Source organism: Bidens hawaiensis, unplaced genomic scaffold, assembly GCF_021521415.1.
Source record: "Bidens hawaiensis isolate Kalapana, Puna unplaced genomic scaffold, B.hawaiensis_p1.1 tig00017819_1, whole genome shotgun sequence".
Lineage (NCBI taxonomy): Eukaryota > Viridiplantae > Streptophyta > Magnoliopsida > Asterales > Asteraceae > Bidens > Bidens hawaiensis.
This window is the reverse complement of record NW_027492689.1, coordinates 1-68,103: the sequence shown is the minus strand read 5'-3', so window position 1 is coordinate 68,103 and position 68,103 is coordinate 1. Positions and strand designations below refer to the sequence as shown.

The following is a 68,103-nucleotide window of genomic DNA, read 5'->3' as shown; positions in this document are numbered from 1 at the left end:
CAGCTTCAGCCTTGGTGGCCCTCTCGGTTGCGTTCCTCGCAGTTTCCTTAGCCAGCCGAAGCTGTTCATTAACAGCTTGGGCAGCCTTGGAACGGGCCTCGAGTCGTGCCTGAACTTCAACCTCAAGGGCCTTGAAGGCCTTCTCCTTTTCCGCAGCTATAGCTGAAAGCCTTTGGTTCTCCTCCCGGATGGCCCGCGCCTGAGCAACTTCTTTAAGGCGAGCTGCTTTTAACTTGTCGTTTTCACGACAAAGCAGCTCGACGCGCGGCTGCATCCGAGCAAGGAGAACCCGAAGCTCATTGGTTAGCCTACCCTCCTGGTAGCTAGCCATGGCTTCCCCCAACGCACCACTAGGAGCAGCGTGACGAGCCCATTCCACGCACTCCACAGGGGTGCGAAGGGTTGTTCCTCGGCGAATGTTCCATCGTGGAACATACACTTCATTGGAATCCGACACTGCAAAAAACAAAAAGCAGTTAGGAAAAGATGATAAAAAATATATGTAAAAAAAAAAATGGGCCAAAAGAACCCTACGCACCTGTAGGGTCAATTACAGGCCGATAGCCGCCGAACCCATCTCCTGAACCCAACGGAAATCCATCCAAGAGGTCAGGCGGATGGGAAGGTGGCGGAGAGATGCGAGAACCCCCATGCGTACCTGATGGATCGGCCGTCGTTGCCGATGGCGGGGGCATCGTAGCAGCCGCCGCGGTCGCTGCCGCGGAATCCGCAGCAATCGTAACCGCCGGCTCAGTGAAAGATGCTGTAAAAATCGCACTCACGGCCGGCGGTGACGTCATCTCGGCTGGAACAGTCGGCTCAAAGGAGTGAGCAACTGAACCAGCGGGCGCAGGCGCAGCCGCCTGGGTCGTCGCCTCAGGTAGGCTGACCGGGCCTACCGTCATTGGCGTGGAGGTACCACTCTGCGCTCCACCCTGGAATGCGTCAACATCCACGCCTGCGTAAAGAAGATAAGTGTTAACGATATTAAGCTATGGAGATAAAAGCAAAAGAAAATTGTACTTACGGGTTTTCTTGAGCCTGAAGGTACGGAGAGGCGGGGACGAACCCGATGGAGCCGGCCTCTTTGCGCCGGTTACCGTCGTCTTCTTGGGCTCTCCGGAGGCGACAGTCACAGCCTCCGGAGCAGTGGTCTTATCACCACCGGGATTCCCCGCCACCTCTTCGCTCTCGGTCTCCGAATCAGACCGAGGCGCTGGATCGGCAGTGGAGGCCTTCTCCTTCCCCTTCCCGCCGGCAGCCTTCTTCTTCCGCACCAACGGAGGACCATCTGCGGATTCCTCATCAGAACATACGATTAGAGGAATTCCAGCAGAGGTTTCAACATTGAGGGGTCGAGGGTCGAAGAGCGCCTTACCTGGCCGACGGGCGCTAAGGATTTCATGGCCTAGCGGATAGACCTCCACGAACCGATCCGCCGTTTGTTCGAGGATGGGCAACTCGTTCTCGTCCAGAGCGCGAGTACCCATCCGGGCGGGACCGTCAGCCTCCCGCGGATTAAGGAGCGACTGCAGGTCGTTCCCCTCTGAAATAAACAGGAAAAAAGTTAGAAGAAATTCAGAATCAACAATAAGAGACAAAGCATACCGTAAGGAACAGAGTTCGAACCGTATTCGAGGACGATCGGAATCTTGCGCGCATCAGCCTCCTTCCAAACCCGGCTCATCCCCAGCATCACCATCCCGGACTCCGCAAACAGGTAAACCGGAGATTGGACCCGAGATATCTTCGCAAACCATTCCGCCTCCTGGTAGCTGGAGGCGTGAAGGCTGGGAAGTGCTTGCCCGTTCTTGAACTTCATGGCAAGGGGGATGGCGCGAGCGGAGATGAAGAAGAACTCCCGCTTCCACGCGCGAAGACTGCGCTCGGTCGCGCAAATCTTCAAACCCTTAATCCGGGTTGTCAACGTGTACCACCCCTGGATGCACCTCCAAGTGTAGAAGGCATCAGGCGGTCAACGTAGGGCTCAACACCCAAAATCCGGCACACCCACTCAAAATGGCGAATCTTGGCGATCGCCATGGGGTGCAACTCGGTCAAATGAACACCGTGCCTCTCAAGGACACGGAAAACAAACTTTGTCAATGGGAACCTAAGATTCCCATAAACAAAGAATGCTGCATAAACCCCGATCTTGCCTCTGGGGGCATCGTACACAGTATGATGGGGCTCAGGAAACTCAGGCTCGAGAGACTCGAGCATGAACTTCCTGACGACATACCGGTACAGATCGCCAGGCAGAGCACACTGGCACTCACCAGCAGTACTCTTGTCATCGGCTATGGATTCAACGTCACGAGACGACATCTTGTGAAGGAAAGAAGAAAACGATTTCGGGAGAATGCTTGCCTGAAAGGGGGAGTATTCGCCGGAAATCGCTTAAGAAATGAAGAGAAGAGTGAAAGTGTGGATTACAAAGAACCCTCTCCCCCTTTATATACTAATCGCAATTAATGCGACGAAATTAATGCGGAGGAGAGAGAAATCGAAGGTGCAATGAAACTATGACACGTGGCATAAAGCAAGCTGGCAACAGCTGTTGACAGGACGCGTACCATTAATTTCGCTGCCACGCGCCCGAAAAATCGCGCCCACGCGCCTGAAAAAGCGTCTGGAATGACCATGTAATGTCACGTCACCATAACTTCCTGCACGATCTGACACAGTCAGAAGAAACCGTCGCACGACGTTTCAGAGTTTTGGACTGTTCTTATCTTTCCACCAACTCTTTGAATTTCAAAATTCAAAATTCAAAAAGATCAAATAGTAGGCGGGAAAATACCCACCTTACCTTGGCAAACAAGTAACCGTAAGACGGATGCGGGTACAATGTTAAGGCAAAACCCTTCACATACATAGCACCCGCAGGGAATTGAAGCCAACTAAACCTTGGCGAACAAGTAACCGTAAGAAGGATGCGGGTACAGTGTAAAGGCAAAACCCTTCACATACCTAGCACCTGCAGGGAATTGAAGCCAAGAAAACCTTGGCAAACAAGTAACCGTAAGACGGATGCGGGTACAATGTTAAGGCAAAACCCTTCACATACCTAGCACCCGCAGGGAATTGAAGCCAACTAAACCTTGGCGAACAAGTAACCGTAAGAAGGATGCGGGTACAGTGTAAAGGCAAAACCCTTCACATACCTAGTGTAACACCCCGACCGAAGGCGGATTATACATCGGGGCGCCACATATTGCTTCATTACTCGCGACACTATTGGTGTCAATATTTATTAATACACATTTTATCGCGCACGCGCAGCGGGGAGAATAAAGAACATAAATCAACATAAATCAATATATTATAAAGCATAATATTCAAATAACATAAACTTGTCTTGTTACATTTTAAATCTAGGTCCAAAACAAAAGTAAACATCCTATGTGTCCTCAAGCTTCAAAGCAGCTACTGTAAACCTGAACATGTGTTAAAATAAACGTCAAACACTTGCGTGTTGGTGAGAAATCAAGTTTAATAGATAACCATAGATAATCATAGATAATAACAGCAAATCTGCGCACAACACGTGTAAGTCTAGAGTTTAACAAGGGTGTAATCAGATTGTGATCAAGCCTAAGATAGTTCATAGATCATAGTTCAATCCATGCTCCCAATTGAGCATAAAAACGAGAAAACATCTGTGCAAGTGTAAACAAAGAAAACCGTAAACGATAGGTCTCCCGTGTTCAACTAATGGTACCAACGGAACTGCGGAATAGGCCGAACAAAGCGGTTAATGATACACATACAAATAAACAGCCAAGTAAACGTCCTCAACACATGGGATACTGCGCGACTAAAATTTCATAAACAGTTTAAGACTCAGTTTTGTATGAACACATGAACATCCCAAAGCATTTAAAAATAAAAAGGGATTAGATACGAGATAACTCACTTGATAAAGATGCGATGTAAGATAATGCAAGAACCAACTCTTAAACAAGCAAAGTTAACCTATGATTATGTTTCAACGATCGGTTTTAGGTCTAGGTAATAAGTTAGCATAATTAATAAGTAAATTATTATATATAATATATTACCGGAAAAGCAGGAAGAACAAGGAGGAAGACGGAGGCAAGAGAGGAGGCGGCAGAAGGACAACGGCAGAGAGCAAGAGGGAGGAAGAGATAATAAGTGTAGTGTGTGAAGTGTTAAGAAAATAGTATTATATTTATAGGCAAACCCTAGGGGACATAAACCCTAGAAAAGATTTCCAAAAGTAAAAGAAAAGATATCAACAGCAAAAAGATTCCAAAAGCAAGATCTCAAAAGATAACAAAAGATATCAAAAGCAAACAGTAAAAGATCTCAAAAGATATGGCAGCAGGAAAAGGGGAAAAGCAAAAGGGAAAGCTGTCAGGGAACAGTAAAAAAAGCATGGGCGGTTCTGGTAAAGGTACTGGATAAAGCATGGAAAAGCAGATCTCAAAAGATAATGTCAGTCACTTTTTCTACCAACCAATGGGGTTGGTGCGCATGCTGCGCCGAAAGTAACTATTCAGACATAAGATAGGTTAGGTCAAAAGCACAGAAGAAAAGACAACACAAAAGCAAACAGGCTGGATAAAACAGAAGACTAAAGGGTTTAGCGCGGGAAGGCTGAGTGCGCGAGCGCGAAGGCTGGCACAACAATCCTTAGCGCACTGCGGGAAGAATCACAAATCCATAGCGTGCTGCGTGAACTAGAATTCTAAGCGCATCGCGGGAAGAACATACATTCTTAGCGCATTGCGGGAAGAACATGCATTCTTAGCGCGCTGCGAGAAGAGTTCTCTTCACGCATCGCAGGAACAAGATGTCTTCACGCAGGCTTCCTTGTAAGGAGTCTAGCGCGTGGAGCGGCAGGCATCCTTAGGCGGGAAGAACCAAAGGGCAAGCAAAGGAGGGTTCAAGGCTTAAGGGTTAAGCAGGAGGGCGGGACGGCGACAAGACAAAGAGGCGGGACGACAAGAAAGGAAGGCGGGACGGCGGAAAGAAAGGGGAAGAGAGGCGGGAAGGAAAATATAAATATATTTAATTTACTCAAAGTTAAATTTACAAAGATTAATAATAAACTTTAAATCATAAAAAGAAACGGATCAGAGAAACGGGTACCTGGGTCGGGTTCGGATTCGGGCAGTTGTCACACCTAGCACCCGCAGGGAATTGAAGCCAAGAAAACCTTGGCGAACAAGTAACCGTAAGACGGATGCGGGTACAGTGTTAAGGCAAAACCCTTCACATACCTAGCACCCGCAGGGAATTGAACCCAAGTATACCTCGGCAACCAAGTAACTATAAGACGGGTGCGGGTACAGTGTAAAGGCAAAACAAATCACATACCTAGCACCCGCAGGGAATTGACGCCAGGAATACCTTGGAAGTAAAGTAACCGTAAGACGAGCGCGGGTACAGTGTTAAGGCAAAACCCTTCACATACCGAGCGCTCCGCTGGGAATTGAAACCAAGAAGGATCTTCTGGGCAATGCTTGCGGAAACGGAAATAACATCCCCGCATAGCGGGAACGTCGAGAACTACGTTGTTTAAAGCTCCAGGATGGAATTGGTGGTTTTAACATAATTGATCACTATGTTCAAAACTACCAAAACCTCATGGAGAATACACACAAGTGGAACTCAACGCTCCTGACTTGCGAGGAGGTTACAGACCTACCCGCATCATACCCAAAGACCAAGCAGGAAACTCGGGAATTTCTGCAAGTGACAAGGACTTCCGCGGGAGGAATCCCCATGGAAAACCTTAAAAAACCCTTTTCAAAACCCTCTGCTTAAGTCCAAAAGTTCACCTCACTTTATTAAACACTCATGAGAAGAACATTGGACTGGGGGGACTTGAAGAGGTAGGTCCCAGCAAAGCCCAGTTGGACCCGCAAGACTCACCTTGAAGAGGGACGTCTGCGCAGAAACCAACTGGATCCGCAGGACCAACCATGCTCAGAGACGTGACGTCCTTACGCGCAGTACGCAAGCTGGTCCCGCAGGAAATGCCTCCCGATGGTGAAGGACTCCGCCTGTTCCCGCAGCTTCGGATACAAGCCATCAGGGAAGGCCACCCACGCAGCATGGCTACACGCACAAGGCACTTAGCTCTCAATCACTCTGTCACCTGAGGGAATGAGCAAAGCCGGGAACAATCCCGCACAAGGGCGGGAGGGGGAATACTCCCGCCGAAATAAGCCAGTCCGTACGATACGGGAAGATCTTCTGTACTGTACCTGACGAGGTATGGGAAAAAGATCTGACTAAAGGTACGACAGCTTATTGACAACAGTATGGCGAGCTGCATGCTCCTGTACTGTGTCACTATTAGCCGCTGCCTACTCACCAACTACTGCCATACCACGTGCGTAGCCGGCAGTTGGTGGAAAAGGAATAGTGCATAGCAGGCCTGGTCACTATCAGCCGCTGCCTACCCACCAACTACCAGCAGGGCACGTGCGTAAGCCACTGTTGGTGGAACAGGAACACTGTTGCAGCCGGCCACACCTCCTTGGAAACCTACCTTCGGCTATAAATACCACAAATGGTATGACCATCTCATCCTATCATATTATCATCATATTATACCTGATATCTGCTCTAGCAATCTCTTAATATACTTTTATATTTAAAGAGCAATCTAGTCTGATTCTCACGCCGGAGGGTGGTCACAAGGAGGAACCCCCCCTTCTCAGTGACAAGCTCACGGTGTCTGTTTTGCAGGTTATCAGAAGAACCATCTTCTCAGGGTCTAACCCCTCGTGGGAAACATCTATCTAACCCCCAGGTTATCAGTAATCTGCCCGGGGTTCACTTAGTGTTTCTTCAATCTTGTATAAATGTTTGAGATCATTACGCATGATTTAGGCATTTAGCACTTCAGTGAATGAACAGGATCACCAATACAACATAATGCATAACGACCTATATGAAATTCTACAAAGTTAGTCATAAGTTTCATATATACAAAGATGGGAGTACTGTATATAAATATACATATATAATCATAAGTATCAAGAAATCCTCAAACTGTAGGGTAGAATGTGAATGGCATATATAAAGTCCATCCATATATTTTTCTCTTTTTGGTTTCCTTTATAAGTGCCCATGAATTTTCAAACTGCATTTTGGTGGAAAAAAGAGGCAATGCATGGTTGTCCAAGACTAACAAAGCAAGAAACATTGAAGCTTCAATTCAGAAGTAACTTTTTTTCCTTCTCACTATATAGCTGGATACCATTCATATCAACATCATCAAACTTATCCAGCTAGCTACTAAATACTAATTTACATAGGTCATTGATCATATGGTATATTAATTATAAATCATGTGTTTGGTACTGTATCCTTTTTAATATTGTATTTATTACATTGTTTGTTGTGTTAGGTATCTATAGATTATAGCATGATAAAAAGAAATAAAAAGGTTAATTACCTCCATCATTTTGAAATTGTTTATTGATATACATACATACACAATCACAAACTAAAATAACTAACAATTTAACTTAAAGAGTTGTATTTGATCCAAACACCTATGCATATTATTATTACTATTTAGATTATGAATATGCGATCTTTGTATTTAGTATTTATTCACATGCTATGCTTTTTATCATGAATCTTCTGTTTCTTATGATGACAAAAATGATTAACATGTGGTTATACATATGCTCATATTTTAGCATATCGTGATTCTCTATATGCTCATATATATTTCATGCTTAAAATAAAAATCAAATGCGTAGCTTCACCGACTTCTTTGTACTTTTTTCAAACCTATTATATTCAACACCAACAGCCAAGAATAATTTTATAAAATAAGAGTCAAACAAAATGAATGCTATATATAGTTTGGGTTGGTTCAAATACATAATATCTTAAAACTAGGAAGTCGTATAAAAGAGTATCAAACGGACTTTGATTGAATTCAAACTAGTAGAAATAGAAAGAGTATCAAGCGGACTCCGATTAAACTCAAACAAGTGGCACTGGGACCGTGTCCTCGAACTCTACAATATTAGATATTAGATTTTTGTTTTTTTCCTTTTCGATTTTAAGCTTATAGATTTTAAAATTGTTAGTTAGATCATTATGCCTTTTTATTTATCGTTTCGTTTTTTATATTCGTCATTGTGTCTTTTATCCTCGATATTATGTTATATTACTTTGCATTATGATAATCTTTTTTGACTCATTGTATATAGCTTTGTGCCTTTTAAGATTTAGGAGATTGTGTATGATAACTTAACCCTACGGGCACAGACAAACCAAGCTGCTCGCGAGCTACTCAAGATCGGCTCGCGAAAAAGCTCGATCGACCAGAGCTTAAAAGAACCCGAGCTCGAGCCTAAAAGTGAGCTCATTTAATAAACGAGTTTTAGCTTTACTTATCGAGCTTCCTCGTGAGCTTAAACGAGCTTGCCATTAATATAAATTTTACAATATATATTTATATATCTTTAATCATTATTAAGTAAACTATACAATCTTATGAAAAAATAACTATATAAAATAATTATAAATAAATAAAAATTAATTAATAAATAGTAAACGAGTCAAGCTCGAGCTCAAAAACCTATTCACGAGTCGAACTCAAGTTAGTGCTTTGTAAAAGTTAAACTAACCGAGCTCGAGTCTAGTCAAACTCGACTCATTTACACCCTATTTAAGTACCCTAGTCACGTGAAGGCATATATAACACGTCACAATCTTGGATCTAATTTGTAGAGAGGAAAAAGAAAAGTTATCTTTGCTTGCATTCAAAGAAACCAAAAAGGAAAAATAAAAATAATAAAATACAAAGAAAACAGAAGTCGTCAGCCTTTCTTGTCCAGTGAAACTTTTTTCCATTGATAGCAAAAACCTATCTTTCAATCAAAATCATTAAGTTTCAAGTGAAAACGATTTTGTAAACATTCATACTAAAAAAGTCTAGAAAATAGTATAATAAACTTTTAATAAGTATCTAATTTGATAATACAATTTTACTTGTTTAAAAAGTTCAAAAGTTGTAACTTATGAAAATTTATTTAATTCTGGTTTTGAAAAGTGAGTTAATTATTTCTTTATAAACTTAATCTAACCAAAATAATTGGTGGATAATTAGATGCTGTCTTGTACATTAAAAACAATGAAGAAAGTGGTTAGGTGATGGGGAACAAATCTTGTGTTGGTAAGTAATGATTAGGGAATGTTTGAATGAAAACATATAAGATTAAATTAAGAGAAAGTGATTAGATTAAAACAAAATAAGGTAACAGGATTTTAAGAAATGAAAATGATTGAACTAGTGGTGATAATCATAGACTCATGTACAACATTATAATATATACTAGGTTATTGTCCCGTGGGCATCACGGGTGAAAATATAGAAATCGTCTAATAAACACATATAATTTCAAACGACAATATTTCCCGTCCTCGAAAGTAAGTTAATAGAACTTGTCTAAATTCGAAGGATAGACAATGTCTATTAAATCAGATATTGGATATAATGAATTGTTAATTTGAAGATCATCGGAATTTGTACATTCATCTGTCGTCATTTGAAACCCCCCCCCCCCACATTCCCTTCACCTATATCCAATAGTCAATTCGCAAATTATTTTATCTCTTCAACATGTAAGGATTGACATCTAACTGTGAGCCTCGTGTTTTTTTTTTATAGTTTAAGTACCTTGTGCTTTTACAAGGTGTATGAAAAACTTACAATGTGTATGAAAAACTACTTGAAGTGTAATTTAAAAAAACATGAAGAAAATTCTATACAATTTAACTATTTATTTGACAAAAGTATCATAAATTTAGTATCTACAACTCCCTAAATACTTCCTTGTATATAAGGTTTATACTTTAATTTGTAATTAATCAATTTAAAGGTCAAAATTAAATTAGCTACGCAATTGATGAATATAAAGTAAGAAATTACCTTGTATTCAAATTCCACTGTCAAACTCCTGATATGTAATTATAATAAAAATATAGTTTATAAAGGTTTCGATACATAAAGTAAAAAACCTTATACAACAAACACCAAATAAATTGAGGTTTTTACCTAACACCCGATTAGAGATTGAGCATGAGATGATAGTTTATATAGCCTTTTGATATCTTAATTTCCATTAGTAAGATACTAATAATGTATTATTTTTTAATACATACAGAAGGTGAATAAAATAATTTTTAGTGGTTCTTAAATATTTAGAAGTAATTGAAGCTTACTATTGTATAATAGTATTATTCCTCCTAATCATTATACCTCCACATGGGGCGTCATCACCATAAAACTGCCTCAAAAAATCTTTTAATAATTCCTACAAAAGTAAATGATATAAATTTAAGTAAACATAATAAATAAATTAAATATGAAAATATGTTATTAAGCTTGGTACCAAATGTTGTGAAACTGAATCTCTTAATTTCTTAAGATTAAAAAAGTCAACACATTTTCCCATTTATATAGAGAATAATTAAAGATTTTAATTACAATTAATTCATAAACTGATGATTTTGCATAATTATGGTAAATTGAATGATATGTGGTTTTGGTAATTGAATGTGATTTTAATCCGGTTATTCAAATGATTTTGAATTTTGGGATATTTAATGATATTAGAAAAGTTAGTCTCACCATTTTTATTATAAAAAGTAATTAATTTTGATAAATGACTATCATAAAGTAAATTAAGAAAACTATTAAACGATTTATCATAAAGTAAATTATCCCTTCTTTAGTAAACATTATTTTAATAAAGAAATATAGTATATACATAGGCTTAATTAATTGTATCATATCTCGTATAATAAACATCATTTGAAGTTATTTATACATTTATTTTTAATTAATTGACTCAATTAAAATTTTCAATTTCATATCCCGTCTCTAGTAAAAATTATTTTAATATACAGGCTTAATTAGTATACATTATTTTTTTTATAAAGCTAAACAAAGTTATATCCTAGGCTTAATTATTTATGTTATTGTTAACTAAATCTAATTTTAGATGTATGGGAATTGACAATTCATACCAGTTACCAAAATTCGTTTAATTGATATGATCAATAATATTAATGGTAATAAATATCAATTACTAACTTATTCTTGTACATTACTAATTTTATACTCTAGCTTGAAATATGGTGTAGAGTTAAACATATCAATTTTAATTATATTGTAATTAATCGTTTTTAAAACATTATATCACCTAACCTAACTAAAACACGAATTATAACAATTTTTATAAAAACGTTAATACATTAATTAATTAACAATAATAATTTATTGGTTACGTTAATTAAAACATAGTAATTAAAAAATTATAATAAAGACATATTAAATTGGTCAAATGTATTAAAGATTCAATAATGTACATGAGCACCGGATTATTAACTATATAACCTATTTTTGTAAGTGGTCAAAAATTCGAATTTCAAAATGGTTCAAATAAATAATTTTTATTATTCACTTAAGGAATTTTGTTGAAATTGACATTAAATTCACAATAACTTGAAATATTTAGAAGAAACTAATTTTTTTTATTTAACGCATGAATATTGAATAATTATGAAATGAGTTTATATTTATGGATGATATTCAAAAAAATAAAAAGGGTTGAAAAAAATTAGTCAAATTAGGAATGAGAATTATATTTATATATGTAAATTTTATTTAAACATATTCAATATAAATTGTCAAATTGAGTCAAATCGTTAATTTATTCAAATTGTTGTTATTTAAACCAATTCAATATAATCAAATATTTAAATGTTATCTAAACATATTCAATATAATTGGACTTTGACCAACAACAATATAAGATTAATTATCTTACTATAGATAATATAATGTATTATAGAATAATCAACTAAATTTCATTTCAGAATTATATAATAATCAATTAAATTACATAAATTGTGAAAAATAAATAATTACATGAATACTAACATAAATATAAATCAATATTAAACAAAAATAAAAGACATCTTATCAAACAGTTCTCAATCCATGAAATTAACTATACCAATTTGGGGACAATAACCTGAAATGATAAAATTAAATACTAATATTAATATCACATAATAAATATATTACAAATTATGGAAGATTTGAATCATGTGAAAAAATGTAAAATTGATGTTATAACTTACAACCGGAAAATTTGAATCGCGTTACCGGAAAAACGAAATAGTGAAGATCTCCATTGAATCTTCGATTTTGATATATAACCTAAAAAGATTATAAGAAAAAATCATATAAATATTAATACAAATACAAAAAAATGGAAAATTAGCAGTTTAATCTTGAATTTTGATATAGAATATAAAGATATTATAACAAAGTAATATAAAAAATAAAATAAATATAAAACCTTACCGGAAAACGTTACCAGAAACCGTAATAACTTCAACATAATTCAATCTTTGATTTTGATTTACAACCTAAAGAGATTATAAAAAATTATATAGCAATTAAATAAATATAAAACATTACCGGAAATATGAATACAAAAATGGACGATATAATAAAAACAACACAAAATAAAAACCTTTGGCACAAGGCTAATGGTTTTCGCTAAAGAGGGTTTGATGGTGTAAAAATTACCCTATCAAGGTTACCTATTTATACGAAATGAATTATGAGAGACTCATTTATAGAAGGAATGTATATAGCTAATTGATTAAAAACAAAAATTTAGGAATTTTCAAAAAATTTCAAATAACTTTTAGCAAGAACGAATAAAAGGGAAATCGTAATTAATGGAATTTTCAAATTTTGAATTTAAATCCGTAATATAAATCTAAATGTTGACTATATTTAAACATTTAAACATCAATTATAACACCATATATTATGTAATGTAATTTATATATGGTGTGAAAATAAAAGTATATAATTTTGTTTTTATGTATTAACATTAACAGAATTTAAATACAACTGAACACTAATTATCAAATCCAATATAATCAATTAGAATATTTAAAATCAACAATTATTTAAATCAGTCAATAGGTCAACATTTGTATTTATAGTAAATCTTAAGGATGGTTAATAAAATATTTAATTAATTGAGACGAATTATGGGAGACTTTTTAATCTAGGAAGGTATACAGGTAATTGATTAGAAACAAAAATGTAGGAAATTTCAAAAATTTTCAAAAAACTTTTAGTAAGAACGAATAGAATGGAAATCGTTTAATCTAGGAAGGTATACATGTAATTGATTAGAAACAAAAATGTAGGAAATTTCAAAAATTTTCAAAAAACTTATAGTAAGAACGAATAGAATGGAAATCTTTCAAATTTTGAATTTAATAAAATGCAATGTTACAAGATTAGATTAGTATAAATGTAATATTATTTAATCTAAAAGTTGACTATATTTAAACATTTAAACATCAATTGTAATGTAATTCATATAAGGTGTGAAAATAAAAGTTACTAATTTTGTATTTATTTATTAACATGTGTCGGACATTATGATGTCTAGTGTTTTAATTTATCCAACATAATCAATTTTGTTATTTTAAATAACCAATTATTTAAATCAGTCAATAGGTCAAATCCCCAATCTGTATATTATTTGATTTGATTATTTGTTACGTATATTTTTTATGATTAACCATCATTAAGTTTTACTATATTCACTAAAATCAATTATTGGGGAAGGATCCGCGATTGCCGTGGGGTTGCTTAAGGCTATCACTGAGGTGGTTAACTTGTGATTAGGGGGGAGATGCCCTGTTTCTTTGGTGGAGTTTGTGGCTTCGGCCCCTCTAACACCACTGCTTAAGCCCGACAATGGGGTTAGGCCTATTGCCGTTGGCGCGATTTAGAGAAGACTTGTATCCAAAGTGGCTATGAGGGGTGTTGGGAAAGAGATGGCAAAATACCTTGGTGATTTTCAATTCGGGGTGGGGATCCCGAGTGGAGCGGAGGCGGTGCTTCATAGCGCGAATAGATTTCTTAATATTTTCCACTCGGATGGGTCGTTGGCTTTGCTTACAGTAGATTTTTCTAATGCCTTCAACCTGGTGGATAGGACCACACTCCTTCAAGAAGTTCGTGCCAAATGCCCATCTATTTCCCTATGGGTTAATTTTCTTTACGGGCAACCGGCTAGGCTATATGTAGCGAACGATTGTATCCAGTCAACTACTGGGGTTCAACAAGGCGATCCTTTAGGACCCCTTCTCTTTGCATTAGCTTTACACCCCCTTATTCATCAAGTACGAGATGGTTGCAAGTTACTTTTCCATGCATGGTACTTAGATGATGGCACGATTATACGAGACGCCACTGAAGTGGCTAAAGCCTTGGATATAATTAGATCTAAGGGGCCAAGTTTGGGGCTTGAGCTTAATATTAAAAAGACAGAAGTATACTGGCCGTCGTGCAATGGGGTAAAGGAAAAAGCAGGTTTATTTTCTATCGGGATTGGGAGACCGGAGCTAGGGGTAAAACTCCTTGGAGGTGCGGTTAGCCGGGATGCTGGGTTTATTAGTAGTTTGGTAATTACCAGAGCTTCAAGAGCCGTGGAACTAATGAGATGTCTTACTCATCTGCGTGACCCTCAATGTGAGCTTCTCTTGCTTCGCTCATGTATGGGGTGGCTAAATTGTTGTTCGGACTCCGAACATGTCAACCTATATTTGTTAAGGAAGTTGTCTCTGTTTTTGACAAAGGGCTTCGAGCGGCGATTGAGGATATTGTGGTGTGTGGGGGTCCGTTTTTTGGGGATTTTCAATGGAGACTAGCCTCTCTCCCTATCCATTTCGGTGGTTTAGGGTTGAATAGCTGAGGATGTTTCCACCTATGCTTTCGTCGCCTCGAGAGCACAATCTTGGAAGTTACAGGACCACATTTTGCGTGATTATGGTGGTGATAGGTTAGATACCGATTTTGGGTGTGCGATGGATTATTTGCACAACTCTATTCCCGATTTTGATCTTGGCGGGTTCGCTAATAAGGACACCGCCCCCCTAAAGCCCAAAATGATTTGGCGAGTGCCCTTTATAGTAAGACCGTCAAAAGTTTGGGAGAAAAGTTTGGCATGTCCTCTCGTCAAAGAGCGGTATTAGAATGTCTTCAGGCTCCTCATGCTCAAGACTTTTTGACTGTCACCCCAATCGAAGGGTTAGGCTAACACATGTCAGCAGTGGAGTACCGAGCCATTCTTAAATATCGTTTAATGATCCCCCTGTTCCCAGTTGATGAGCCATGCCCGGTCTGCCGTAAGGTTTGTTTAGATAATTTTGGTGAACACGCGGTTCAATGCAAAGAACTCCACGGGTTTAAATATAGACATGATTTGGTCAGGGATGTCCTTTGTGATGTGTTAAAACGGGAGGGAATCTCGGCAAGAAAAGAGGCTCATGTGAATTTCTTGTTGGATCCACGTGAAGGAAGGTCTACTCTCCGACCAACGGGCATTCTTGTGTTTGGGTGGGCAGGGGGAAAGCATGCTTGTGTGGACCTTACTGGGGTGTCCCCTCTTGTCGGGCTTAGGGACACCGGTTTTGTTGCTAGGCATGCCGTGCTAAAGGCAGAAGCAGGAAAAATTGTTAAGCACGAGAAGGCGTGTGTGGAGAATCAACACGCCTTCATTCCTTTTGCTTTTGACACATTTGGGTCTCTTGCCCCCGATGCTGCTACGTTTCTAAAAAGAGTTCAGCGGGTCGTGCACAGTAACTCATCGACGCCGAAGAACGATAACTTTATTTTTAGTAGGATCGGTTTTGCTATTCAAAAGGGGGTGGCGGCGCAGCTTGTTGCCCGCTTACCTGCCTCTTTATTGTAATTGGATCCTTTTATTTTTAATATTACGAAGTTATAAGTAAAAAAAAAATTATTGTATATTATTTGATTTAAATCCAATATAATCAATTAGAATATTTAAAATCACCAATCTCTATATTAAATCCGTAATCTCTTATGTTGATGAAATATCAAGTAATTATCTAAATTATATATATTACATATTAAATCCGTAATCTCTAATATATTAAATCCATATATTATATATTATCTATACCTATTATATAAAAAAATTAAGCTTGATGTAAACAAAAAAATGTCGTGAATGAAATAAACCAAAAATAATAAAATAAAATTAGTTGTAAAACATAGTTATATGGAGAATTATTAAGTTCAAATATTATGTTTCATAATTTTTTTTATAATATTTTAATATTTTATATAACACAAAGCGAGATACATTAAATGAAAATGAAAGAAAATACTTTAATAACATTGATGAATCTTATTTAAATGTATTTTTGATTTATTTTATTAAGATGAAAAATAGAGAAGCCATTGATATACATGGTAAGTATAGTCACCAACCAATAGGAAGAGAGAATTTTGGCATAAATCCTATTTGTTTAATAGTATAGTTAGATAAATATATATATATATATATATATATATATATATATATATATATATATATATATATATAGGATCAGGATCAGGAGAGAACCTTTTTGAAATTGAGAAACTTTGAGAACCATTTTGAACCACAAAAAACCAAAAATAAAAAAAATCATAAAATAAAAAAACACAAAATTGAAAAAAGTAAAAAAACCAAAATTCTTATTTTAACATCCGGGTTTTATAAAAAAATAATAAAAAAAAAAAAAAACTCGGTTTAGCTAAATTATATACACATATGTATAATATATACATATATGTACATTTACATGTTTTTTTACACATGTGTATAATTTAAGATAAATAATACTGTACATATGTGTATATTACGTAAATAAAGATTAAATAAAATTATACATATGTGTATATTGCGTAACCAAAGATTATATAAAATTATACACATGTGTATAATACGAAGTTTTTTTTATTTTTTTAATGAAACCGGAATGAAATATAAGAATTTTGGGTTTTTTACCTTTTTAAAACTTTTATTATTTTTTGTTTTATGATTTTTTTAAATATTTTTTAAAGGTGTTTTTAGTGGTTCAAAATGGTTCTCAAAGTTCTCAATTTGCAAAGGGTTCTCGTAGGATCCTTATCATGAGAGAACCTTTTTAAAATTGAGATCTATCAGAACCATTTTAGACCACAAAACCCAAAAATAAAAAAATCATAAAATAAAAAAAACACAAAAATGAAAAAAGTAAAAAAAAAACAAATACTTATATTAACATCCCGGTTTCATAAAAAAACTCGGTTTAGCCAAATTATATACACATATGTATAATATATACATATATGTACATTTACATGATTTTTTCCTACACATGTGTATAATTTAAGATAAATGACATTGTACATATGTGTATATTACGTAACTAAAGACTAAATAAAATTATACATATGTGTATAATACGACGTTTTTTTATTTTTTTTTATTTTTATTTTATTTTTTTAATGAAACCGGAATGAAATATAAGAATTTTGGTTTTTTTACATTTTTAAAATTTTTGTTATTTTTTGTTTTATGATTTTTTAAATATTTTTTTCAAATGTGTTTTTAGTGGTCCAAAATGGTTTTCAAAGTTCTCAATTTGCAAAAGGTTCTCTTGGGATCCTTATCATGAGAGAACCTTTTTAAAATTGAGAACTATGAGAACCATTTTGGACCACAAAAAATCCTAAAATAAAACAAATCATAAAATAAAAAAAACACAAAAATGAAAAAAGTAAAAAAACCAAAATACTTATTTTAACATCTCGGTTTCATTAAAAAAAAGAAAAAAAACTCGGTTATGTATAATATATACATATATGTACATTTACATGATTTTTTTCTACACATGTGTATAATTTAAGATAAATGACATTGTACATATGTGTATATTACGTAACTAAAGACTAAATAAAATTATACGTATGTGTATAATACGACGTTTATTTTTTTTTTAATGAAACCGGAATGAAATATAAGAATTTTGGTTTTTTTAGTTTTTTAAAATTTTTGTTATTTTTTGTTTTATGATTTTTTAAATATTTTTTTTAAATGTGTTTTTAGTGGTCCAAAATAGTTCTCAATTTGCAAAGGGTTCTCTTAGTATTCTTATATATATATATATATTTAGAAAGAGAGAGAGAGAGAGAGAGAGAGAGAGAGAGAGAGAGAGAGAGAGAGAGAGAGATGTAATGGGCATCTAACTTCTGTACACACTAAGATATGTGGGGTTTTAACTTTTTGATTTTGACATTAAATATCAAATCATTTAATTTAAAGTGACAGCCACTTCTTTCTTTCTCAGACTTTCGTAATGAAGAGATTACATCATCTACGCGGTTTTTCTCAAAGCTATACACACTTGATTGAAACCAACTAACCGGTGGTGCTCTTTCAACGAATGCAAAGTCTTTAAACATCTTTATATGACTCTATAACAGTAAAAGATTTTAGTTCGAATCATATACATGACAACGTTTAAAAGAATTTAGTTGTAAACAAACTACAAATTAACTAATTATTTATACAACTTTTTTATGTTTATTTTCAAATTTCAAATTTCATATTCAACTCACATGTTAAATTAGAAAGATGCTTTAAGATTTTAAAGAGAGGATAGGCTGATTGAAATTACATGCTTAACATAGATGGATAACTTGGGTCTCCATCTTAAGTTTAAGGATTCCATGACATATTCCTTGTTATGAATTTACATTCTGAGTCTGAAACTATAAAAATTGTCTCTACTTATTCATATGCGTAACATAATTGTTAGAACGTTATAAAAATTGTCTCTACTTAAAAATTGTCTCTACTTATTCATTGGTTCAATGAAGTTTGAATGCGCATGTATGAATGTGAGGATGATTGTCGATATTTGATGACGGGAGTAGTCCCAAAATCTTAAATATGTGCACCATCAAAGGCTCATTACACCGCACTAATGATCAACAACAAAATGGAGCCCCATTTGAGCATGCACGGTCTCATTCAAGAAAACGATAAGAAGGATTTGAATATCAAACGAAGTGGAAATCTCTTTTCAATTGAGAGAAGATCACCGCTTTCAAGGAATGGTCGAGCCTGCCTCCGAGAGACTTAGTACATCCCCAAAATAGAATGCATATGGCAGCCAAAGTTGCTATCATTAATTCATTGTAGTCTCTAAAGGTAACATTCATTCACTTCTAACTCGTTACACTCTCTACAACAATTCTTGTAATCTCTTTAACATCAGAGAACCTCCCGCTGATTCTCACGCTAGAGGCTGATTGCATGATTACAGGAGGCCCAATGTAGTGATGAGACTAAAAGTCATTTTGTTCTTAGCATGTAGCGTACCAAGTCTCATTATAGCAAAGCCCTCCAGTTGAAGTCGGTCAATTCAGTGGGTTTGAGAGTTATATGATTTAATTCACAATTTACGGTTTAAACATTCTTGTTTGATGATACAATCAACATTTGGATATTGGAACCGAAAAGTGTTTACCATTATTTTTGAAATTATTTAATGCGTAGTTATGCATGTACATAATATTCATAAAGCTCCATTATATTTGAAAAAAAACTAATAAAAATTAGCGATTTTGAAATTAAAATTAAACATGATCAAATCGAATCATTTACGTGGCGTGACCGATCTAACCAGCTTAACTGTTTTGATCTGTTATATATTTGAAACGTTAATGTTTAGAAACAAATTTTATGTCAACCAATTAATAGTGAATGTCCTTGATTCCTATAAATTAAGGCCATCACTAACGTTTTATAATGTGTATGTAAGGTGTATCATTTTATATTTCTTAAAATGGTTTAAGAAAATTGTTATATGAACACGTTTTTAGTAAGTGAAACTTACAATAATTTAAGGAAATGATTCTCACAACATTCCTTTTAGTTATTTAAAATTATCCCAAACAAACATGAATGGGGTTATGTTGAAGGAACATTCTCCCTAACAACCAACCATGATTTGTGAAAAGAAAATAATAATAATAATTTAGTAATTGAATTATAATGTCACCAACAAATGTGTCATTTCAAAGCCCTAACTTTTTTACATTTAGTTGTTGTAATCATCTCTTTAGAGTAAGGATGGCACATGGTGGTATGGTCATCCTCATCCCAAGATGCTAATTATCTTCAATCTAATTATATAAACCTCAACAAACACTGCCAAAGAAATTTGTGTTTTTTAAATCATTGTACTTGTAAAATTGTATACAAATATACCTTCTTAACAATAATGTGTACCTTAGAATATATAAATATGTATGGATCAAATGGATAGTTAAAATTATATATAGACGCGGGCAAAATCGTAGACAATGATAGATTAAAATGGTTGAAAAGAAAATACAGATAACTCTTTTTTTTTTCTCGTTTTTTTTGTTGAATCTAGTTACACCAAGCTTTTTAAAATCAAATAACTTATATATATAATTTTATAAAAAAATTATACTGTAAAATTAATTTATCATTTATATAGTGTTTTTTATAATAATAACCAGTTTAAATAAACGTTAATATCATGTTTTAAAATTATACACCTGTTCCGGGTAATCATTTATATATTTGATGATGGCTGTTAATTAATAAGAGTGTGTTATGCAACCGAATGTAACTTACACATACGAAGGTATGTAATTATACACACATGTATACCCTCGCCCAAAATATGTGTCATGTCCCTAGTGACCTCAATACTCTTCGTACGATAGAACAAAATTATTGTGTTCAAATAAAGATCATTAGCAATTCATTGTTTTATTTAGTAGATCTTTATGTTCCTTATATGTTCAGGTTTTTTTGCCCTTTCAATCCATCCCGTTTTTCTTTTATAATATTGGTACTTAAAAACAAAAAAATAACTATATATATGTGATAGCTCTAGAATTTATAGTAGTCTGTAAGAGAGCATTCTCAATAGATCATTTAACTCCATCTCTATAATTCCACTAAAAATCACTATTTTTTTATTTTCAATTAAATAATATGTTTTTATATCTTTTTCATTAGGTTTTTGCTCCTTCACTTATAACCACTTTTAAATATTAGTAAAAGTTTATAGCTTGTGAACAGTGTTTTTTTTTAAATTACTCATGAACAATAACTATTCACTACTCCACTCACAAGTTGCAAATGCAAATATGCAAGGTTAAGTGGTCACAACTACTCCATAACATATAGAGATTACACTCATAAACATATATTTACGAAGGAGTTGTTGTAAATGCTCTAACAAACATATGAATTAAAAAAAAGTTATAAAACATAACCTAGAATCTATTATAGTATGGTTTTTACCCTTATAAAAGTGGTGTGGATTCAAAGTTTCAAACCATTGCAAATGCAAATATGCAAGGTTAAGTGGTCAAACAAAAACAAAGTAATAAAACACAACAGATTAAAATGAACCAGCCCAATAACTAACATGGGCCGAAGATGTCATCAAACAGTCCCACACATCCTTCTTATAAATGGTACTTTGATAGTTTGATCCACTAAAATTGCAATATACCATTTAATGTTCATATAGGTGCATAAAACCGGATCGAAATCGGTCTATATTGAGTTAAATAGAGTACAAACCAAACCGACGCAAACCGGCTAGCATTAGAAACAACTCCATGACAGGTAAAACGGGTTAGGATTTAAATTGATTTGAAATTGGTTCCATTTGGTTTTAACATGTTGCCTGCGTGCCTTCTGTTTAGATGTAATCACTACATTCAGGTTAACTTTTGGGCTGTGAAGTGCAGTCCAGTAGCCCAAGAACCGATTCTGGCCCAATATAACTCGAATCAAATCTTCAAAAGATCAACCAAAGCAAAGTTATACTACTCATGAACCCAAAAGTTCATTAAATACTACTACCAAATATAAGAAACTTCATACAAAAACAAAACCTTAATTTATTATTTGAAATCCAACAACACCTATTCATTCAAGGTCTCTTCGCCCGTCACTTTGAGCATTTTGCTTCGATCAACTTCTTTGCGAAAGAAGGCAGACTGAAAGCGGCCGTGTGGATCTATAAAATGCAAAAATAATCAATAAAACATCCAAAAAAATGATCCTTTATCAAGATTATTACCTCTTTGTTGTAAAACTTCAAAGGCCCTATAGATTTGCCTGCGTTGCCATTTTCGTCTACTGGGTTGATTGGGTTCTTGAAATCAACCTCGGGTCCCTCAGTCGAACACAACATGAACCCAATAACACCACTGCATTCGTATTACGGGACACAAATTTTTAATTAAAACATGACGTCGTTTCATGAAAAAAAACATATGCAGCACAAGATTACCTAGGATACGTAGGAACGGTTGTCCATGCGTAATTAACAGACCCTTTAAACACCTGGCGACAATTTGCAACAATACCTTCAATTATGTGCATATGAAGCCATATGCTCTCCGCCTGCGTGCACACAACACCACCGGGTCGAAGTGCTTTAGCAACCGACTCAAAAAACGGCTTCTCAAAAAGCTCTTGTGCGGGACCTGAAGATAGTTGCCATGTCAGCGTATTGAATTAGTTACATAGAGCAGGGGGCCCGAGTGTGCATACCAACGGGATCGGAAGAATCGACTATAACCGCATCATAGCTTCCTTCAGGAGCAGCCTTCAAGAATGCAACTCCTGCAAGTTTAAAAAAAAATTGTAGAAAAATACTAAATAATTAAATTGTAACAAAAGTTTATATATTGTATATACCATCGCCTATGTGGAGTTTGACACGCGGATCATCAAACCCGACAGCTACACCAGGAAAAAACTCTTTAGAAACCTGAAATAAACATATTAAGTTATTAAACATTTTGAATAAAATGAAGTTCAGAAATTAAAAAGATCACGAATACTCACATCAACGACCATCTTATCGATCTCACAAATATCTATGTGTTCAACAGAAGAATGGCGAGCTACTTCACGCAATACACCACCGTCTCCTCCTCCAACAACCAGAACCTACAAATTATCATAAAGTCAGTCAAGTTTGAAACTTTTGTTTTCGTTAACGGTTATGAACAAACACACACGATTAACGTGACGTTATTTATCCATTAAAGATTCATGTAAATAGTTGTAAACAAAAAAACCGAACCTTTTTGGGATTTGGGATTGAACAAAGAGGAAGATGAGTAATCATTTCTTGATACGCGCATTCATCTCTCTCGGTAAGTTGAATTACGCCATCCAAAACAAGAACTTTCCCATACGTTGCAGACTGTAACAAAAATCAACACATCTTTTATACTAAAGTGACAAATGAAAAAAGGCGAAAAAAATGATAAATCAAATACCTGAAATACCATAACTTTCTGGTAATCAGATTTGCCCTCATACAACACTTTTTCCACCTTCAAAGAGTGTGCTTCTCCTGCAATATGTACATTACAACTACTGGATTCATACCAAAATAAAAAACTAAAAAGGCAATAGTAAAACAGCCATAAAAGAAAAGGTACAACCCCCTATTTTCATTATTATTGTCCACCTTTTGACTTATGAGTATCAAACGAATGCTTTTGAACTTAAATTTTGGAGAAATATGTAATGCTTATCAGTATGCACTATACAAACACCAGGCCCTTATAACCAGACACCAGTAGGGCTGTTCACGAGCCGAGCCGAACCGAGCGAAGGGTTGCTCGTTGCTTGGCTCGTTTACAACCGAACCGAACGGCTGAAATTCGAACCGAGCAAAAACCGAAACAAGCCAAAATCGAATCGAGCATTTTTCGATCAAACATCGAGCGATTTCGAGCATTATTTATTTATTTTTCAATATAAAATTTTCAATAAGAAACAAATTTGAAGGTTGTAAATAATATATTTTATAAATAAATTAGTAGTTTTTAAACAAACATGTAATATATTGTAAATTTTTATTAAAAGTAAGTTTAGAGTGAGATATAATGATCACGTAAACGTATTCTAAAAACTTGAATCGAACAAATAAAACTATAAAATTGACGGAATATGAAGTTTTTAAAGGGGTAAAAATAATTGGAAGCTTATATTTATGTGTTTTGTCTATATATTTATATATTTGTTCATATATAATTATACATAAAAATAATTAAAAATATTCGAGCCGAACCGAACCGAGCAGACCCTTGCTCGTTGCTTGGCTCGTTTACAAACCAAACCGAGCAGAGCGGCTCGTTTTCAATCGAGCAAAAAAACGAGCGAGCAATTTCCGAGCAATTTTCGAGCGAGCGGCGAGCGAGCGACGAGCGGTTTGGACGGCCCTAGACACCAGAGGTCCAATATATACGAGTCGTATACAGCTATATGAATCGTATATCAATTATTTTTAAGTTTTATATTAAAAAATATATAACTTTTTGATAGGATTACATAACAAATTCTTAAAAAAAAACACACCCTAATTTTTGTTATTTTTATACGATAACCGGGAGCGTCTGTCTTTACAACTTGTATAGGCTATTTGCCTTGTATAGGCGTAGGTAACATAGTAGGTCTGACACCTTTGTACCTATACGAGCCGTATACGCCTTGACAAGCTAGTGTCCATATATAACATCCCTTTCAAAAACCAAGAATCGATAAACCCTTAATTAAAAAATGATTTCTTTTTTTAAATTAACAAAATAAAACCCTATAAAGAATCAACCCAAGAGGTAAATTAACCTACCTTTACATCCTTAAATGATCTATAAATGAACAAAAATAATAAAATTATATCGTGTACTTTAACCCAAAAACCAAAACCAAGAATCAGCTAACCTTTTACAAAAAAAAATGATTTTTTTTTTCAAATTAACAAAATAAAAGCCTATCAAGAATCAACCCATGAGGTAAATTAACCACCTTTACATCCTTAAATGATCTATAAATGAACAAAAAATTATAAAATTATATAGTGTACTTGAACCCAAAAACCAAAACCAAGAATCAGTTAACCCTTTACAAAAAAAATGATTTTTTTTTCAAATGAATTTTTTTTTTCAAATTAACAAAATAAAAGCCTATAAAGAATCAACCCATGAGATAAATTAACCACCTTTAAATCCTTAAATGATCTATAAATGAACAAAAAATAATAAAATTATATAGTGTACTTTAACCCAAAAACCAAAACCAAGAATCAGTTACCTTTTACAAAAAAAATGATTTTTTTTTTCAAATTAACAAAATAAAAGCCTATCAAGAATCAACCCATGAGCTAAATTAACCACCTTTACATCCTTAAATGATCTATAAATGAACAAAAAATAATAAAACTATATAGTGCACTTGAACCCAAAAACCAAAACCAAGAATCAGTTAACCTTTTACAAAAAAAAATGATTTTTTTTTCAAATTAACAAAATAAAAGCCTATCAAGAATCAACCCATGAGGTAAATTAACCACCTTTACATCCTTAAATGATCTATAAATGAACAAAAAATAATAAAATTATATAGTGTACTTCAACCCAAAAACCAAAACCAAGAATCAGTTAACCCTTTACAAAAAAAAATGATTTTTTTTTCAAATGAATTTTTGTTTTTCAAATTAACAAAATAAAAGCCTATAAAGAATCAACCCATGAGGTAAATTAACCACCTTTACATCCTTAAATGATCTATAAATGAACAAAAAATAATAAAATTATATAGTGTACTTTAACCCAAAAACCAAAACCAAGAATCAGTTAACCCTTTACAAAAAAAATGATTTTTTTTTCAAATGAATTTTTGTTTTTCAAATTAACAAAATAAAAGCCTATAAAGAATCAACCCATGAGGTAAATTAACCACCTTTACATCCTTAAATGATCTATAAATGAACAAAAAATAATAAAATTATATAGTGTACTTTAACCCAAAAACCAAAACCAAGAATCAGTTAACCTTTTACAAAAAAAATGATTTTTTTTTTCAAATTAACAAAATAAAAGCCTATCAAGAATCAACCCATGAGGTAAATTAACCACCTTTACATCCTTAAATGATCTATAAATGAACAAAAAATAATAAAATTATATAGTGTACTTGAACCCAAAAACCAAAACCAAGAATCAGTTAACCCTTTACAAAAAAAATGATTTTTTTTTCAAATGAATTTTTGTTTTTCAAATTAACAAAATAAAAGCCTATAAAGAATCAACCCATGAGGTAAATTAACCACCTTTACATCCTTAAATGACCTATAAATGAACAAAAAATAATAAAATTATATAGTGTACTTTAACCCAAAAACCAAAACCAAGAATCAGTTAACCTTTTACAAAAAAAATGATTTTTTTTTTCAAATTAACAAAATAAAAGCCTATCAAGAATCAACCCATGAGCTAAATTAACCACCTTTACATCCTTAAATGATCTATAAATGAACAAAAAATAATAAAATTATATAGTGTACTTGAACCCAAAAACCAAAACCAAGAATCAGTTAACCCTTTACAAAAAAAAAATGATTTTTTTTTCAAATGAATTTTTGTTTTTCAAATTAACAAAATAAAAGCCTATAAAGAATCAACCCATGAGGTAAATTAACCACCTTTACATCCTTAAATGATCTATAAATGAACAAAAAATAATAAAATTATATAGTGTACTTTAACCCAAAAACCAAAACCAAGAATCAGTTAACCTTTTACAAAAAAAATGATTTTTTTTTCAAATTAACAAAATAAAAGCCTATCAAGAATCAACCCATGAGGTAAATTAACCCCCTTTACATCCTTAAATGATCTATAAATGAACAAAAAATAATAAAATTATATAGTGTACTTGAACCCAAAAACCAAAACCAAGAATCAGTTAACCCTTTACAAAAAAATTGATTTTTTTTTCAAATGAATTTTTGTTTTTCAAATTAACAAAATAAAAGCCTATAAAGAATCAACCCATGAGGTAAATTAACCACCTTTACATCCTTAAATGATCTATAAATGAACAAAAAATAATAAAATTATATAGTGTACTTTAACCCAAAAACCAAAACCAAGAATCAGTTAACCTTTTACAAAAAAAATGATTTTTTTTTTTTAAATTAACAAAATAAAAGCCTATCAAGAATCAACCCATGAGGTAAATTAACCACCTTTACATCCTTAAATGATCTATAAATGAACAAAAAATAATAAAATTATATAGTGTACTTGAACCCAAAAACCAAAACCAAGAATCAGTTAACCCTTTACAAAAAAAATGATTTTTTTTTCAAATGAATTTTTGTTTTTCAAATTAACAAAATAAAAGCCTATAAAGAATCAACCCATGAGGTAAATTAACCACCTTTACATCCTTAAATGATCTATAAATGAACAAAAAATAATAAAATTATATAGTGTACTTTAACCCAAAAACCAAAACCAAGAATCAGTTAACCTTTTACAAAAAAAAATGATTTTTTTTTCAAATTAACAAAATAAAAGCCTATCAAGAATCAACCCATGAGGTAAATTAACCACCTTTACATCCTTAAATGATCTATAAATGAACAAAAAATAATAAAATTATATAGTGTACTTCAACCCAAAAACCAAAACCAAGAATCAGTTAACCCTTTACAAAAAAAAATGATTTTTTTTTCAAATGAATTTTTGTTTTTCAAATTAACAAAATAAAAGCCTATAAAGAATCAACCCATGAGGTAAATTAACCACCTTTACATCCTTAAATGATCTATAAATGAACAAAAAATAATAAAATTATATAGTGTACTTTAACCCAAAAACCAAAACCAAGAATCAGTTAACCTTTTACAAAAAAAATGATTTTTTTTTTCAAATTAACAAAATAAAAGCCTATCAAGAATCAACCCATGAGGTAAATTAACCACCTTTACATCCTTAAATGATCTATAAATGAACAAAAAATAATAAAATTATATAGTGTACTTGAACCCAAAAACCAAAACCAAGAATCAGTTAACCCTTTACAAAAAAAATGATTTTTTTTTCAAATGAATTTTTGTTTTTCAAATTAACAAAATAAAAGCCTATAAAGAATCAACCCATGAGGTAAATTAACCACCTTTACATCCTTAAATGATCTATAAATGAACAAAAAATAATAAAATTATATAGTGTACTTTAACCCAAAAACCAAAACCAAGAATCAGTTAACCTTTTACAAAGAAAATGATTTTTTTTTTTCAAATTAACAAAATAAAAGCCTATAAAGAATCAACCCATGAGGTAAATTAACCACCTTTACATCCTTAAATGATCTATAAATGAACAAAAAATAATAAAATTATATAGTGTACTTTAACCCAAAAACCAAAACCAAGAATCAGTTAACCTTTTACAAAAAAAAATGATTTTTTTTTTCAAATTAACAAAATAAAAGCCTATAAAGAATCAACCCATGAGGTAAATAACCACCTTTACATCCTTAAATGATCTATAAATGAACAAAAAATAATAAAATTATATAGTGTACTTTAACCCAAAAACCAAAACCAAGAATTAGTTAACCTTTTACAAAAAAAATGATTTTTTTTTTCAAATTAACAAAATAAAAGCCTATCAAGAATCAACCCATGAGGTAAATTAACCCCCTTTACATCCTTAAATGATCTATAAATGAACAAAAAATAATAAAATTATATAGTGTACTTGAACCCAAAAACCAAAACCAAGAATCAGTTAACCCTTTACAAAAAAATTGATTTTTTTTTCAAATGAATTTTTGTTTTTCAAATTAACAAAATAAAAGCCTATAAAGAATCAACCCATGAGGTAAATTAACCACCTTTACATCCTTAAATGATCTATAAATGAACAAAAAATAATAAAATTATATAGTGTACTTTAACCCAAAAACCAAAACCAAGAATCAGTTAACCTTTTACAAAAAAAATGATTTTTTTTTTTAAATTAACAAAATAAAAGCCTATCAAGAATCAACCCATGAGGTAAATTAACCACCTTTACATCCTTAAATGATCTATAAATGAACAAAAAATAATAAAATTATATAGTGTACTTGAACCCAAAAACCAAAACCAAGAATCAGTTAACCCTTTACAAAAAAAATGATTTTTTTTTCAAATGAATTTTTGTTTTTCAAATTAACAAAATAAAAGCCTATAAAGAATCAACCCATGAGGTAAATTAACCACCTTTACATCCTTAAATGATCTATAAATGAACAAAAAATAATAAAATTATATAGTGTACTTTAACCCAAAAACCAAAACCAAGAATCAGTTAACCTTTTACAAAAAAAAATGATTTTTTTTTCAAATTAACAAAATAAAAGCCTATCAAGAATCAACCCATGAGGTAAATTAACCACCTTTACATCCTTAAATGATCTATAAATGAACAAAAAATAATAAAATTATATAGTGTACTTCAACCCAAAAACCAAAACCAAGAATCAGTTAACCCTTTACAAAAAAAAATGATTTTTTTTTCAAATGAATTTTTGTTTTTCAAATTAACAAAATAAAAGCCTATAAAGAATCAACCCATGAGGTAAATTAACCACCTTTACATCCTTAAATGATCTATAAATGAACAAAAAATAATAAAATTATATAGTGTACTTTAACCCAAAAACCAAAACCAAGAATCAGTTAACCTTTTACAAAAAAAATGATTTTTTTTTTCAAATTAACAAAATAAAAGCCTATCAAGAATCAACCCATGAGGTAAATTAACCACCTTTACATCCTTAAATGATCTATAAATGAACAAAAAATAATAAAATTATATAGTGTACTTGAACCCAAAAACCAAAACCAAGAATCAGTTAACCCTTTACAAAAAAAATGATTTTTTTTTCAAATGAATTTTTGTTTTTCAAATTAACAAAATAAAAGCCTATAAAGAATCAACCCATGAGGTAAATTAACCACCTTTACATCCTTAAATGATCTATAAATGAACAAAAAATAATAAAATTATATAGTGTACTTTAACCCAAAAACCAAAACCAAGAATCAGTTAACCTTTTACAAAGAAAATGATTTTTTTTTTTCAAATTAACAAAATAAAAGCCTATAAAGAATCAACCCATGAGGTAAATTAACCACCTTTACATCCTTAAATGATCTATAAATGAACAAAAAATAATAAAATTATATAGTGTACTTTAACCCAAAAACCAAAACCAAGAATCAGTTAACCTTTTACAAAAAAAAATGTTTTTTTTTTCAAATTAACAAAATAAAAGCCTATAAAGAATCAACCCATGAGGTAAATAACCACCTTTACATCCTTAAATGATCTATAAATGAACAAAAAATAATAAAATTATATAGTGTACTTTAACCCAAAAACCAAAACCAAGAATTAGTTAACCTTTTACAAAAAAAATGATTTTTTTTTTCAAATTAACAAAATAAAAGCCTATCAAGAATCAACCCATGAGGTAAATTAACCACCTTTACATCCTTAAATGATCTATAAATGAACAAAAAATAATAAAATTATATAGTGTACTTTAACCCAAAAACCAAAACCAAGAATCAGTTAACCTTTTACAAAAAAAATGATTTTTTTTTTCAAATTAACAAAATAAAAGCCTATCAAGAATCAACCCATGAGCTAAATTAACCACCTTTACATCCTCAAATGGTGTATAAATGAAAAGGGTATTCACTATTAAATCCCAATTCAACATCAAATGAACAAAACTATAAAGAATTAAGAATAATAGTTACCAGGCCACATTGGGCTAATTTCAGAAAACCATCCAGAAATAATCGACGGCATATCACCACCGTTGTCTTCTTCTTCCCTCGGCCTCTTCACGGCGGCGCCGGTGGTTTGTTCAGCCATTTGACGTCTCTCTATGTGTTTGTTCAAAATTGAATGTGTGTGTGTGTGTGATTCTTCTCCAAACGCAAGCAATTGTGAACAAGACGAAGCATATCGTTATATACACGATATTTTTTGTTCAATCATCAATTTACACTTAATTACCACTATTATCTTCTTACTACAATATGGTCCTTTATACTCCACTAGCCTCCACCTCGTCTCGTTTTGACTTACGAGAGCTCTTGTTCTAAAGCTCAGGCTCGGATTATATTTTCTAAGAGCATCCACAACAACAGATCTTCATAAACTGTCACGTCATATTTCAAACTTTTTTCAAAGACCTGTATTTTTTTCATTAAAAAATATTAAAGTTGTATATATATGTGTGCATGTGTGTGAGTGTGTGTGTGTAATATATATGTGTTTATGTGAAAGAAACGGCCAAATCATCACTTTGTTTCTAGTTTGCTTTTGTAGATTTTGTAGACAAAAACGCCACATCCACAATAAGGAGATTTGTGACCAAAAAGTCCGACTCTTCCACATTGATTCATACATTGGGTTTGGTAGCCCATCATAGTTGTTCTAAGAAAAACATTAAACGAGCCTAAGCTTAGGTCGAGGTCTTGTGATACCGTAAATGAGCATAAGCTTGGTTGTGCAATATAAAGTTAATACATAAAAACCAAAAGAGGTAAAAGCTTAAAAATATACAAGGTTTGTCATACAAGGATTGAGCTCGATAACTAAACAAGTTTTATTTGATGCTCTAGCTCAGTTTAAGCTCGAATAAGCTCGGCCCGTTTAGAGCTTTTTTCAAACTAGGCTCGAGTTCGCGAGCGGCTTGGTGCGTTTGCACACCTAATATCATGTTTGATCACATATGCATAAACTGAAATAATATCATGACTATAGATTTTTGGTAATCAGTTACAAACGATTTAAACAAATTAAATCAAGATCATTTAAAATCGAATTACGTATTCGATTTTGGGTTAACTGAATTCAGTTCAGGTTAAACCGAGAAACCTGAATTAAATAGCATTTCCTCTTTAGTGGTTAATTAATTTGTATGTGTGTAAATTAAGAATAAACACTTGTTGGGTTGCAATAAGAATAAGGGTGTAGTTTAAGGGCCATAATAAACTAAAGCCATAATCACATTATAATTTTCTCCTAATTGAAGACTTGTAAAGGTTTCATATTCTCACGCCAATTAAAGTAGTCATCATTTATTTAAAGTTACTTTTTCTTTAATAATCTAATAATTATGAATAAGCGTGTGTCAAAATCATATAATCATCTTTAACTCTTCTTTTTTCAACCTTTTTTAAATACTTAGCATATTTTTTGTTTCTAGTAATCATTACTGATTTGCTATATATTTTTAAATGTTGTTATGGTTTGGTTTTTAAATATAAAAGTTATGTTTTAAACTCTATATTGAACTACTATTGTTTGTACCTAAAATAACATTTTATGTGTTTCTTGTATAAAAATGTGTTATACATAAATGACATGTGCAACACACACATACATTGATCATAGAAAAAAACATTTATATTCAATTATCCATATGCATATATTAACAAATCCACTACTGTATTTATGATAGATGTGGATAGCAACATAGCATAAGTATTTTGTTACAGTATTAGTATAAGTATTAGTATACAATCATTTTCTCTATATAGAGACTAGAGCATGTTTAATGAAGCCTTTGGTGTTAGAGATCCGTCTCGTATAGACATGTCGAGAGCCTTTTCGAGTCCTGCAACCACTTGTTCCATCGAAGGCCTTTGTTGCTTACTCCCGATACATGCAATAGCTAGATTGATCACAAACTCAAACGCCTTCAACGGGTAATCCCCTTTAAGTTTTGGATCCGCAAACTCTGTTGTACTCCCGCCCTTCGTTAATGTCCTCGCCTAATCATTATTAAAAAAAAAAAAATAGTTGACAATAATACTTATATACTTGATTGAGGTAAAACTTTTACCATTTTTCCAATTGGCATTGGTCTTTGTAAGTCTATATTTATCACTCTTTGACCCGAAAGAAGCTGTAAAAGCACGATTCCAAAGCTATAAACATCACCAGACGGGTTGACCCGACTGTTCTTTTGGTATTCAGGGTCAACATACCCGAACGTTCCTCTCACTTCCGAGCTAACATGAGATAGACCCGTGTCGATAATCTTTGATAGTCCAAAGTCAGCTAGCTTTGCTTGAAAGTTCATATTTAGGAGTATGTTCGTCGGCTGCCAATATTATAAACGTTACAACACGACAGAATATTAAGAAACTAACATTCAAACGGGTTAAGCTACCTTTATATCGCGATGAACTATGCATCCTCCAGGGTATGTATGAAGAAACCATAGTCCCCGAGCACAATCTATAGCGATTTGAAGACGTTGTATCCATGTTATAACTTTATCTTTACTAAACAACCATTCCGAAAGATTTCCCCAATGACAAAGCTCGTAAACAAGAAAACATTCGCCTTCACCTTCACAATGATCCAACAATCTTACAAGATTCGGATGTTTTACGTGCGACAAACTTGTGATCTCCCTAACAAATGTTTCCTTTTCACCATCATTGAGAATGTGCTTGATCGCAACATTCAGCCCATTCGATAGTACGCCTTTATACACTTTCCCTAAACAAATTAAAACCATTGTAATCTATAATGTATGGAAAACTCTTATTTCTAGAATAATGAAAACCCCGTAAGGTGTAATGTATTATTAATCAACTATATATATGAGTAAAATAAGATAAATACAGTCTCCTAATTATGGTAACACTATAATACTAAAACTTTAATAATATATTCTCTAATATTATTATATACTTACCCGCGTTTCCTTCACCGATGAAGTTTGATACTTTGAGGTCATTAGTAGCCGCGTAAATGTCCTTAACTGTTAGCTTAGTAGTTAATTCTTTCGGGAATGGTGAGTTTAGCATGCACATAGCGTCTTTGCACACCGTTGACTTTCCTTTGACCGATTTTCGAAAGAAAATCCACAACGTTGTGATTATTATGATCGTTATTCCAACTAGACCTCCGATCAGAATCCATATTCCTGAAAGTAACCCATTAGCTTTTTGATGACATGGAAAATACGCATAATATTGATGGATGAAAATAAGTTGAAAGTTAATAAGTCAAAGTTAAGATTCTTTAAATCCAAAATCTATAACTTATAACACATTAACACTTATATATGTAATCAAGTTAACTCACCTATGCTCATTTTTTTCTTATGTTCATGATGACCATCTTCAGCAGTCTGGGATTGAACACTTTGATTCTGACCAAGACAATGATAAACCGCTCGAGCCCATTTCACATGTGAAATCTTTCTATTCACCAATGAAACAAGAACCGCAAATCGACATATTTCAGTTTCTTCAACACTACTATTCTTATTCAAACGACCAATCTTTAACCACCTTTGGTAACAAGAACCACAACCATTTCTAGATTCCACAAGCTCACAATCTTGTTCAAGACCGGTTAACGAGCTCTTGAGCTTATTATCAACATCGGTCAATGAAAAGTCTGAGCAGCTTCCAGAACCGGCTGCTAGCTTTTCAACACCACAGCTCAAAAGATTTCTTCCGTTGCTACCTTCTAACGATGACCGACAACTCTGTTGTTGACTTGAATTCAAGAAAATTGGTCTAGTTTGATTCGCATGTTTTGTTAATGCTAATAGATATTCTTCAAAGACTGATTCACAACATCCATAGCCAAGAAATCCATCCCAATTCCCGCTTTCGCAGCTTGAAGACTGTTGAATATCGAGAACACATTCATTCGTTGAATTTGCGGCCAAAACACTTGACACAAACATGAACATGAACACGAATATTATACGGAACATTTGAGTATGAATGTGAAGAAATGTTTGATGAACTGCATATTTTATATTTTGGGTAGGATATATATTTATGAGAAGTTGAATTTTATGGTAATATTTTTGTAATATTCGATGAGGTTAGAAGGTATATATACATAAGAAACTACACAAATGTACAGACTGTTTGATTATATTTGGTTGGATTTATATTTTATTATCAAAGTATGTAATATTTAATATATTTGTGCAAGTGTAGAGTTAATGTGTCAAAACTTTAAAGACAATTGCCGGCCATTTCAGTTTGAAAAGGTCTTAATATCCTTTGTTAAGATACAAGTTGATAAAAAAAACTGAATTTGTTTATGTAGGAACAGTGACAGTTTAATATGAACTAAATATGAAGAAAATAAAATTACAGTCAAGTTAGAATTGATATAAAGTAAAAGTGATTATTCGTGTTTAATACGTGTTTATGTTTCTTAGAGCAGAATTTGAGTCTTACTTCTTTAAAGAGCGCGTTTGATATAATAGTTGAAACAATGTGTACAGTCATATAACGGTTTAGCATTTGAAATCGCACTTAGGCCTATAAATGAACCGAATGTTCAGCAAACTTTTCATGAACTATTCAAGAGGAAGTTCGTTTATGTTTGTTTGTGTTTGTTTAATAATATTTATCTATGTTCGTTTATGTTTGTGAACTATACGTTTAAGATTTTAAAGGAACAAAAATATTTGTCTGATTAAGTGTTCATGTTCGTGTCCGTTTAAAGTTAAATGAACAAACATAGACATGCCTTTATTTGTGTTCGTGTTCGTGTCCGTTTGATTTGTTTACAAGCCTAATCGCACTCGAAAAGAGAAGCCATTAGAAAACCTGCTTTCTATGTTTGTTTTAGAGAACGCTAAAAAGGAATTTCAACTAAGTTGATACACAATAAAAACAAGTCAGTTATTTAACATACTTTACATACATGAAAATGACGGTATTTTTTATATATAAAAACAAAGATTTTTTAAATTTTTAAATCAAAATATATTAAGATGAACCTACCTGATTTGCTATATACAGGACATGAAATTCTAAGAAGTGTTGTTTTGTGTGTGGGACAATTATATGAGAACAAATTAAAGGTATACAATGATATTGTTTTTTTCTCCTCAAGCATATTTCAATTTAACTTATGCTAATTTAGGCTAGCCAGAAATTGTTTGGATTGTTGTACTTGGGCATGCAATTTGTAAGCAAACTAATTACAACCTATATGTAGAACCATAAGTTTACCAACAAGATTTGCTTGCATTTGATATTGAGTGACAGATCCAGAAATTTACGTGAGGAATGTCGAGATTAAGAAAACAACAATATAAAACAATTTCGGATCAGAACAACACACTTGTCTACCCATATATATTAGTATAGTTATAGTATACATCCATGCAATCTTTGTTTACCTAAGTAGCATAAAAAGTGTAGTCAACTAGTCATAAAACATTAGTTAAGAGCTTCATGGATTTAACTTTTAAGCATCAAGCTATAGATGAAGTCCATGTATAAAGTTATCAAGTTGTAAGAAGAAGCCCAATGCTATTAATTGGGCTAACCATAAGAAGTCTTTACTTAAGTTATGGGCATTTCGTTTGAAGTCTACAGTCTACTTATTATTTTGAATTAAGATTTAAATTTAAATATAATTTATCATCTAGTGCGTATCTTATGCGTTTAAGAGGTTCTCAGGTCTGTTATCTGAAGAAGCACGGATCTAAATTTGTTTAGGTTAGACCGATGATTCCACCGGATATGGACTATGAAACAGGATATAGGTTAACACTAGTACTTAACAGAAACTGATACTTATAGATGTGTAACAATTTTACATCTTTAAATTGCCAAAATACCATTCCTTATAGGTCTTAAATAGTAGCAGATACAAAAATTTACGTGGAGCAAATATGTTTTCAATAAGATAAACGGGCTGAGCTTACGGGTTAAGCTGAAATATATCATGAGTACATATTAGCTTGTAAAAAAGAAATGATCTAACATGGTAAAAAAAGAAAAACAGTTGCAAAAATATACTAAGATAAGAGAAGGCTAAATGTCATTTTTTCTAAATATATTATTTTAATGTTATTAAGAGTATATTATCAATTATACGATGTATATGGGCCAACTAGAAGATCACAATCATTTTTATAATACTAAAAGTAACCATTATTGATCTACAAATAAAAAAACTATTTAACAATTTAGATGTGCCGATTAGAGCATAATATATATATATATATATATATATATATATATATATATATATATATATTACACACATTTGTGATTTACTAAATAATATTTTAATAAGATCAAGTATTATAATCGCTATATACTTTGTGACCTCCTTTTCTTCCGGTAAACTTAATGGTTTCTTGTCTTGGAATGCTAACCATTTACGAGTACACTAAAAGAAAGATCCATTCACTTATACTTGATTTCCAATCTATCTTCTAACATGGTTGCAGAAATCGTTAGATACGGACAGATCAATCGATTATAAGTAGCAAATATTGGCTGCCTAGACCGAGTTACACAACACTAAGCTTCAACATCTTATATTATTAGAGGTTAACTTCTTATCAGTTGATAACTTAAATGACATTGATGAAGACACATGAAAGAATGATGTTTTGTGCATATTTTTTAATATACGTATGAAAATTTTTTGTTGTTTCACAAATATGTAAAAACATATTTAAATAATAAATACACGTGTTCACGGTAAATGTTGAATTAAATTATTGAGACATGAATATCCAGATAAGTATGTCGAAAAGTCAATGTAAAATGGAGGAAAAAATAATAATAAAACAATAATATTAACAAGTGGATGAGTTTGTAACGTGTAATTATAATATGCCATAAATGTTAGTGTTTTGCGTACGAAAAATGTTGAGCAGCATGATTAATTGCTTTATATTTTGATTTTTGTAGGTTTGATCCATGACTAACATTAACGAAAAAAGAACAAAGAAATAAAAATTTAAAAGGCAATATATTTCAAGGGTCAAGTTATTCTATAAAGGGTAACAAAAATGAGAAGTATGAGAAGCCATAAATAATTGACATGTGTCAAGTGTGGACCAAAAGGAAAAGGGTATAAAGGTAATTGTACATATTTTCTCTCTCCACATGCATGACACATGTTAATACCCCCATCATTTTAGAACGTCTATAACTTTTTCGTATGATATTTTTTTAAAAAAAAATTCATCATAATAACAAGCGTTTTTTTATCTTTAATATGAGTATGATTTTGTTATATAAAATTTAAAACAAAAATCACGTCATTGTGTCTTTTCGCACACCATTGTGTCTTTTTCGCTTATCATTGTGTCTTTTTTCGTCATTGTGTCTTTTCGCACACCATTGTGTCTTTTCGCTTATAATTGTGTCTTTTTTCGTCATTGTGTCTTTTCACATACCATTGTGTCTTTTCGCTTATAATTGTGTCTTTTTTCGCACACCATTGTATCTTTTCGCACACCATTGTGTTTTTTCGCTTATCATTGTGTCTTTTTTCGTCATTGTGTCATTTCGCACATCATTGTGTCTTTTTCGCTTATAATTGTGTCTTTTTTCGTCATTGTGTCTTTTCATACACCATTGTGTCTTTTCGCACACCATTGTGTCTTTTCGCTTATCATTGTGTATTTTTTCGTCATTGTGTTTTTTTTCTTCATTGTGTCTTTTCGCACACCATTGTGTCTTTTCGTTTATCATTGTGTCTTTTTTCGTCATTGTGTCTTATTTCTTCATTGTGTCTTTTCGCACACCATTGTGTCTTTTCGCTTATCATTGTCTCTTTTTTCGTCATTGTGTTTTTTTATTGTGTCTTTTCGCACACCATTGTGTCTTTTCGTTTATCATTGTGTCTTTTTTCGTCATTGTGTCTTATTTCTTCATTGTGTCTTTTCGCACACCATTGTGTATTTTCGCTTATCATTGTCTCTTTTTTCGTCATTGTGTCTTTTCGCACACCATTGTGTCTTTTCGTTTATCATTGTGTCTTATTTCTTCATTGTGTCTTTTCGCACACCGTTGTGTCTTTTCGCTTATCATTGTGTCTTTTTTCGTCATTGTGTCTTTTCTCGCCATTGTGTCTTTTTTCGCCATTAATACATGTTACACGATAACTTGAAACGTAAAACACAATGGTGAATACGTATAAAACAATGACCTAAAACGTAAGACATAATGGCGAATACGTATAACACAATGGCCTAAAACGTAACACACAATGGTGAATATATATAACACAATGACTTGAAATGTAAAACACAATGGAAACAACATATTACACAATGACACAATGAACAACAAAAAAACACAATTAAAAAACCCATTAATTTTTTTTATTTTTATATAACAATATGGTACTCATATTAAAGATAAAAAAACGCTTATTATTATGGTGATTTTTTTTTAAAAAAATAATGTCGTATGAAAAAGTTATGGACATTTTAAAATGATGGGGAGGGGGGGTTAACATGGAAAGAGAAAGTCAACAAATGTGGGTTATTACCTTAATGCCCTTTTCATCAATTTTTATTTATTAAATTAATCTCAGCCATTCAAATCTAAGATCAATGTACTGAATTCCTTCTCACCATTCTCATTTTTGTTGTCCTTTGTATTTTAACTTTTACCCTATATTTCAATATATTTTGTATTTCTACTGGTTAAAGATAAATATACATATATTCTGTTTGAATATATTGAAGATCATGTATAAGTGTAAGATCATTGTTGATACAAAAGGAGAGATTGTCATAATTTTTACACGTCCATAAATAATATAATCAAAAAGTACAAGAAATAAGTTGAATAAAAAATATAAAGGTAAAGATTAGTGTTTAAATTTAAATAGTTGATTTATATAGAAGATAATTGTTAAGAGTTACTGTTTGTTTGAGAATTATTAAGAATTAAAGTTAGAATATAAATAGTAAACAAGTTAAGGTTAATAAAAACAAAAGAGAACTATAAAAAATGGTAAACTGAATATAAAATTTAAAGGAAAAAAAAGGAAGTTCTTAAACGACCCATTTTACGAGAGAGAGTGTCTAAACATGTACTTCCAAAATGACACGTCCTAACTTCATCGTCACTCTTAAATTCCAAAGTCAACGATTAATTTTAAAAACCAAAAAAAAAAAAAACCTAACACGTAAACATCCAAATGCATATTCACAATGAGTTTTGACCTCAAACGCATTTTCCACGATGAGTTTTTACACCACGTGTCATCCTGTCATCGGTAGACAAATCTAATTGCCCGACACATAACTCTCGTCGCCACAATTAAATTGGAATTTACCCAAACCACGGGTCAAAATAAGAATCTCTCCCCTAAAGAAAAAGTAAAACTTGAAAAAAGCCGAACTTAAACTCAAGTTCTCGAACTCATAAGTCAAAACAAGCCAAACTCGAATCGAGATCAACTCGTTAATAATAATATCCAATGAGATATTAAAAACGTGATCCCGGCGAGCAAACGTGCATTTGTCATTCACAATAAATAATAATAATAATAACCAACACCCATCTCCGGCGATCATGGCGACCACCACTTCCTCCGACGACACCGTCATCCTCCTCCCAAAACCCACCTCCAAAACCCCACAAGACTCCTACCACTTAGCCTACATAACCTACTTCATCCTCGGCACCGGCTACTTAATCCCCTGGAACGCCTTCATCACCGCCGTCGACTACTTCTCCTACCTCTACCCTTCCGCCTCCGTTGACCGCCTCTTCGCCGTCGTATACATGCTCATCGGCCTCATCTCACTCCTCTTCATCGTCTTCTACTCACACAAATCCAACGCCTTTGTCAGAATCAACGTGGGTCTGTGTCTGTTCGTCGTTTCATTGCTTGTGGTGCCTGTAATGGACGTTGTTTACGTCAAGGGTCAAGTGGGTGTGTACGGTGGGTTTTATGTGACGGTGGCTGCGGTGGGTTTGTCCGGTGTGGCGGATGCGTTGGTTCAAGGTGGGGTTATTGGGGCTGCCGGTGAAATGCCGGAGAGGTATATGCAGGCGGTTGTTGCCGGTACTGCGGCTTCGGGTATATTAATCTCATCAAGGCTTTCAATTTATGATTTTTAGTTTTGGGTAATTGGGGGTTTTGGTTGATTTCATCTATAATTGAATTGGGGTAACGCATACGATTTGATCACCGAATGCCAATTATATTCGGGTTGGGTTCAGTTAGAGGCGTAAACGAGCCGAGCTTAGGTCGGCTCGTTTCAAGCACTTATTTTTAAGATCAAGCTTGTCCCGTGATTTGTTTTTTTTGAAGCTCGGGCGCTGCTCGTTTTTTATTATTTATTAATTAGTTTATATACATTTTATTAATTATTTTAATATACTTTGGGTAATTAGGGATTTTGGTTGATCTACTTGAATTGGGGATTATACATACAAATTGATCACCGAATGGTGAATTATATTCGGTTTCAGTTAGGTGTAAATGAGCCGAGCAGAACCCGAGTTGACTTATGGGAGCTCGAGCTTAGTTCGGCTCGTTTTAAGCTCTTATTCTGAAGCTCGAGTTCGGTTCATGAGTTGTTTTTTCAAGCTTAGGTTTTGCTCGTTATTATTTATGAATTAATTTATATACATTTTTAATTATTTTTATATATTTTGAGAAAAAACTTAAACAAGGCTAGAGCGCGTTCACTGCCTTAAACGAGCCAAAGGTCGGCTCGTGTTTTGACTTACGAGAGCTTGAGCTTTGCTCTAAAGTTCGTGTTCGGCTCCTGAGCTGTTTTCTCAAGCTTGGGCTCGGCTCGTTTAAATTCATTAATCAGTTTACATACTTTTTAGTTATTTTTATGTATTTTGAGAAAACCTTAAAGTTAGGCTCGAGCTCGTGTAGTATCTTAAGGGTTAAATGAGCCAAAGCTTGGCTCGAGCTAGACTATGACATAAATATCCAAAAGAGGTAAAAGGCTCGACGAGCCCAAACGAGTTTTCCATACAAGGCTCGAGCTTGGGCTTGATAACTAAACGAGCTTTATATTGTAGAAATTTTATTCCCCATAAATTGTGTTTAGATTGTTGACCGGTTTCTGGTTGATTACAGGAGTCTTGATATCACTTCTAAGAATCTTTACCAAAGCAGTATACTCACAAGACGAAATCGGGCTAAGAAAAAGCGCTAATCTTTACTTCATAGTCAGCATAGTCGTGATGATCATATGCATCGTGCTACATAATATAGCTCACAGACTCCCGGTTATCAAACATTACAATGATTTAAAAATCGAAGCTGTGAACAACGAAAAAGAAGAAAAAGGTGTTCTTTATGATGCTCTAGGGAAATCTACATTATGGGACGTTGTCGGGACAGTTAAATGGTACGGTCTTGGTACTGTTATGATATACGTTGTCACGTTAGCCATTTTCCCCGGTTATATTACAGAAGACGTGCATTCTCAAATCCTTCAAGATTGGTATCCAATCATCCTTATTGCAAGTTACAACGTGTTTGACTTAGTTGGAAAAAGTTTGACTTCGGTTTATGTTATTGAGAATTATAAGGTGGCTATCGGTGCATCGTTTGCACGACTTCTGTTTTTCCCGGTTTACCTGGCTTGTTTACATGGTCCTGTGTTTCTTAGAACCGAGATCCCAGTGACCATTGTGACTTGTCTTTTGGGACTCACGAACGGCTACTTGACTAGCTGTTTGATGATGGTGGCTCCTAAGACCGTTCCACTTCAGCACTCGGAGTTGGCTGGGATTGTGCTTGTGCTGTTCTTGGTTGTTGGGCTGGCGATTGGTTCGGTTGTTAGCTGGTTTTGGGTCATTTGACTGTGCTGTAAACTGTGTATTTGGGTATCTGTAGATATTGTTTATTTTCCATTCTAACAGTTAAATGTTTGAAGTTTATTTGATATGAATGATGCAGTAATGTTTCAGTTCATCATGTGAATAAATGATGCATCTTTTGGGACATACATAATATTTTAAATGCTATAAACTATGAACACATACAAATACATGAGATTCTGACATCATTATGCACTTACTAATTAGATTAAAAGACACAGAATCACAATTACAGAAGACATAATACCAAAACAAACACTAATACAAATCCATGAGACTTTGGATATCAATATGCATACTAGTTAAGATACAACAACTTACACCGTCACAGTCACCAAGAATGTGGTATCAAAGATTCGGTATCTTCTGCTAGCCCAAACGTCTTTCTCGTCAATGTTGTAAGAATTTAAGCACAACTCTACCCATGGTGGATTTCTTGGTTTTTCATTATCGGTTTCTTCAATCCCAAGCAACGCCTTATGCTTGTTTATCAACGCATCAATCGATGGATCGCCTCCAAAAAACTTCACCTAATATTAAAAAGAAAGTAACAATTAGAACCCAATATATAAATAAAAACTTCACACTGCATTCTGCAATACAATGAAAAAAAAAAGAAACTTGTATTGTAAATAAACATACCCCGTCTTCGGCATATAGATATGCATGAATTCTGGCAGTAGGATCTTCAAGAGTAAGCCTAAGCCTGTATGTGCCACATGAAGCACGGAACTCGTTTGGATGACCTGGCATTGTTGCCACTACCCGAACCACACACTTGAATTTACCAATTACCTGTAGCATTCACATGTGACACACACGTGTTAAATATTTACACGTCATGCCGTGTCCTAAATTTATTCCAATATTAACTAAAAAAGGCGCAAAGTTTCCAAAAATTGTTATGTTATAGTTATACCAATACCTCCGGATGGCACAGGACATCCATCAGAGTAACAACAGGCGCATCGTTATGGTCAGTATCTGCATATATAATAAACATAAAACAGTGTATTATCAGTAAAGAACAAATAAGGTTTATGTTTAGGATTTAGAGTTCAACATGTTATGTCAGAAGGCGAAGGGACGCATGACAATGGCATTCGCTTCCAATTCCCTCTCGCACGTTCTTCATATGTCCTAAATCACATGATAAAACATACGTGAGTTTATTTTATTATTTTTCAGTCTAAATGCTTTACAAGAGGCTGGACATATGTATGTTAGCTGAACCTTAGGCGCTGCAATGCAAGGTCATCTTCCTCGGACAAGTAACTGAACTTCGATGTTGGCAACAGAATTCCACACCAAAGACCACTCTGAACTTCAAAACTAATATTCTTAAACTGAACCCATTTATCAACAGCCGCCTTTAGTGACTGAAGTCTAAGCTTCTGATGGCAGTTAGAAATCACCCGTAGAACGGTTCCGACAGTTGGGAATTTACACAAAACATCTCTTGATAAAGGAGACGGTTCTAACTGAAGCGGTATAGGGTTTTCATACTCGTCTTCAATCCTATATACAAGAACAAAATTTAATCTTGGACCTGAACATCACTATTTATATACAAGTCAGCATGCGAGTTTGACCATGAAAGATGAACCGACACTCACTTTGTATTAATACTCAAAGGTGTAGCATCAGTTCCGTCCCATACGAAGAGCATCCACTCACCTTGTTTGACTTCACATACATGAAGAACCTGCAAATCATGTAACGAAATTAAATGACTTCAAGAAACAATCTTTAGAACGACAAACATAAGAGATAATAGATAATCTTTTCATATAACCTTAACTTACTCTAACCTTATAGTAGAGTAACCATATTATCAAAGAACACACGCAATGCATAACACTGAAGAGTGTATTTCGTCTCTCGAGTTACCTTACAAATCAAGTTGAGTGTATGTCCTTCCATGATCCGTTCTTCGTCAATGTCTTTCAGCAAAAAGCAATCACCTGACACTTTGAATTGCATATATTTTCGTAAGAAATAATGAATGACATAAGGTTTACTAACCTTAGGGATGTAAACGAGCCGAGATGCTCGCGAGATACTAGAAACGAGCTGAGCTTTTTCAAGCTTGAGCCTCGAATAAAGCTCGTTTAGTTATCGAGCCCAAGCTTGAGCCTTGAATAGAAGCTTGTTTAGGGTTGTCGAGCCTTACCGAGCCTTGACTATTTTTAAGTTTGACCTTTTGGACTTGTATGTATTAATTTTACACTACACAACCGAGCTCGAGCTGAGCTTTGGCTTGCTTAAGGTTTTTCTCAAAATATATAAATTAAATGATAAATAAAAACGAGCCGAGCTCGACCTCTCTTAGGTCAAGCAAAGCCGAGCTCAAGCCTAGTCAAGCTCGGGCTCAGCTCGGCTTGGTTACATTATTGAACTGCAGTTGTATTTATTTATTTTGTTTATAATGCTTACCAGCAATATCTGGGTCGGGCGGGCGACTAACAGCCCACTTTCTCAAGCCCTCTATAAAGATATCGTCTTGCTTTTTAACACGAAACTTAGACGAAACTTGATAAGGCACCAAACTAGAACCATCTTTTCCTTCATATAATCCAAAAGCTGAATACTTTTTGTCAACAACAGCATTAGTCCCGGCATCGACCCCTAACACATAGCTTCTGATCTGGCAACAAAATGACTCAGTTAGCTACATACTTGGTAGCTCAATACAACCAGCATTGCATTATGTAATCATAAAGCAGTACCGCAGCACCGAATATCTGAATGATATCACCGGCTGACGCAACTTGAGGTAGCTTTTCAAAGGTTTCATAAAAAAAGTTGATTGAGATTCCGGTTGTCGGGCTTGTTTCATCCACAATCCTTAAAGTGCAGAAACAATCTACACAATGGCAAAATTAACTAATAACTACCAGTGGTTATCGAGATACAATATACGCAATTACAAATTTACAACGAAAAACGACAGAAAATCTAATATCAAGAATTAACACGTGTAGGGCAGTAAACGAACCAAACCGAACAAGGCGTTGGTCAAGAACAGTTCACGAACACCTAAATTACCAAAATTTCTTGTTCGTGTTCGTTCGTTAACAAAATGAGCTTTTTGTGAACGGCTCATGAACACAACTGAGCATAAACAGTGTTTTGTTTGAGTTGGCTAAACGAGAACATTAATATCAACCGTTCGGTCCGACTCAGGGACAAAGCTTTTTAGCCCCCCCCCCCCGGTTTTTTGCGCGGTAGTGTAAATTGACCGTTTTTCGTCAAAATATTTGTATACGGTGTGTAAATTTACCCATTTATACCGAAAATTTGAGCCCCCCATGAACTCGCCCAAGCTTCACCACTGGTCCGACTACCAAGCTTGTGTTGGTGTATATTCATATACATGTGTTAATTTACATATAAATTAATCAACCAATACTCATACATATATATTTATATTTGCTTACTTCATCTATATAATAATTTAAAAAAGTCATTAAAAATATATAAAAAAAACCCTTTAATATAAAAAAACAAAAACCAACTTTCTGCCGAACAGTTCACCAAAAGTTGGGTTCGCTTATAAGCGGTAAACACATGTGAACAGTTCACGAACACAAACGCTGCTTTATTAAATTTGGCTAACCGAGAACAGTTAGTGTCAACTGTCCGGTCCGGCTACCAAGTTCGTGTTAGTGTTTTTTTAACATTCACATCCATATATTTTTGTTTGATAGTTAATAATATCCAATAAGAAAAAAACTAAAAACCATTAACTAACATAAACGAACAGTTTAGTTATTACATACCGGTGCCTCTGCTCTGTTTGGGTAAACCGATCTCAGTGATGACACCGATGAGGTTAACTCTTTGGTTGATTCTATTATTATTCATGGCATCTGTAATACCAACAAAATGGCCCTTCGAACAGGACATTGTATTTGTTTCTTTACAAACCAACCCTAAGCCAACCAACTGCTTGCGTTATTAAGACTACTTTCTATTCTGGATCTCCCAAATCCCCTATATCATTATTATTATTATTATTATTATTATTATTATTATTATTATTATGGAGCAGTGTAATAATAATAATAACATCACTGTTTTCTCTGAAACTACTACTCAAATGACAATGACTACAACTTTTTATTTTTTCACTCACTAGTCACAACTCACAAGGTCACGCCTTTTCAATAATAGTTTTTTTTTTAAATATATTTATTAATCACATGTGTAAACCATAGGGATGCAAACGAGTCGAGCTAAACACGAGCTCCACTAGGCTAAAGCCCTGCTTGTTTAACTTACATAAAGTTTGGGTTCGGTTTGTTTCGATCATTATTTTAAAAGCTCAAGTTTGGCTCATGAGTAGTTTTTCAAGCTTGGGTTTAGCTCGTTTACTATTTATTAGTTAACCTTTTATATATTTACAACTACTTTTAGATATTTTTTAGTTATAATTTTATATATAACACAATACATATTATTTAGTTAGTTTTTTTTAGATATCTTACTATTAATCATAAAGTTTTTTATATATTTATAATTATAAAAGTTATGTAAATAACATACTTGTACAGGCTTGCGAGCTGGCTCGAGCTCGATAAGTGAAGTCTGGGTTCAGACCATTTATTAAACGAGCTTACGTTTAGGCTCGAGCTTAGGTTGTGGCTCGTTTAAGCTCAGCTCAATCGAGTTTTTTCACAAGTCGATCTCGAGCCGCTTGCGAGTAGCTTGGCTCGTTTGCACCCCTAGTAAACCGAGCTCAACTCCTTTTGACTTACGAGTTCGGCTCATTTCAAGCTAATTTTTCTAAAGTTTAATGCAGTCTCAAAAGAAAGATGTTGCCACTTGCTAGTTCCCGTGTCGCTTTTAATGTGCTGGCTCTTACATGTAAATGTAAATGTAAATGAATACATTTCTTATACCTTAAAGCTTCCATTAAGTCATTGTAATTTAAATTTCTGGTTTCATTTCACATACTACAATATTTTACTATTTAGCAATCGAACACAATAAAGTTGAACTTGCATATTTAATTAAACATGATTCATGTTATGTTTCATTGTATTTTTTTGCTATGTAGAAACGAATAAACTTCTTTAACATACTTTATACTAATCATTTATTCTTATAATTAAGCAGCAAACTTGAACATGTTCTAATATACTTTAAAACAATCACAAGAATTATACCAATATTTAACATGAGGCGTTTGTAGTCCAACGGTTAGGATAATTGCCTTCCAAGCAATAGACCGGTTCGACTCCCGGCAAACGCATTTTTTTACTAGTTTTCAGAAGCTTTTTTAGCCGGTTCGAATTTGTCCACATTTCTTGAACTATTTTCTAAGACTCCTTGTCATCACACAACTGTTTTTAACGCTCATGCATCCGCCAAACCACCATCACCAAAGGGCATTAGTTTCATCACGAGGGTCCACTTCTCTCCACCAATCACATGCAAACACAAACAACCATTCGTTTGTTTTCTTTTTTCTTTTATTTAGGTATTAGTTAAACCACCAATCACGTGCCAGTGCGTTATGGGATTTCTAGTTAACAATGTCCAAACATTAAACAAAAAAAATCCCATTTATAAAAAGAATGTGTCATATAAACCAAGAGCAGCAGTACAATATATCTAAAAACATGATCAAACAATATTATTTGACACACTTAATTTTTCACTCATGAATCATCATCATCTTACACACTAATCACACATTAATCACTCAAGGATTCTTCATTTTAATCCTCAATTTCCTAGCAATTTGCGTTGCTTTCGGATGCACCGGTCTCTTAATCGAATCACATTGTTCGACTTCAACCCAATTAATCACCTTCAATATAAGTGACTGAAGAACCTTTTTATCCTTTTCCATGGTTTTCTTCATACCCTTTTCCAATGCCTTCTCCAAGAACTCCATAAACCAATTCCCGGCTTCCGTTTCAATCTGCATTCCCAATGTTATGGTATTACTTAAACTGCAACAAGGATTCTTATTCTCATCATTGTCAAACGCTTTCGCCTTTTGATTCGTTGGTGGTCTCATTTGCTTCCCTAAACTCGTTGACTTTTGATCGTTTCTTTCGGGAAACGCTGCGATTGACTTGTATAGCGCGGCTCGTCTTTTCGAAGCATTATTTGAGTCTAAATTATTATTATTGTTGTTGTTGTTGTTGTTCGCGACATCATGCAAGGCATGTGTGTTTTCAGGAGGACTTTGAGCTGTTGCAGCTTTGATGGATGTCATTTCGGCAACTGCTTGCGCAATTTGACTATGGAAGTCAAGAAACTGGTCAAAACAGTCGGTTGGACTTTCGGGTTTGGCTGATTTGCTCAAATTGGATAGATTCCTTTGGAAAATTTGATGTTAAGACTTATTAACAAAATAAAAAATGTTGACATAAGAAAACTAAAAGTTATTCATACTTGAGAGACCGGACAAGAGTTTCGGTAGCAGAAGCCTCTCTAAGTGCTTGAAGTGCAATCTTCTGAGCTGTTTCGCGTTGCTGGACGGCTTCCTGAAGTGATATTGTAAAAAAAATCACTTAAAAGTTGTAAATTTTCATATGGGATTTAAATTGGACTAAAAAGACAGAAAATTCGATCTTGACCGGATTCAAATTTGGTTTTCGAATTTTTGAACCGGGTTCAAATTTGTGATTTTCAAACAGATTTTGACCCGAATATTCAAAACTATTCATATATATTTATTTTTATTTTTTATATTTATCTCATAATTCAAATGACACGAAAACGGACTGGATGAGCTGTTGAAGGCATACCTTTCCCAAAAGGCCAAGTTTTCCTGGTAAATTAAATGATGAGCTATTGTCCCCATATGGAGAATCTTGTTGTGAAGCCATTTGTGAGTTTGAATAACTCTTTGTCTCCGAGGCAACAGTTGGAGAAGACGACACTCGCGCGTTCCTTAAATTTGGAGGCGGTGTTGTGCTTTTCTTTTCCTGCAATAACAAAATTGCAATATATTCATGATCAACTGAATTTTGTCACTCTTCAAATTGCTTGTAAAAATTTGATATGTAAAGTATATGTAACATAATTTACTGAATGACTAATTTTGCAGACCAATTTCTATGTAACATATGTAAAAATAAAAAATATTCACTTCCTTAGCTTTCTCAGTTTAGCATTTTGTACTAAAAATTTTAAACATATTCACTAGGGGTGTAAACAAGCTAGCCGAGCTCAACTAGGCTCAAGCTATATGCTCGTTTCAAGCTACTTTTTTAAAGCTCAAGCTCAGCTCATGAGTTGTTTTTTCAAACTCGGGCTTGACTTATTAGTTAATTTATATACGCTTTACATTTATTTTTATATATTTTGAGGAAAAAAAACCTTAAACGAGCTTAAGCTCGGCTCAAGCTCGTGTAGTAAAGAGTCAAACGAGCCAAAGCCCGCGCGGCTCAAGCTCGGATGTGCAGTAACATAGAAATCCAAAAGATATAAAAGTTAAAAATGCATAATGCTCGTTAAGGTTCGATGAGCCTAAATGAGCTTCCCATGCCAGGCTCGAGCTCATTTCGAGCTTTTTATCACCAGCGGTGTGGCTCGTTTACACCTCTAATTCACATTACTAAACTACAGTAGACTTATAATTAACCATGATTAACAACAATATCAAAGAGAACAATGTACCTACAGTTATATTTAAAGGGCTTCTTAACACCTTCGCATCTCGGTCACAAATCGTACTCTTACTCCTCGGATACTTCATCATCGGCCCATTAACCGCACAACTCTTTCTCGTCACAGGACTCTCCATCATCTTCGACAACAACGCCCCACCCGCAGACCCTCTAACCCCATCCTTCTCACCCACCCGACTCCTCACCATCGGCGACATACCAACATTCGCCCCCCTCATCACCGACCGCGACTTCACAGGGGTACAATGATCAAAATCCAACGGACACTGTTTCAACACCATCGGCGACGCACACGCCCCGTCTTGCCCGGTACCCCAAGAACCCCTCCTCGGAGCCGAACATTTCGTATTCGAATTAAAAATCGTCTTTTTTTCACACTTTTCCCCTTTTTCTCTCAAACCCATTAACGGTTCGGGCGTTCCAATAAACGGGTGTCGGCCCGGGAGGGGTTTCGCCCCTTTCGCTATGGGAACAGGTGACCCGGGTTCTAAATTATCGACATATATAAACTGACCGAGCTGCATTTTGTTGCTGAGAACAAGATCATCTTGTTCAAAGGGTAAACTGACATAGATCGAATGAGACGAGTCGGATACTTTGATGTAAAACCCGTGTTTCGGCCAGAGATCCTTTTCGTCGAGTTCAGCTGGGACGATATCGGTTACTTGTAAAAGTGAACTCCGATGTTCACTTGTGGGTTTCACCCCTGAATTCATACGATTCAGAAGCTTTAACAAGATCCCGGGTGCCAATGCCGCCATATCGAGTAATTCAACAACGAAAAAAATCAAGAAAAAACTAGGGTTTTGATCATACAACTCGATTCAATTGGCGAATTGGTTCAAGAAAAGATTAGGGTTTTGATTGGTGAATGAATTGAGGAAATGGGTTTGTGTGGAATTTAGGGTTTATGATGATAACGGTAACTGAATTTAAAAATGAAATTAATTTTGTGAACGTTATGGAATGAATATAGATGGCCAACGGTCATATTATTGTGCCGTTGAGAACGGCTATGTTTTTGGGTCATGTTATTCATACACCGCTTCTAGAAACTCACACACCCTATATACGATCGTATAGGACATATACGATCGTATGGAACAAAAGTACATCTGCACGCGCAGTGTACGGAATCTGACTGGGAGTCATACGATCGTATGGAAACAAAAAAACATAAACCGAATTTGATTAAGATAGCCGTGCATGTTAAAACCAAACGTGATATACTTGGACACGAATTCTGCATAATATATGATATATAATATCCCGTACGTATTACCCTCGTTTTACGCAACGACACGATACAATATTCCGATGTGATATATTATTCAGTTTATTATTTGATACGACACAATATTTCGGACGTGATATAATATTCTACCGGTTTTAATATACGGGTCTCGCGCCAAACGAAGAGGACAAACAACTAGTTATACTTTACAAAAGTTTAAGCCTTTTAAAGTTATAATTTCTTAAAATAGTTATACCAACATTTCCGAATAATAAATGGGTAGTTAACACATGATATACCCTTTGTTAAAACTCAAAACTCACAAGTTGCATATTTGTTAAAAAAAAAAAAAGTTATACGATCGTATGGTATCCATACTATCGTATGGAAAGCCTGAACAACAGACAAAACCTGCAAAAATCTGACAAAAGCTGCATTCTTATACGATCGTATAGGAGCTATACGATCATATGGTTTCTAAGGGTGTGCGAATAGGTCAAAGGGTGTGTGAATAACCAAAGTCTTCATAAAATGGTATGGTTTAATGACTTTAGAGAGTAAATTGTTTTGGGAAAATTAATTATTTGTATTCTTACTGAGTACATTTTGGAGCATTAAAAGGCATTAATTTCTTTTGATTTTTGGATTTGTAGCATTAGAACTTTTTTTTTTAACAAATGGAGTCTTGCTACCGGGTAAACACATTGACAATATATCATTAATACATGCGAGGTTGTGATCGCAGTGCTGATGACTTTGTCTGCCACTAATTCCTGGGAAAACCCATGTGTCAAATGTCTACTATGGTAAAACTCCTGCCTCACGCATGATATTTTGTTAAGAATGAATTTCCTAGAGAAAGTTACTACTCATTTAGTAACATTAAAAAAACATTTTGTAAAACAAATGACCATAGTAACACTTGGGCCACTAGTGAGGGAGGGACGTGGGTCATCACGTTGAGACGTTTTGTAATTTGTCGTCTCTCTAGTCTTTTTCATAGGTGATGATTTCTCTCTTCTCACATCACATCTTTTGTTTGAGTGTCTCCTTGCAAAACGATTTGTGTCTTTTTAGTTCGTTTCTCTTTCTTCCATGTTTAACCAACGACTACTATGGGCTTTGGTGATAGAGATGGTCTTAGAACGTATGTTACCTAATATATGAGGATTGTTTAGGGAAAGATATGCCCTTTTGTTCTTTTTTTTTTTAAATCACCAAGACACCAAGTTATATGAAAATGAATAATTCGATATATGGTATCAGTTATTATTAAGCTTGGACAGTTGGAGAAAAAGACATTATAATTGTTGTTTGTTGGAGAATTTTAAGAGCGAGAAACGAGAAGGTGTTCGAAGATAAAGAGATCAAAGTGGAAGAAATTATAGGAGATAAAATTTGTTCGATTTTCTTTGGTTCAATAGATCCATATATAGATTAATAGATTTGTTGAATTGGTGTAATTTTGCTTTCATGCAATTTTTTTTTGTTGGTTGCTGGCGGCTGCTTAACGGATTGTGGAGACAGTTTTATGGGTGGTGGGTGATTCCGCTTTTGTTTGTGTTATTTGTTTATAAAAGTTTATAGTCCGGAAAAAAGAAAAGGTTACCACTAATCTAGTAATCAATATCTATATTGCTTTTAGAAAAACTACTTAAAGCTTAAAAAGGTTAAAGCTATAATAAGTTATTAGCCCACGTGAAGTGTTGGACCAGACATGTGTGATTTATTTATTTTCTTAAAGCCTGCTAAGGCCCAAAACACTGGATTGGATTAAAAGTTTAAAACTCAACTAACCAATCAAACTAAACAAAATTATTCTGGCCGTAAATGAATGGGTTCATATCAAATACAATTAATTTTATTCTGAGAATTGTATAAATAACTATACTAATAATTTAATACTAAAGTACTTGTTATTATAATATAAATTTTGAACTAGAGTAATAATTTTTAAACTATATTATTTTTTATAATATAATTACCCTAGTTTAAAACTGTAATTACTCTAGTTATTTGTATATTTAGTATGTTAATCTTATCCTGTAAATAAATTATCACGATCTTATTCAAGTTTATTCCCTATTCTTTCAGGGTTTGTTTGCTATGAAATAACCGATTCACCATTTCTTCTTTCTTTTTCACCGACGATAATTTCTCTCTTCTCTCATTACATCCTATGTTTAATCGCCCCCTTTTCAAATATGATTCTTTGTATCTCTCCGGTTCGTTTCTCTTTCTTCCACATTAGACAAGTGACCACCGTATTCTTTTGTGGTAGAGATCAGTGGCGCTTCCAATTTTTTATTATGTTGTCGGAATCTTTTAGGGTTAGCAATTTATCGCTATATGCATATATAAATATTTTCAGGTCAAATCATGTCAGGCTAGGACATTAGAAATGATAAATAGGAAGACAATATCTATACGTCCATATGGATTTCCATTTTTATCAAACCTATCTATTACCCAAGTCAGAATCTATTACATAAGTATTTGTCTGACTAAGTTTAAACTAAAAGGTAAAAACACACACATTAATATAAATTATAATGATATTCAAAATCTACAAAGTAATCATCTAATTAAGAAAATAATCACATGATTGAGAAAATAATCAGTAACATTATAGAAAAAAGTGTCGATCAAATATTAAGTAAAATTTACAGGAAAAGTTAAAAAAATGACATGAATTGGGGTTGTACATGATTTTAATATAGGATGGATGTATTACATCAATGCAACGATGAACATGATACCAATATTCCGGTATGTTCATGTTTACCCACTTTTTGTCATTTTCTGTTTTTTAAGAGTTTTTGGTAGTCCGCATCTGAAGAGGTAGGTCCCAGCAGAGCTCAGTTGGACCCGCAAGACTCACCTCGAAGAGGGACGTCTGCGCAGTTGGACACGCAAGACTCACCTTAAAGAGGGACGTCTGCGCAAACACCAACTGGATCTGCAGGACCCACCACGCTCAGAGAGATGACGTCCTTACGCGTAGTACGCAAGTTGTTCCCGCAGGAAAAGCCTCCCAATGGTGACGTACCCCGCCTGTTCCCGCAGCTGCGGATACTAGCCATCAGGGAAGGCTACCCGCACTAACAGCAAGGCTACACGCACAAGGCACTAACTCTCAAATAATTCAGTAATGTCACCTGAAGAAGGAATGAGCAAGCCGGGAATACTCCCGCCCAAAGCCGGGAATACTCCCGCCTAAATGAGCCAGTCCGTACGCTACTGGAGGATCTTTTGTACTGTATCTGCCAAGGTATGGACAAAAGATCTGACCAAAGCAGCGACAGCTCACTGACAACAGTACGACGAGGAGCACGCTCTAGTACTTAATGTCACTATCAGCCGCTGCCTACTCATCAACCCCTGTCGTGGCACGTACATAGCCTGCAGTTGGTGGAAAAGGAATAGTACACAGCCGGCCATGTCACTATCAGCCGCTGCCTACCCACCAACCACCAGCATGGCACGTGCGTAGCCCATAGTTGGTAGAAAAGGAATATTATACAGCTGGCTATACCTGTTTGGACACCTACCTTCGGCTATAAATACTCCAACACCTTGGAACGGTATTATCATCTTATCTTCTCTAGCTATTTCTCTTAATATACACTTATATTCAGAGCAATCTAGTCTGATTCTCACGCCGGAGGGTGGTCACAAGGAGGAACCCCCCCTTCTCAGTGACGAGCTCACGGTGTCTGTTTTGCAGGTCATAAGAAGAATAACCATCTTTGCCGGACCTAACCCTCGTGGGAAACATCTACTTAACCCCCAGATTATCCGTAATCTGCCGGGGTCACTTAGTGTTTCTTCTTTGGCGCCATCCGTGAGATTTGAACCCACGACCACGTGGTTAAAAGCCAATTCACATCATTTTCAAACATGGGATGCTATTCTCCCAATTTCTTAGCAACTTTGACTTAACTACTATTCTACAATATACTCTTTAAACCCCTCATATATGTTTTTTTTCCTTTTTGCATTTTTAATTAACATTTAAACTATTTCATAAAGTACGTGTAAAAGTTTTTTAGTTATAAGAGCAACCACATCAGGCTACATGCCCCAAGGTTCAATCCATGTGGCTTCTTGTAGATTTGAAGGAAATCAAACTTCACCATTGTAGAGCATTGCGGATTGTTGCAGATCTGCCATTGCAAACTTGCAGCAGATTTAAAGACCCCCCCCCTCCCGGGACATATGATATAATATACACATATGCATACATATTTTATATTTTTAATAAGGTTTGTAAGTGTTTGTTGTTGTGAAACAAAATGGAGTTTTAAAAAAGAAAATATATATATATAGCGTGACGATGATGTAACGGTTTGCATAAGTTTGTCGTTCTAGATGCTCTAAGTTTTGACAACCTTCTTAAAACTCACCATACAATGGTACATCATTAATTTTAATCAATAACCCGATAAATAAAAGATATATTAAAAAGAACAAAAGCCATCGTCTATTTTCAACCAGTGTTTGGTTCTTTAACTTGTTTTGTATAAAGTAATTAAATAAAATTATAGACCGTCGTTAGTCAAACACTGTGACCTTATTTGTTCAAACTCATTAAAACCACCAATAAACCAATAATAGATTCAGTTGCCCTTCAAATTGCAAAAAGTTGCTAAAAAGACTAACCTTTTTTAATTTTTTATTTTGTCATATGCAGTTATTCTAAAATAATTAAAATCTCGTAAGATGTAATATATTATTGATCAACTATATATATGAGTACAATATGATAAATAAAAGGAAACATAATCAAATGCAATCTCATAATTACATAATTACGATAACACTATAATAACCAAACTATAATAATATATCAATTAACTCGAGATAAGTTTTACATCAATTAACTCGTATCCTTCTTCCGATAAAAAAACTCTCGGTTTGAAATTCGAAAAGAATCTAACGGAGGTCAATTGAAAGAAAAATAGTCGAAAAGTTAGGCCATTGACAAAAAATTTTAAAAATATGATTATCATCAGCCAATACACAAAATGTTAGATTATTTATTTCTAATTTGCAAAATTAAATCAAATAATTCACAGATATAGGGGATTCTAAAACTAACCAAAAAAGTAAACTATGTCATTTCCCAAAATAATATACAAGGACTTCTTTTTCAATTTACTCATTTTATGGGGGGGGGGGGGGGTGAAGTAGCTTGTCACATTATAAATACTACTGGCCAACCACAAATCAAAATGCAAAATCTATTACATCCACTACTTTTTTCTTTTTTTTTTTTCAGAAAATTATTCATAATTTTATCTTTGAAGATGAAGGCATGGCAGTATCATGAATATGGTAGTGTTGATGTACTAAAGTTGGCTACCGATGTTGCGGTTCCGGATATTAATGATGATCAAGTCTTGGTTAAGGTTGTTGCTGCTGCTCTTAACCCGGTTGATTTCAAAAGAAGGCTTGGACACTTTAAAGCTATCGATTCGCCTTTGCCGGTAAGCTTTCCGTAACGATTGTTTGTAAATATCTTAAGAAAAAAAAATATTGGATTTTAATAGTGTTGACTACGACTTATAGCCCGCTAATAATTTGTATTTACAAATTTCCAATGATAGTTCAAACTTTCTCTTTTGTTGACAAAAACAATTTCATCACAAACTTGTATTTGATTTTCACTCGATTTTTTCCATAATAATAGTTATGAACAAAATGAATCAAATGATAATAAGTGTATAATATATGATGATTATGTTACCGGGATTGTTTTTGGCAACAAAAGTGAAAATTATAATTATCATTGGTTAAATTGTGAGTATAAATATTTATTATCGACTACTAGATAATAGTTTAAATTATTAACATTCAATTTTTCTAAGATTTCTAAGAGAAAAGAAAAATACCAAAATAATGTATATTTAGCTAGCTCTTTCCTATAGTGTCCATCCTTAATCTTAGACCATCCGTAGTCAGCCACAATTGTGGTGTTTTGAGGGGAAAACGCTGGGGTACCCCCCAGACTTTTTCCTTCAGTGTTTTGGGCTTGATAAAATTGCGTGTGAGGATGAGAGAGAAAAGGAAATATATATAATTATTGTATGAGAGTTGTGTCGTTTTTTGCGTACTACGCCACTTTTTGCAAAATTCTCCATTGATAACGGAGATGTCATATGACGCAAAATGCCTAACGGTTAGGTGCGTTGAGTACAGATGGTCTTATCGACCCCACACATCTTTTAGTCACTAGATGACAATCAATTAGCTGACAATTAAATAGACATTAATGTGGACATTTTATAAATAAAATGGTCAAATAAACAATTTAAAATCTATTCATGTCTTTATCATTTCCAACCATTCTTTCAATCGCCAATTGCTGATTAATGTATTATTATAGTTTATTTTGAAAATCAAATTGCATTTACAAAAGTGTAGTGACTTTGACTTGGAATCAGGATCTATGCATTACATAATCAGTATCAATAACTTAGTTAGGCTGAGGAAAGTGGGGTTGAGCAGGGGGTGCGGCCGCCTACGTGGCTCGCGAACACCGCTACACTCCTCAGGTGGTTGGGGGCGCGGTGGTCTGGCGTGGCTGTGACCGCGGGAGGAAAGAGCCGTTGGAGACTCGTTGACTGGTCAACCTATCCGTTGGCCAGTCAAATATATATATATTTTACCTATAAATACAAATCCACACTTTCTATAAAAACTCAAACCACACATTCTCTCTATCAAAACTTCTCTTTATCTCCATATTTATAAATGGCATCGTCGTCATCGTCTTCCTATTCTACCGAAGAAGACGAACTCATTTGTCAAGCGGTTCAAACGACGGTAAGCTTTTTGAGAGATCAAAATCGGCCCCGAGCCCCATTGTTCCGGCAACCGCGTATTCGTGATCGAAAGACCGCTAACGAAACTTTGATACGTCACTATTTTAGTCCCAATCCCACATATGGTGAGGATAGTTTTAGAACCCGTTTTCGAATTACTAGATGATAGTTTTAGAACCCGTATTCGCAATGTTTTATATTATTATTAATGTAATGTTTTATATTATTATTTAATGTATTATTTAAAATAATTAAATAAAAAAAAACTGGATCAAGCCCCTGATCATCTGGACCACTACACCCTCTGGGGTTTGGTTGAGGGGCTTGATCCATGGCCATGTCATCGCCTACGTGGCGCAGATATATTGGATCACTTGGGGCTCAACCAAACCCCATTACCCTTAGCCTTAGAATATATATCTACCAAAATTAGAAGATGCCAGTTAATTATGAAACCTTTGTAATTATGATAATTGTTTCTTTTTTATAGGTGAAGTTTCCAATTAATTGTAATTATCTCTAGTTGACTAGTTCTCTAACAAAATTAGAAGATATGATTTGATAACGTTTCATTTGTAGTTCTCTTAAATATTTTTTTATTGTGACAGATAACTCCAGGATACGACGTCTCGGGCGTCGTTGTGAAGGTTGGAAGCCAAGTAAAAACACTTAAAGAAGGAGATGAAGTATATGGAGATATAAATGAGAAGGCTCTTGATGGACCCAAACAACTTGGAACATTAGCTGAGTACACAGCCGTTGAAGAAAAACTATTAGCATTAAAACCCAAGAATCTGGATTTTGTACAAGCTGCCGCTTTGCCTCTCGCAATTGAGACCGCTTATGAAGGTCTAGAAAGGGCTAAGTTTAGCGAAGGCAAAACAATCCTTGTGTTGAATGGTGCTGGTGGAGTTGGATCGTTCGTAATTCAGGTATTTTAATCTGTTAACATTGTGTATATTATATTAAGAGTAATGCATAAGTTGGTGGCTAATCATAGCTATAAGCTGTTAATACAGCTTGCAAAACATGTGTTTGGTGCTTCCAAGATAGCAGCCACATCTAGTACCGGAAAACTGGAGTTGCTTAAGAGTCTAGGTGCCGATGTAGCAATCGACTACACGAAAGAGAATTTTGAAGATCTACCAGATAAATATGACGTGGTGTATGATGCAATTGGTAAGAATATTATTGGACGAATAGACGTGTCGACAGTTTTGACTCATTTACTTATTATGGTATATTCGGTTTGTGCTTTAGTTTATGATAAACAAGTTAGATAAAAAAAATGGGATTATTACCAATACTTTAAAATACAAATCCATTTTAATCATTGATGTGTCTCAAGGTTGTTATGGCTGGCAAATAATGTGTTAAAGCATCTTTAAATAAAAAATAAATAAACTTTGTTATAAAAAAATCTAGATGATTACTAAAATAATATAGTTTTGGGGCAACCTCTTTAAATACAATCATGTTAAAAACACTAAATTATTTAATTTTAAGAATCTCTTCTAGGATAAAAAATTAAATTTTTTTAGGATTTATGAAGTTTATGTAAATATGTTTGCTTGTTCACTTACAAGGATGATACAATGTTGTAGGACTACCGGAGAAAGCAGTGAAGGCGGTTAACGAAACTGGTGTCGCGGTGTCTATAACCGGGCCAATTCCACCACCAGGGTTCGGCTTTGTTCTAACATCTGATGGATCCATTTTGACAAAACTAAACCCTTATCTTGAAAGTGGAAAGATCAAAGTGATAGTTGACCCTAAAAGTCCATTCCCGTTTGACCAAGTTAAGGAAGCTTATGCTTACCTTGAGACACACCGGGCTACCGGGAAGGTAGTTATATACCCGATTCCTTAAGGTCTGATTCGGATTCCAACGCATCGTTTATTCGAACACCATTAATAAATAGCATGGCTTGCTTTTCGAAACAGTGGGAATAATAATATGGTGTGCAAAGAGTGTTGGTTATAATATTTGATCTATGTGGTTTGTGTTTTGTAATCTCATGCTTGATAAATGTTGCCATTATCTTTGTGCTATAGCTTTGCTTTTTTGTTTGTTTTCATGGGTAATGCCAACCACTGAGAAAGAAAGAAGATTAAAAAAACAAAAAAAAGAAAAAAAAAACTAGTTGTTCAACACAGCAAGTCTAATTTCGCATTTTCGATTCATTGTTGTTGTGGACAACATACCACTAATTAAGATGGACGTATAAGGCCATGAAACACAGAAATGTCATTTGCCCCAAAACCAAATCAAGAATGGTCCAACCTAGTGATCAAATGCAAGGCCGTCTCTAAGAATGCAGGAGACCTCGAGGACCTTATGCAAATAAAAATAGCGAGCCCCCTAATTTTTTTAAAAAATGAAACCAAAAGATGGTCTCTAATCATTCTATATGGGCTAATATACAAATATGTTTTATTCTTTATAAATTATTCGAAACTAAATAGGCTTTTTATTTCACAGTTTGTTTAAAAAACTATATAAAAAAACCTAAATATGAAGAAAGAAATTAACTTGAACATCACAAACTAATAAAAAGAAAGGAAATTTTGGTATAAAACAGGAGGAAATGTTAATAGCCCGACCATTATTTAAAACCAATATCCCTTTTATATTTCATGCATTTGTTTATACATCTATATATCCAACTTGGTTTTTATTCTTATTTTGGGCCCCTAACACCTTTGGGCTTAACACGGTGGCACAACCCACACATGCTACGAGCCGGCCCTAGTCAGATGCTTTTCCAAAGTCTATTATGAAGAACATTGCAAATTTTTCCTGGCAACTTTAACTATTGCAAAAATCTCATTGAGAATCAATGGCCATCAAGAATGTATCTGCCCGAAATATACGCCGACTATGAGCTACTTATCACTGTCCCTACTATTTTTATTTTGAGTCAATCGTGTTACGAGTCAAACATAAGAACTTAACCCAAAAGATTAGTATGATGGGTGAGAAAACCCATTTTGCTTGATGTAGGATAAGTCCAATACCTTCCTATGGTTTCAGTCCGTAACACAAACTAACTGAATAAACCAAATCAATTAACCGAACACCTATTGGCTAATTTGGTGGAAGCTAATAACCAAACCGGACCGAATTGAACCATGCACACCCCTACCCGTTTCCATGCCCCATACCCTAAAAACTAACCCTCCTCCTCCTCCTCCTCCTCCTCCTCCTCTTCTTCTTATTATTATTATTATTATTATTATTACGTTGTGTTTAGTGTTTACATGCGGTTTAAAAATTGCAAGACTACAAGGGCGTGTTTGGTAATTTACACATTTCTATTTTGTTATGTTATGGAAGTAGCTTGTCTCAATATAAATATAGCAGTAGCACACTAGCTCTATAAACTCTTCATAAGTAGCAAAATTTATATACTCTTCATAAGAATCACTAATAATAATAATCATCAATGATGAAGGCATGGCAGTATGCTGAATATGGCAGTGTTGATGTACTCAAACTGGCTACCGACGTTGCGGTTCCTGATATTAATGATGATCAGGTCTTGGTTAAGGTTGTTGCTGCTGCTCTTAACCCTGTGGATTACAAAATGATGATCAGGTCTTGGTTAAGGTTGTTGCTTAAGTCCCACGGATGGCGCCTCCCCTTCTCAGTGACGAGCTTACGGTGTCTGTTTTGCAGGTTCCCTAAAGTACAACTTACTCTGCTGGACCTAACCTTCGTGGGAAACATTATCTAGCCCCCAGATTATCCATAATCTGCCCGGGGTCCCTTAGTGTTTCTTCATTGGCGCCATCCGTGCATAAGGCTAGAACTACATCTTTCTCCAGTTTTTCAAAACTTCCAAGATGACTAGAGAAATTCCGGTAACCACAACCCCAGCCACTGGGGTAAACACCGGCAACACAATATTTACAAACACTACCCCAGCCACCCAAGCTGGGGCAAGTGAAATACATTTTACGAACACTACCCCAGTCACTCATGTAGGGGCAAGTGGAGTAAATATTCCACTGGGATTTACTGATGCCCAGCTGGAAAAACGACCTCGAGCCCCTCGCCAAACACTTGATCAAGTGAAGGCATGGGCCGAGGCACGTCAAAGAGAATTTCAGGCTGAGTTGGACGAACGCTTGCGTTCAGTCCAACAAGCTGAGGAATTCGGTAGTACTCGTCAGCACCTCAACATGAGTAGTGAGTACGAGTACTCAGACGGCGAGGGGGAAGACTCCGACACCGATGCGAACCCTCGCCATAGGGCGAAAGGGAAGCGTAAGGAAACGGATCCCCAGCCAAAAAGGAATTTTGGGGAAGCATTCCAACCAGTCACAGAAAAAAGCGAGCGTGACTTCTCCAAGGCCTTTAGACCTACTGCTACAAACGCAGGAAGGTCAAAATTTGCAAGGGACATTGCAGAAGCAATCGCCCCGAGGAGTGCTAAACAAATGTCCAACATTGGCACATACGATGGTCTATCCGACCCAGATGACCATCTGAACAGGTTCATTGCGGGGGCAACCGTCAGTAACTGGACGGAACCCACGTGGTGCTACATGTTCCAGATGACTCTGGTAGGAGCAGCCAGAGCATGGTTCGACCGTTTACCGGTCCACCACATTTATGACTGGGCAGACTTCCAGAACAAGTTCAGTCAACAGTTTAGTCAACAGAGGAAGCACACTGAGGAGCAGTGGACGATCCTCAATTGTGTCAGAGAAGAGGATGAATCCTTACTGGACTTCATCACCCGCTTCAACTCCAAGAAGGTGAGTCTGGGCAACATCAGTGAAGACCTCGTTCGCGCCGCTTTCATTCAGGGCGCTGAATACCCAGAACTCATCCGCACTCTGACGGGTAAAGACGGCATGCCATCCACGTGGGATGCCATAATGACGGCAGCCAAGCGCTTTGCCGAAACAGAGAAACAGCTGGGAAGAGATCTCCCCCACAATACAAACCTCTACACGCAGAGGACAAGGGAGAACAATGTGAGAACCGCCCGGCTAAACAAAAAGAGGCGGCAAGGTATTTGGCAGTCAAGGATAAACTTTGACACCCCCTCAAGCTCTCACCCTCTGGTTGGCGGAAGGGACAAAACGCACCCTTCGAACCGGAAAAACCGTTGGACGCCACTCACCAAGAGCGTCACGGAGATATTTGCCACGGAAAAACTGCCATGGCCAAAAGCCCCAGTGATCCGACAGAAACCCAATGCGGATCAAAGCAAGTCTTGTGACTTCCATGGGACAAAGGGCCATAGCACTGAGGAGTGCACATCCTTGAGGGACATCGTCGAGACATTCGTCAAGGATGGGAGGCTCGCACACCTCGTGGCATCTATCAAGAAGGGAGGAAGGAACGACAACAGGTACAGGGGTAACGGACGGAAGCCCGTCGACATTAGCATCAACATGGTCCATGGTAAGGTCAGAGGAAGAAAGAGACCAATGACCGAACCATGCGCATGGAAGGAAGCAGAAGTGCGCTTCCCGCGAGTGCCGGGAGGCCCAAACAAAGAAGGCCCCATTGTCATTAAAAGCCAGCTGGGGCACTACATCACCTCCCGCACCCTCGTTGACAATGGCGCATCGTCGACAGTGATGTACAGGCAGTTCTTCGACAAGCTCGATGATGAAGACAAGGAACGCCTGGAGACGGTCTATGCTTCAATGGAAGGGTTTGACGGCAGCATGAACACTCCCTTGGGCATCCTATCTTTCCCCGTCACTCTCACCGATGGGAATTATTCACGCACGGAGGATGTGGATTTTGTTGTGATGAAAAAACCACATCATACGTATGACATCCTATTCGGGAGAGACGGGATGGCAAGATTCAACGCTGTGGTATCCTCAGTCCACGGCATGATGGGATGGCCAACAACTGAAGGCGTAGCGATGATCACGGGCATTCCCCAGGTATGCATCGCATCTGTCTCCTCTAAACCCAAACCGAAGATGGCCAAACAAACCATCACTGAGCCTGAACAGTGGGCATTCAACGGGAAATATCCCGATCAGGCCGTTACCATTGGCCCGACAATTGTTGATCCAACACGCACCTTACTCAAGCGCTTACTGCAGCGAAACGCAGACATCTTCGCGTGGACACCAGCCGACATGACTGGTGTACCCCGGGGAAAGGCAGAGCATAAGCTCAAATGCGATCCGGCCGTAACGCCGATCGTACAAAAGCGCAGAGTAATGGGGCCCGAGCAAACCAACGCGTGCAGAACCCAAGTCAAGGAACTCCTTGATGCGGGCATCGTGCGCGTTAGCAAATATCAAACATGGGTTGCAAATCCCGTAATGGTACCGAAGAATAACAAACAATGGCGCATGTGCATAGATTTCAAAGATTTGAATAAAGCATGCCCCAAAGATTGTTATCCGTTGCCAGAAATTGATCTCAAGGTGGATTCGGTGGCACCATTTCGCCTTAAATGCTTCTTGGATGCGTATAAGGGGTACCATCAAATCCACATGGCTGTGGATGACCAGGACAAAACCGCCTTTCGGACGCCCGATGGCACATTTTGTTATAAAATGATGCCGTTCGGACTTAAGAACGCGGGGTCCACGTACCAACGACTAATGGACAAAGAGTTTCACGCCCAAATTGGGAGAAACTTGGAAGTCTATATGGATGATTTGGTCATCAAAAGCCCCGAGCCAGAGACGATGTTGAAAGACCGTTGAGGAAACTTTCAACACGCTCAGAAAGATAAACATGAAGCTCAACCCGAGCAAGTGTTCATTTGGGGTGGAAGAAGGGAAGTTCTTAGGGGTCATTATTACTAAAGATGGCTTCAGAGCGAACCCTGAAAAGGTCGAAGCCATTGTCAAAATGGAATCACCTACCACCATAAAACAGGCTCAAACACTTAATGGACGACTAGTCGCGCTTAACCGCTTTTTGGCAAACCATGCGGATAGGTCGTTCCCTTTTGTGTCAACACTAAGAAATTGTTTAAAGAAAACGCACTTCCGCTGGACACCAGAAGCGGAAGCAGCTTTCCAGGAGATTCGATCACAGCCTGATCGAACTCCCAACACTCACAGCACCACAAGCGGGAGAGGAGTTAATCCTATACCTCTCCGCAACAGATAGAGCAACCGGGGCAGTCCTGCTTGTAGAACGAAAAGGCATCCAGATGCCAATCTATTATGTTAGCCGCGTGCTGGCAGACGCGGAAACCCGGTACTCTACCCTGGAAAAACTGGTCTTGGCACTTATACACGCTTCACGCAGGTTGAGACGATATTTCCAGGGTCACCCAATCACTATTCTCACCAACTTCAAACTCTCAAATGTTCTAGGCAAACCCGAGTTATCGGGACGCCTAGCCAAATGGGCAATTGAATTGGGAGAATATGCGATTCAATACAAGCCGAGACCAGCCATTAAAGGGCCAGGTCCTGGCTGATTTTATTGCTGAAGTCCCCGCTGCGCGGGGAGAAAGAGTGCCAGGAGGAGGTTCAACCCTCCCCAGCACACGAAATCGATGAGGTCTGGCGACTCTATACTGATGGAGCAGCTAGTAACGAGGGTTCAGGCGCAGGGTTAAAATTAACAAACCCAGCAGGCCAGGAATATACTTATGCTATTCGGCTGGATTTCCCAAGTACGAATAACGAAGCTGAATATGAAGCATTCCTGGCCGGATTGAGGATTGCGCGTAAAATGGGTGTAAAAAATTTGGAAGCCCATGTAGATTCCATGCTAGTGGCAAACCAAATAAACGGGACGTACACGGCTGTAAATGACACAATGGCCCTGTACCTTGCCCAGGCCAAAGCCATCATGCGCGATTTTAATGATTGTAAAGTGATACATGTCAAGCGCAGCGAAAACAAATCTGCGGATGCGTTAAGCAAGCTTGCATCACTGGCCTTCACCCACTTGGGTAAGGATATCCGCGTGGAACTCCTCGAAACACCATCAGTCCCGCACAAGGAAATTTGTGTCATCCAAACCGGTACAGAAACATGGATGACCCCAATAATAAAATACCTTGAAGCAGGAACGTTACCAGAGTCGAAGTCACAGGCAAGAAAACTACGCTGTAAAGCACTGAATTATCAGCTGGTCAATGACACCCTTTACAGACGTAACTTTCTTGGCCCATTGTTAAGATGCGTGGACAACCAGGATGCTGACTACCTCCTAAGGGAGGTTCACGAAGGCATCTGTGGAGTACACGCAGGCCCCCGCGCTGTGGTAGCCAAACTAAACAACGCGGGATACTTCTGGCCGGGTATGCATATGGACGCGTTGGCATACATCAGAAAATGCAGATCTTGTCAGCTTTACGCACCCAACACGCATCGCCCGAAAAATGAACTTGTTCCTGTCACTTCCTCATGGCCATTTCAGAAGTGGGCCATTGACGTGACAGGCCCATTTCCAACAGCAGCTGGGAATGTTCAGTTCCTAGTGGTGGCCATTGACTACTTCACCAAATGGATAGAAGCGAAACCTTTAGCCCAAACAACCGCAAAGCATATCAAAAAATTTATTTGGGAATTTATTATTTGCCGTTTTGGACTTCCACAGAATTTGGTAAGCGACAATGGCACCAACTTTGCTGACAAGAAGTTACAGCAGTGGCTGAAAGAACTTCAAATCACCCACACCTTTACCTCAGTGGCACACCCGCAAGGTAACGGTGAGGTAGAAAGAGCAAACAAGAGCATCGTCGAAGGCATCAAGAAAAGACTCTTGGAACACAGATCCGGCTGGGTGGACGAGCTTCCGCACGTCCTTTGGGCAAACAGAACGCTGAAGAAGACCAGTACGGGAGAAACCCCGTTCAGTCTCACTTATGGCACTGAAGCCATGATCCCAGTCGAAATCGGTTTACCCTCACCAAGGGTCTTAATCCAACCAGAAGACAATGATGCGGAAAGACGGTTAGACCTTATGCTAACCGAAGAGCGCAGAGACTTAGCCGCCGTGCGTGAAGAAAACTACAAACGACAAATGCAAAAGTACTACAACACGCGGGTAAAACTCTGCAACTTCAAGGAAGGAGACTACATACTGCGTAACAACGAGGCTTCGAACCAACAACGCCCAGGAAAGTTGGCCCCGATTTGGGAAGGGCCATACATCATCAAAGAAGTTCTGGGAAAGGGCGCGTACCGGCTCGAAAGGCTCGATGGCACTCCCATCCCTAGAACATGGAATGGAGCTCAATTACGCAAATGTTATATGTAGATCAATTCCAACTTGTAAAGAAAAGGCCTAGAGCCACTTCTAATGGAAATGATTCTCCTTTCACGATGTATTGATAGCTTGTAACCTATGAACTTCCCTTACGGGAAGAAGTAGTTGCGTGTGGAAGGCGGCAATACCCGCATAAACACAACGCCAAAATGTTAAAAAAGTTCCTAAGGAAAACCTACACGCAGGTCAGATGTAGGTAAAGTTTAGCCATCCTTGGAAGTGCAAGTGACGGTCTTACCCGCACAATCACGAACAAGGAAGCCAAACTTACCGTCTACCACGTTATAAGGTTAACTTATGAACACTTAAAGAAAGGACAAGAAAAACCTACACGCAGGTCAGATATAGGTCTAAAGTTAAAGCCATCCTAGTAAGTGCAAGTGACGGTTACACCCGCACAATCACGAAAGAGGGAGCGAAAACTTTAGTCCATTATCAACCACGTTCAAAGGTTTAACTTAATGCCTTAGAAATTTTAAAAAACCTACACGCAGGTCAGATAAAGGGTAAAGATTAGCCATCCTACCAAGTGCAAGTGACGGTTTTTACCCGCACAATCACGAAGGAGGAGGCGAAACTTTAACCCATTATCAACCACGTTCAAAGGTTCTTATTCTAAGCACTTGGAAATTGCTAATTTAAACTAAGTATGCAAGTCATAAGTTTATAAAGCAAAGAACCCAAGGAAATAACAATCTTATACGCAAAGAGATTAATAATATTTCACAA

The 68,103-nt window shown here is 35.3% G+C and overlaps 6 protein-coding genes across 6 annotated transcripts; 2 read left to right on the top strand and 4 right to left on the bottom strand.

Annotated features, from left to right (window-relative positions):
* Positions 1–21,894: 21,894 nt before the first annotated feature.
* On the bottom strand, positions 21,895–30,688 carry LOC143554728 (spermidine synthase 1-like). Its single transcript, XM_077044427.1, has 9 exons — positions 30,571–30,688; positions 23,240–23,316; positions 23,041–23,163; positions 22,800–22,904; positions 22,650–22,722; positions 22,503–22,574; positions 22,240–22,435; positions 22,027–22,156; positions 21,895–21,963 (listed from the first exon to the last, which is right to left on the bottom strand). The coding sequence occupies exons 1-9, from the start codon at positions 30,686–30,688 to the stop codon at positions 21,895–21,897; spliced, it is 963 nt and encodes a 320-aa protein (XP_076900542.1).
* A 1,675-nt stretch (positions 30,689–32,363) lies between these two features.
* LOC143554709 (putative serine/threonine-protein kinase PBL21) lies at positions 32,364–35,122 on the bottom strand. The gene is made up of 5 exons (XM_077044405.1): positions 33,926–35,122; positions 33,534–33,764; positions 33,000–33,334; positions 32,670–32,930; positions 32,364–32,598 (listed from the first exon to the last, which is right to left on the bottom strand). The coding sequence occupies exons 1-5, from the start codon at positions 34,566–34,568 to the stop codon at positions 32,368–32,370; spliced, it is 1,701 nt and encodes a 566-aa protein (XP_076900520.1). The 5' UTR covers positions 34,569–35,122; the 3' UTR covers positions 32,364–32,367.
* A 5,021-nt stretch (positions 35,123–40,143) lies between these two features.
* Positions 40,144–42,436, top strand: LOC143554720 (equilibrative nucleotide transporter 1-like). Its single transcript, XM_077044418.1, has 2 exons — positions 40,144–40,666; positions 41,687–42,436. The coding sequence occupies exons 1-2, from the start codon at positions 40,156–40,158 to the stop codon at positions 42,415–42,417; spliced, it is 1,242 nt and encodes a 413-aa protein (XP_076900533.1). The 5' UTR covers positions 40,144–40,155; the 3' UTR covers positions 42,418–42,436.
* Positions 42,437–42,752: 316 nt separating this feature from the next.
* On the bottom strand, positions 42,753–46,328 carry LOC143554706 (protection of telomeres protein 1b-like). The gene is made up of 10 exons (XM_077044402.1): positions 46,218–46,328; positions 45,165–45,301; positions 44,872–45,082; positions 44,326–44,405; positions 44,052–44,140; positions 43,669–43,953; positions 43,499–43,575; positions 43,361–43,419; positions 43,078–43,230; positions 42,753–42,965 (listed from the first exon to the last, which is right to left on the bottom strand). The coding sequence occupies exons 1-10, from the start codon at positions 46,300–46,302 to the stop codon at positions 42,753–42,755; spliced, it is 1,389 nt and encodes a 462-aa protein (XP_076900517.1). The 5' UTR covers positions 46,303–46,328.
* A 1,665-nt stretch (positions 46,329–47,993) lies between these two features.
* LOC143554708 (uncharacterized) lies at positions 47,994–51,053 on the bottom strand. The gene is made up of 5 exons (XM_077044404.1): positions 50,266–51,053; positions 50,081–50,235; positions 49,203–49,382; positions 48,847–48,938; positions 47,994–48,770 (listed from the first exon to the last, which is right to left on the bottom strand). Exons 1-5 carry the CDS (start codon positions 50,846–50,848, stop codon positions 48,146–48,148), a joined length of 1,635 nt encoding a protein of 544 aa, XP_076900519.1. The 5' UTR covers positions 50,849–51,053; the 3' UTR covers positions 47,994–48,145.
* A 5,487-nt stretch (positions 51,054–56,540) lies between these two features.
* On the top strand, positions 56,541–60,193 carry LOC143554707 (2-methylene-furan-3-one reductase-like). Its single transcript, XM_077044403.1, has 4 exons — positions 56,541–56,810; positions 58,757–59,080; positions 59,168–59,327; positions 59,753–60,193. The coding sequence occupies exons 1-4, from the start codon at positions 56,556–56,558 to the stop codon at positions 60,016–60,018; spliced, it is 1,005 nt and encodes a 334-aa protein (XP_076900518.1). The 5' UTR covers positions 56,541–56,555; the 3' UTR covers positions 60,019–60,193.
* The last annotated feature ends 7,910 nt before the right edge of the window (positions 60,194–68,103 follow it).

Bases quoted from the DNA above. Each gene is read 5' to 3' on its own strand.
- LOC143554709 (XM_077044405.1), bottom strand. From the start codon at position 34,568: ATGTTCCGTATAATATTCGTGTTCATGTTCATGTTTGTGTCAAGTGTT. The intron at 33,335-33,533 runs GTAAGTATATAA...TAATTTGTTTAG, and splicing joins CATCGGTGAAGGAAACGCGG to GGAAAGTGTATAAAGGCGTA. The intron at 32,599-32,669 runs GTAAAAGTTTTA...AATAATGATTAG, and splicing joins CAATGCCAATTGGAAAAATG to GCGAGGACATTAACGAAGGG.
- LOC143554728 (XM_077044427.1), bottom strand. From the start codon at position 30,688: ATGGCTGAACAAACCACCGGCGCCGCCGTGAAGAGGCCGAGGGAAGAA. The intron at 23,164-23,239 runs GTATTTGATTTA...TTTTTGTTACAG, and splicing joins AGAAAGTTATGGTATTTCAG to TCTGCAACGTATGGGAAAGT. The intron at 22,436-22,502 runs GTATGCACACTC...AACTATCTTCAG, and splicing joins CGATTCTTCCGATCCCGTTG to GTCCCGCACAAGAGCTTTTT.
- LOC143554720 (XM_077044418.1), top strand. From the start codon at position 40,156: ATGGCGACCACCACTTCCTCCGACGACACCGTCATCCTCCTCCCAAAA. The intron at 40,667-41,686 runs GTATATTAATCT...GGTTGATTACAG, and splicing joins TGCCGGTACTGCGGCTTCGG to GAGTCTTGATATCACTTCTA.
- LOC143554706 (XM_077044402.1), bottom strand. From the start codon at position 46,302: ATGAATAATAATAGAATCAACCAAAGAGTTAACCTCATCGGTGTCATC. The intron at 43,576-43,668 runs GTTCAGCTAACA...CATGTGATTTAG, and splicing joins CTTGCATTGCAGCGCCTAAG to GACATATGAAGAACGTGCGA. The intron at 43,231-43,360 runs GTATTGGTATAA...TGAATGCTACAG, and splicing joins ATGTCCTGTGCCATCCGGAG to GTAATTGGTAAATTCAAGTG.
- LOC143554708 (XM_077044404.1), bottom strand. From the start codon at position 50,848: ATGGCGGCATTGGCACCCGGGATCTTGTTAAAGCTTCTGAATCGTATG. The intron at 48,939-49,202 runs GTATGCCTTCAA...ATATCACTTCAG, and splicing joins AACTTGGCCTTTTGGGAAAG to GAAGCCGTCCAGCAACGCGA. The intron at 48,771-48,846 runs GTATGAATAACT...AATTTTCCAAAG, and splicing joins ACTCTTGTCCGGTCTCTCAA to GAATCTATCCAATTTGAGCA.
- LOC143554707 (XM_077044403.1), top strand. From the start codon at position 56,556: ATGCAAAATCTATTACATCCACTACTTTTTTCTTTTTTTTTTTTCAGA. The intron at 56,811-58,756 runs GTAAGCTTTCCG...TTATTGTGACAG, and splicing joins CTATCGATTCGCCTTTGCCG to ATAACTCCAGGATACGACGT. The intron at 59,081-59,167 runs GTATTTTAATCT...CTGTTAATACAG, and splicing joins TTGGATCGTTCGTAATTCAG to CTTGCAAAACATGTGTTTGG.